We start from the raw sequence: 67661 nt of genomic DNA, 5'->3' as shown, positions 1-67661 counted from the left end.
TGTCTTTCCCTGGGCCCAGGAGTCCAAATGATAAGTTTGCTATGTCTAAAATTCCTTTTCCTGATGCAATTGGCTCCTCACCAGATTCCACTTCCTTCTGTAAATCCTCCTCGTGGTCTTTCAAGAACTTGTCTTTATCATTCACTGTCCTTATTCTTATTTTCCTTCCTTTGTATTTAAAAGATAGACCTTGGGGGAATTCCCACCTGAAGAGTATTCTGTTTCTTCTCAATAGAACGACAAGATCTCTGTAGTAAGTCTTTATATCCAAAATTTATTTGGGTATATCCTTAAAGATCTCCACAAATGAATCTTCAATTTCCAAAGTTCTTTGGTAGTGCAGATTCAAGATTTTCTCTTTCTTCTTTTGTTCTTAAGGTGATCAAACAGTCTCTTGCTTTGTTCTTTCTTTGTCTTTTACCAAGTCTGAATGCACTCACTATCTTGAATTCTTCCTTCCCCAGGTCTTGTTGCCAAAAATCTGTAAATTCGTTTGTAAGGAAGTCTGCCAGGTTGTCTTTCTCACTTTCAGGTACTGCTCTGATTCTTGAATTTCTCTCTTTTCCTTGTAATTCAATCATAGACAGTGTCAGATCGTGGTCCTCTAGTTTCTTATATACCGGTGGTATCTTCTCCTGAGTGGCAGTTGCGATTTCCTTAGCTTCCTCTGCTATCTTCCGAGTGCCAGCTCTATCTTCCCTTTATCATTTGCCATAACACTCTCATGTAAAAAACCCAAGGTCAGTCTCACGCCTGGTAGATTTGTTTTGAATAGGAATTTTCCAGAGCTTAGTTACTTAGTGGCTTAATTGTTATTGCAACATAGTCTCCTCTAGGGGGACACACTTCCAACTTCACTTTGCAACTTTTAAAACAAATATGGTCCTTATAAGTCCCCCTTATCCCTTAAAAGCCACAGTTTCAATGTCCTTAAAAGTTACTTTAGAGTCAAAAGCAGTTCTAAAAACACTGCATCTTTCACAGAGTTATTTCAGAATTCTTTGCTCTTAACGTGCTGACAGTCTTCCCACTGATCGGCTTTCCCTGTCACAGGCAGTCCGTTCCCAGGTTTTAGAGGCAGCGTATATATCTTTACTTCCCTCTTTTCTCGCAGGTAAATAATGCTCAAATTTCTCCCCTCCGCTCCTGCAAACAGGAGGGGAACCTCTTTTTTTATGTTGGATTTTAAGCCTTTAGGTAACGTCTTTCAAAGTTACAGCTTTACAGTCTCTTTGCTTTGATCTATTTACAAGCCGGAAAGGCAGACTTCCTGTTTGTACCTTTCCCGTTTTGGTGCCAAAATCATTCAAAATTTTCTCCAATTAATTCGCTTAAACCTACTCACGGGTAGTTGCTTTAGAGTCCAATTATCCAGAAAGAAATCAGCGCTCTCCGACCATGGCCGTGCGGCTTCACTCCGCGGAAAGGGTAGACGACTCTCAGCCCAGCGCCGCTCACCCCCGTCCCATTCCGAAGCCTTTAAAAAGGCTCCTTCGCAGCTGGGGGGGGGCGCAAATGGTGCCTGCCGAGTCTCCAAGTTCACAGGCTTCACCGCCTGTGATTTTTTTGGGTCCCCGCTTCGCCGCAGCGGCAAGACCCGGAAGTCCTCATGTTTTGGCTTCTCTTTCCCCTTGGCAGCAAAGTATGTCAATGGAGCTGCATTGTCCTGCCTTCTCCCTTAACGAGAACCGGGGCTGCTTCGAGCTTGTGAGAAATTATCAAGAGTGAAGATGTTCAGAATGTTAAGCAGTGTCTTTCAAGGTCTTGCAGGCACAGTGATCAGCACTAGGCTACTGAAGACTCTGATTCCCATTTCCATAATAACAGAGGGTTCTCTTCTTTCAGCTGTCTCTTGGCTCTGTGCTCGCAAGTGTTCTAGTGACTTTCAGGTAACTTGGAAAGCATGGTAATGATGTCTTGGTTCTGAAGAATGATATTTCCCCCAGTCTGACTTAGTTATCCTGGTGATGATTCAGCTAGATGTTGTACACGCTGACCATATTCCAGAAGGGGTTGGTTGTCTTGGCCTTGCTTTGGCTTACTGAGATCTGTCTTCTCCCTATAGGTGCTCATTCTAAAATGGATAATTGTAATGTTTGACTTCATTGATCAGAAGGAAAATATGAATGCTCTCTGTGGTTTCTTCTTCCGCTTCTTACAATATGAGAAATTGGTAAGATAAAAAGGAATGTGTTATTTTGAAGGAACTCGCTTTTATTCTGACATTAACCCAAATCAAACAATAAAGAGTACTTTCCGACCACACAACAGGACACCATGTGAAAAGTGGGGCCTTACAAAAACCTCTCCCATTTCCTTCCTTTTCCTGCCTTGTTCCTTCCCAATGGGCGCCGGTCGCAGCGCCCCCCGGGGGCACGGCATGTTCAGGCAAGCAGGCAGGCAGCTATCCGATGTCGATCCCGCCCGTTCCTCCCTCCACCCCCCTCAAAGACAGCCGCGCAGGCAGCTATCCGATGGAGGGAGGGGGGAATCCTGTTCTGCATAGCTAGCAATTTGGGTGTGATAGTCTTATGTTTGCATACTTATGGGAAAATAAAACTAATTTATTTTAGAGCTTGTATTTGTGTGTATTCATGGTATTATTTGTAGACCCAGTAGATGGCAGTGTGGTGTGGAGAGTGTTTTTGGCAGCTCGTGAAAGGATAGAGGGTGGAACGTTGACCGTTCAAAGACACTATAAGCAATATATATATATATCTCCACATTTTCCTAGCTACGTTTCCCCATAAAAGTATACACTCGAATACATTTGAATCAAATACATTTGGAACAAGTGATTGTTACATTTAAGGAACATTCTCTAGGCGATGAGATTGGGGGGAAATACGAAAACCCATTTGGATACATTTAGAAAAGTACAGCATTTTGAGGAAAAATACATTTGAGTCGAAAACTACATTCAGATCCATTCTTAAAGTCAATGAGAAAGATACAGCAAAAAGGATACAATTCGATACAGCGAAAAAGGATCCATTCCCCAAGGCAAATACGATCTATTTGATATTGGTAGGGTCCTTCTCCTTCATTTCCCTCTCTGACCCTGACTCTCTTACGACACAGGGGCCATCCCAGAGTGTGGGCACAACTTCTGCCAGTCCGGCCTGATCCAGTGCAGCGGGGCAAAAAGGAGGCTGGCTTCCTGTCCTCAAGGCCGAGTTGGAGACCAGAGAAGGAGCCTCGTCCACAATCGGCAATTGGCTACCTTTGTCGAAGTAGCCAAGACTCTCAGTCTTCAAGAGGGAAAGGAGGAGTCTGTGAGAAGCACCAGGAGCCCCTGAAACTCTTTTGCAAGGAGGATGAAACCCCCATCTGTGTGGTTTGGGGCAGATCCAAGAAGCACCAACACCACGAGGTGATTCCTCTGGAAGAGGCTGTCGAGGAATACAAGGTATCTTGAGGGGTTCTGCCTGAGGACTTGTGAGCTGAGAGGGTGGAAGCAGTTCAATTCAAATCCTAATTCTCTTGCTGATGTTTTGAAGGCTGACCATCTTCCTCACTCAGACCTCCTCAGAACCGGAGAGGCTGAAGACTGTGGAGAAGTTGAGACAACTGCGCCAGTTCCTGGAAGAAGAAGAAGAAAAGCGTCTGCTGAATCATGTGGAAGAGGTGGAGAAGGAGATTGCAGGGAGAAGGGATGAGCAGCTGGCCAGACTCTGCAGGAAACTCTCCTCTCTTGAGAGGATCATCCAGGTGACGGAGGAAAAGGGTGAGCAGCCAGCGAGTGAACTGCTGCAGGTAAGACGGCTCCAGGAAAAGGCTGCCTCCCATCCTTTCTGTGCCCCTTTCATGTACGCAAGGAGTGTAGGGGCTCAGTTGACGGAGCCTCGAGTCAGCTTTGTAATGGACAGGAACACCCCAGAGACCTGGGATGCTGAACTCACCTGAAGGCCGACTAGAGATTCTTCAGTCTTCTTGAGGGAAGTGGAGGGGATTTTCTGCTCCTTGCTGATGATTTGCCTCCGAATGCCTTCCCGCTGGGCAATGCTGCCTTCCTGCCCTGCCCTGGGCTTCGCCAAGGATGCAGTCAGGCCTCCTTCTGACATGAGCCAGTCTCTTGACCCAGCTTCTCTTCCCGTTCCCTCCACAACTTCTGGGTGGATCCCCTTCCCCATAGATCCTGATCGGCCCAAAATGGTGCTTGGTCACAGTGACCAAAGAGCACGACAGAGGGACTCATCCAGACCACGCCACCTTCTCCACTCACAATCCCATATGGCTTCAGTGCTTCTGAAGGCTGAGAAGGCTGACATACTGGCAAAGGCAGGAGAAGCCCTATGACGGAATGATTGCCAGATGTCCCCGTCTCCCGGGGACAGTCCCCGGATTTACAAATCTGTCCCCAACAAAATCCGTCCCCGGAATGTCCCCGGATTTCATATAAGGCCCTCAGATTTATATTTTAAGTGTTGTAGATTTATTAGTAGGGAAGCAATGTTGCGTGATTGGTTCAACGGCACAAGACACATCATATGGGGACTTCCGGCGAGGCAAAATGGCGGGTGCCACGGCAATGAGCAGCTCCTGAAGCCAGCCAGAGCCAAGTGCACTACCAGGCTGGCTCCGGGCTGCTGAGACTGCTGCTACCGCTGCCACTGCCGAGGGGGAACCAGGGATGCCCGGCGCGTCAACTGGGGCTCTTTCTTACTCCAGCCTTGGCGTGCAGATCCCGGGTTCAGCCCCAGATCTCTGGAGCGGAAAGGCTCTTGGGTGTGAATATGAAAGGCAGCACCTGTCAGAATAGGTCATACTGAGCCAGTACAGATGAACGTGACTATTGGTTTGCTTCCTCGGCATCCCAGAACTGTGAAAGTTGCCTCAACTGTTGAGCAACACAGCTAAGGAAGAAGGAGTGGAGTGTCTCCGGGGGGAGCATAGCTCCCATTCCCTTCCAAACACACAGACAGGACAGTGTGGTGGCACCCAGGGAATAGTTGCAGCAGCCGGATGGCTGGCTGAAACACACACCATTGCACTCTTTTTGGATGGGATTCAATCTGAATCAGCCAGTTAGTGAACTTGGTGCTCCTGTGCAACAAACCCACTACAAAATTGCTCTTTCCCTCACACTTCCAGGTCCCTCCAGCTGGGCTTTTTGAGTGTGATGGGTTTTTCTCACTCCAGAGCAGTTTGTGTTTAAGCTGAAGGTCACCAGGAAAGCAAGGGAGACTAAAAAAATTGCGGAAATGACTGGAAAAAGAAAAAAAAGAAAATCAAGGCTTTCGACTCTTGGTTTCCTGGAAGAAGATCAAAAGACTCCGCTGGAGAAGAAGAGACATCTCATTAACAAGTGGAGAAATGCCAAAGAACTTTGGATATCTGCTTGGGAGCTTTCTGATGCAGTATTAATTTAACAAGGAGCCAGGAGTGAAACCGAAAGTAGACTGACCAGCTAGCTGAATCCAATTATATTGCTATGGGGGGGAATCTCTAACATTTTACTTTTCGATACTTGTAGTTCCAGAGTGAATTGAATGGGGGGGCGTTGGAGGAGAGGCAATAAGAAGAGCTAACTTGTCCGTGGCTGGGGGCGCAATCTTGACAGTTCTGACGGGGCGCAAGATCACCTAACTACTGCTCTGCGCCTCTGGACTAGGGGTGGATGGTGCTCATTGGGACTGGGAGGGTGGAAGGCAAGGAGGCCAAAAGTAGGTGGTGCCCGAGGCAAGGAGTGGCAGAGCAAATGCGTTCTGTATCTGAGATGGAGTGGGAAGGGGCTGGCGGCCACCGCAGCCATCCCCTGTCTGCCCTCATGGAGCGGCCAGAATCCACTGGGCAAATGCTCATCTTGCCAGAGTCTGGGTCTTCTGCTGGTGCTCTCTCAGAAACCGTGCCCAGGTGGGATGTTTCGTTTTTCGTAGCTGCTTCATCCCTGAGGAAGTTGGAGGTGACGCAACTCCTGCATCTCTGACGTGGGAAGGTTTGGGGGTATAACAAATTCCACCCTTCTTCCTTGGCTCCCTGGAAAGAAGGCATCTTTACATTCTGAGCGCATTTCACAGGCCAGGAGTCAAGCACCCCTTCCTGAGGGGGAAAAGAGGCCCAGAAAAGATGAGCCCTTCCCAGCCCAAAGGCGTTCCCCTGAGATTCAGCTTCCAGGCTATGGCTAACCAGGTTAGGAGCAGGAATATTGGGAGCGGGAAGGAACTGATGTCATCTGCCAGAGCAGCTGGCTAATTGAAGGGAATGAGGTGATAACAAGGCTTTCAAATCTGAACTCTTGTTTGTGGCTGATTAGGATAGAGGGAGGTGGAGAACAAGGGCAATCGGAAGCAGACTCTGGGTAGTTGGTTCCTTCTCTTTGTTTGGGTTCCTACGTCACACCAGCAGTTTAAATGGCAACACTCCTTTGCAAGATTATCCGCCTTTTTAATTGTTTGTTATGGAAAATCAATAAAATGATAAGTTGCCCCTGCCAAAGGGTTGCATGACATCTGGCTGAAGACTTTTTGTGCTAAAAGTTGAAGCTATGCTGGGGTGTGTGTGTGTGTGTGTGTGTCCGTCCATGTGGCCACTGTGTATTCAACATTCCACCCCCTCCAAATATCCTAAGAACCTTAGTTTTCCTTTCACAGTGCTACGATTCCCAGCACCCTTAACAAACCATTGTTCCCAGGACTTTTTGGGTGTGGGTGAATCATAGAATCATAGAGTTGGAATAGACCACAAGGGCCATCGAGTCCAACCCCCTGCCAAGCAGGAAACACCATCAGAGCACTCCTGACATATGGTTGTCAAGCCTCTGCTTAAAGACCTCCAAAGAAGGAGACTCCACCACACTCCTTGGCAGCAAATTCCACTGTCAAACAGCTCTTACTGTCAGGAAGATATTCCTAATGTGGGAGGAGATGTGCTTTACATGTGCGGTGTGCAGGCATCTCCCAGCACATGTGTGGGGGGGGGGGATTCAAGACTAACTCTTATCTCTTATGCTTTTCTTCCTTAGACCAGCTTGACGTTGAAAAAGAGGTTCTCTGGGTTGAGGAACACACGCCATTTCACAGCGAAGCAGAACACGGGCCGAATGGTCACTCTGCCATTGCATTTGGTGAAATCAGACTGGATTTGCAAAGCTGAGTGCCTGGTTGTTTGTGTAGGGCGGAGGCTGGGAATCTTGTGGGCTCCCAGATATTGCCAGATCCAATGGCCGACGGTCAGGGGTGATGGAATCCAACAACATCTAGAGGGCCACACAATTCCCCATCCCTGGTCTAGTGAATTTGAGGTTCTTGGTTTCTCTCCCTCTGCCCCCTTTTGCCTGGAAAAGCACTTTGGCAGATTCCTTTGGAGGATTTGGGTGTGACAAGCTGTAGCAGCGCACTGAATAAAACAACTTTGAGAAGCTGAAATACGGGGCTGTTTTCTTTTCTAATAAAAATATTCACTGTGCAGTTCACAGGCACAAAACACAATGTTGACATTGTCCAGGAATTGGGTTTTCAGTTGGAGGGCATGGGTTGTGTGAGAGCATGTTGTGTGGGATAACCAGTCTCATATAACCAACATGCTTCAGTCTAATTAGTGCATGAAGGGTTAACATCATAGAGTAAGCTGTCTCTTCCCCTTACCTTGGGAGTGAGTTTTGATCTATTCTGGTATTCACTTCTTCAGCGTTTAATGTACTGTAGGTTTTTCCTGATTTTATGGTTTTATCTTTCTGTAAACGGCTTTGATGTTTCTTACCATCTGGTGTGTATAAATTTTATGCAATAAATAAATAATTTTGAATAAATAAATAAATAAATAAATAAATAAATAAATAGGAAGCTGTAAAACCACAACCTCCGAAATGAAAGCTACTGTCCCGCCAGACGGATGTTTTTGCGTGGAGGGGGGCCGTATTCTGCAATGTGCTATCGATGCAATAATAGTGCAGCTTTCTAATGGACTGTCCACGCAAACATCATTCTGCTTTCTCAGTTGCTCTGCAATGCTTCGCCAGGGTTACCACATCATGGCCCCCTGGGGGTGTGCTCCTGTGTTGTAGCTCAGCAAAAGCAGGACAAAATTCCTCTAGTATGGCTCACAGTGAGGGCTGCTGAGAGTTGGGAGAGATCTTGGAGGCCAAAGAGTTTGCTTTTCTGCTCAGTACAGGGGATCTTGCCAGCTCTTCACCCCTGACTGGCCGAAGATGCCCATCTCTCATCCATGCAGCTCCACAGCGTGCCTGGATGATGACTCAGATGGAGCTGGACACACCATTCCTGAAGGATGCAATAATCTTGCAATTGTGGTGGACCAACTACATGTCATTTTAATTGCAAGTTGTTCTGTGATGCGCCCCCTGTGCTACTATATTATCAGCCAGAGGGGCCCTCTTGAGCTATAAAGTGCAACTTAAGTGGGACAAATCCCCCCCAATTACATTTAGATGGATTTAGGGGAGTGCAACTGGTTTGGTCACACTGGCATGAAGCCTTGCGCCCCCACAGGGGACACCGCAACTATGATGTTGAATAGACGTTGAGAGGCGTGGGGCACTGAATTATGGCATCGTACAGGGCTCCCCTGGAATTTGAGATGCCATGGTTCACCACTGAAGAACATTTGTGGTATGAAAAAGGTACCTGGTTTCAGCTGGAAGTTAGGGGGCACTGGTTGGAAGGGTCGGAGTATGTCTGTCCCAAAAGCTTTACAGGCACGAACAGTACTGAATACAGTCTTGCATATAACTGCCCTCCTACTGTCATGAATAGAAACAATCTGTTTTACAGAGGCTGTTTAGCTTGCTCTTTTTACCCCTTTACTAGACAGGCTGTATTTCTGTGCTGTTCTCAGAGTGGGGAATGCCCATTCCTTCATGGCCAGCATGGAAACACAGAAGGCTAGCCATTTAGGAGGTTTGCAAAGAGGACAAGGGTGTTACGGGGTAATCTTCTAGCAAACAAGCTTGGCACAGCAGATCTGAGAGGTGGTTTTCTGTTCCCGGAAAGCCAGCCTGGAAACCAGGTTGCCAGGTGAAGGAAGAATGGAGAGATCAACCGACTCACTTGCCTTCAAAGAATTTGTGGTTGCCTGTGGCTACTGGGATAGTGCTTAGATATCAGGCTGGCTGACACATCTTAAAAAATACAAGGAAAAAGCTTTTGTTCTTTCATTAGCAAAGCTCCTTTGGGGCCCCGAATAGCTAAGCTGAAGAATAAGTGGCTGGTATTACTTGTTTGTTCTTGGTCCTGATCTTGCCTGCCCTTGCACACTCCTGTTGTCTTTGCATATTTAACCAGCACGTCTGTTCCGATTGGAGTCCTATTCCTGCAGTTCCACATCCTTCTCTTTGGCACTTGGGCATTCGGTTCCAGGAGCTGGACCTGAGCGCAGAGGCTTTCTTCTACTTGGACTCGACAAAGGAGCAAGAGTGGTTGACAGCTGTGGAAAAGGCTTTGCGTTCCAAATCCAAGTACAAGAAAGTAAGTCCAACCCCACCCATTTCTTCAGCAGCCAGACAGCTGTCAGGAGCTGGAGTGAGGAGGAGGAGGAGGAGGAGGAGGAGGTCAGCAAGAAAAAACACCTGGTGTCAGTGGTGTTTTATTCAAAAGAAGCCAACATTCTTTATTCAAAGAAACCCAAACCGTGCAGGCCTCGTGATCACAGAAACCTTTCCCAACAGGTCTTCCCCAGTGAGGTAGTTGTGAAGGCTGAAGGTTGCTACCCTCCCACCACTCTCTGAAGTCTCCTCCTCCCCCTGGTCCTTCCCAAGCAACCTGAGACTCTGACACCTTGCCTGTCTTTGCTCCCTCCTCTTAATTTCTCTGTCTTCTGGGAGACCAGCAGGGAGGGGAGCTGATCGCAGCAGGATGGGGAGACCCCCTGGCTTCTGCAGCAGCCTGCCTGATCTCTGCCTCTTGACCCCCGCCTCCAGCCTCCACTTCTGCCTCGGATTCTGGGCTGCTGTTTGCCACAGAATCTCCCTGCCCCCCTGCCTCTTCAGTTTCCAACACCTCCTCTTGCTCACAGTCTTGAACAGAGCTGGTAGACATCCCAGTACCTTGCATCTTCTAGGTGCACCTGGTGCTCATCTTTGTCAGGAAGGACCAGCTCAGCCGCATCAAGGAAGCGATGAGGGAGACAGTGGGCACAGGCATCATGGGGAAGATGGGGAGTAGACCCTGACAGCGGAATTCCCTACGTCGATCTTTCTGTCTGTCTATCTGCCAACCAGTTCCCCCCTCTTTCCTGCTTGCTCACTAACAGCCATCTTTGCTCCGCCCCTGCAGGGTAACAAGGGGTGTGTGGCCGCGAGGCTTGTCTGCAACAATACCAGCTTCTGCATGGTCAATTCCCACCTTGCTGCCACATGGAAGACTTCGGGTGCCGAAACCAGGATTACAAGGATATCTGTGCGCAGATGAGCTTCCTGCCCCCTGACCAGGGTCTGCCGCAGCTGACAATCATGAAACACGTGTGCGTTTCGAGGGCTTGGAGGGAGAGAGCCTTGGCTGATGTAACTTGTTGGTCTCCGCTATCTGGAGAAGCAAATTGAGTCATGTTTCTGTAACTTTCCTGCCTGTGTGTAGCTCAGGGTAGGCAGCATTTGTTGTTGTTTAGTCATTTAGTCGTGTCTGTTGGCTTGCAAGCCCCCTCCACAGAGGCTGGCCCCTCTCACTGTCCTCGGAGCTTGCTTACCGGTAACCTCCTCTGGCTGATATCTCAGACAGACCAGGGAGATTTTGATAGGCGACATTTTCCCAAGCATGGGTAAAATGCACAACCCCTCCCTCCTGCTTCCGCAGGGGAAAGAAGATAAGTCAGAAATCTATTTACATGATGTTTATTTCTGACATTACAGCACTAAAGAAAAACACGTCCTTTCAGTTCAGTTCTTCTAGCAAGTCTGACAAACTTCCTGAACATGCGCAGTCGGAAGGTTTCAAATTACACTCTTCACAAAGACTTATCCAGCCTGTGAAGTTCCTGGGAAATTCTTTCCCACAGATAGCAGCATCATGTGATGTCAACAAGCTAGCTGTTTGCTGCTTTGATGTTTTCATATACTGACATCCTCCCCCATATGAATCATCGTTAGCTGCGGACAAAGCTTGATCCAGAGAAGAAAACAAACAGTTGTTATACATGTAACAATCCCCTGTTGTTTCAGTTCCACCCTTTGAACTACCCGCCACTGGTTTCACCAATGTAACTCTCTGGTTGTCTGACTTCCAAGGAATGAGTGCTTCTGCATTACCTTGGCTAGGAAATGTTGTGTTACGCTTAGCAACTCCCTGTTGTGTCTTTGTCTGCGACTCAGACATACCCTTAACCTGGCTTGAGTTGTCAACAATAGTAATACATGCAACAGCTGAACTAGCAAACTCTTGAGAATACCTCTTGGGTGGTACGCCCTTTGTGATTCTCTCAGACCTGCGTATGAGGTGCTGATCCTCCTTGCTGACTGGTTCAGTCTCAGGACCTTTTGGAGAACCAGTTCCAATAGTAAACAGTGGTTCATCCTTAACCTGTGAAGATCTAGCTTTTGTGTGTGAACCTTTCTCAATAACTGTGTCAACAGAACTCTCTGAGCTTTCTGTGTCACTTTCAGTACCACTATAATCAGAATAATCAAATTCATCATCTGAATCATCAGCAGTGGGAAATGTGTGAAAAATTACTCTCTCCTGTCCAGGAGCACTTTCTAGAAATTTTGTGAGAATCACCTGACCAGATTCAGACAAAATTACTCTGTAGAGACCCTTTTCATAACCCACAAAAATGCCTCTGGCATTTTTCACCCCATCTGGAGTTTCAGTCCTGATTTGAGATCCAAAAACCCTAAAATGTGTGACAGAAGGTTTTCTGTGGAACAGCTTCTCAAAAGGAGAACATTCCATACCTTTCGAAACCTTTCTCACCCAAGTGTAACAAAAACATGATAAAGATTCAGCCCAAAACTCATGTGGCAAGTGTGAACTCAGCAATTGTGCCTTCATGCCATTTTGCAACTCCTTGTTCACTTTTACACAGACAGTTTTGTTCCATGCAGCCTCTGAAACAGCAACCTTGTGCTCTATCCTTTGCTTCTCGAGGAAATCCTGGAAATCCTGTGAAAGAAAAATTGGCTTCTCATCTGTGAAAAGAAAATCAATATTATCATCATGAACACTCTTAACCTTATCACAAAACTCCTTAAACCTTTCTAAGGTTTCTCTGGGATTCTGCAAAATGTAAATCCATACAAATTGAGAAAAATGATCAACAAATATAGGATAGTATTTTGCATTGCCTCTAGAAGGTGCTAAAGGACCAATTACATCAGCATACACTCGCTGAAAAACTTTGTTAATCTTTGTTGCCTTTCCTCTCATGTCTTCTTTCGAGATACCTGCAAGAGAAAGCATTTTAGATTCACATGCTGTGCACATTTTAAAATCATTTTTATCAAAAGTTAACAGATACAGTCCGTCTTTCTCTCTGGCAGAAAGATACAGCTCTCCATCTTTGTAGATTTTGCAGCTTTCCTCATCATAGGATAACACCAGTTTCTTCTTAGTTATTTGAGAAACACTCAGCAAATTGTACTTTAAATCAGGAACAAAATAAACATTGTTTATAGTCAAGTTCAGGCTTTCTAGATACACAGTTCCGATCCCGGTTGCTTCCATTTCTTGACCATTGGCCAGTTTCACAGTGAAGCGTTGCTTCTCAAACATAGAAAACAGTTCCCGGCGTGATGCCATGTCTTGCGTCGCTCCTGTGTCTACAATAAATGAGTTCTCCACGGATGATGTGGCTTTTAGGGACATCAAAGCCATATCTGGTTTTGCCTGGGACTGGGTACAACCTTTGCTTGAAGCCTCAGGCTTTACAGAGCTCCCTCTAGCTCCTTTCTCCTGATGTGGTGTCTCCTGACGAACAGCGTTCTGAGCTACAGCTTTCTCCTCTGTAGCAATAGTAGTGGGGGTGCTTGATTTCTGAGCTTCACTCTCCCCATCAGCAACAGCCATTGCAGCAAAAACAGGATCAGCAACAGCAACAGCAGCAACAGTTCCTTCACTTCCTTGTTGTGGCTCAAAGCTCCTCCCAGCTTTCGATGAGCTCTCAAGAATTTGGCTAGCTTCATCTTGGCTCTCACCCTTTGGTGCAACCAATTCTCGGTCCTTGCTTCCCACCTCAGCTTCACAAGCTTTGCGGAGTGACTCCCAAGCGACCCTTGGTTCTTCTGCACCCTTTAGGACTGGCTCAAGATAAGCGTCCACATTTTCCGCCAAAATTCTTAACACACGCTGTTTCAATTCACTTTGAATTGCAGCCTTCTTCCCCTGTGCTTGTACAGCAACAGGCTGTGGGGTCTGGACTAAGTCCCATAATTGCTCTCCCACAAGCAAGAATTCCATTGCAAATGACCATTCTAGCCAGTTTTGGCTATTCAGTTTCTGAGAGAACAGAGCCATCTTTAATCCCAAACTGCAGCTTTCTAGCAGCAAGCTGGAAAATCCAATAGTCTATTGGGCTGTTTACAAGCTGCTTGCACTTGGCAGTCAGCCCAGCTGCTTGGAAATCCCCTTCCAAGAGAATCTGTAAACAACAAGCCTTTGCTGCAATCCAACAGCAATCAGCAAGCTGCGCTCTGCTTGGAAAGTCCCCTTTCCAACAGTTTGTTTACAACAAGCGTCGCTGAAAAATCCAGCCTTGCTTTCGCTTCTGAAGCTTCTTTTCTCTCTTTGCTTTTTAAAGTTAACTAGCCCATAAATTTTGCTCAAAAAGTACTCACGTCTTGTCACATAGCAACAGAACTTCTTATCAGCTCTGGAATGCGAAGTATGTGGCTTCTCTGCGCTCTGTTTTATCCAAAACAGGAGCTTTTTTCTCAGGGAACCGAAGAAGTTTTCCAATTCGCGTTCAGCATCCAGCCATAAATCAGCATCGCAGAGGTCCGTGGATCGCTGCTTATCAGCAAAAAAAAGTCTCCCACCTGGTGCTCAGCTGTCTTGTTGTTGCAACCATCGGGCTCTGCTACCACTTGTCGGTTTGCAAGCCCCCTCCATAGAGGCTGGCCCCTCTCAGTGTCCTCGGAGCTTGCTTACCGGTAACCTCCTCTGGCTGATATCTCAGACTGACCAGGGAGATTTTGATAGGCGACATTTTCCCAAGCATGGGTAAAATGCACAACCCCTCCCTCCTGCTTCCGCAGGGGAAAGAAAATAAGTCAGAAATCTATTTACATGATGTTTATTTCTGACATTACAGCACTAAAGAAAAACACGTCCTTTCAGTTCAGTTCTTCTAGCAAGTCTGACAAAATTCCTGAACATGCGCAGTCGGAAGGTTTCAAATTACACTCTTCACAAAGACTTATCCAGCCTGTGAAGTTCCTGGGAAATTCTTTCCCACAGATAGCCGTATCATGTGATGTCAACAAGCTAGCTGTGTGCTGCTTCGACGTTTTCATATACTGACAGTGTCTGCCTCTTCGTGACCCCCTGGACCAGAGCACGCCAGGCCCTCCTGTCTTCCACTGCCTCCCGCAGTTTGGTCAAACTCATGCTGGTAGCTTCGAGAACACGGTCCAACCATCTCGTCCTCTGTCGCCCCCTTCTCCTTGCGCCCTCCATCTTTCCCAACATCAGAGTCTTTTCCAGGGAGTCTTCTCGTCTCATGAGGTGGCCAAAGTATTGGAGCCTCAGCTTCAGGATCTGTCCTTCCAGTGAGCACTCAGGGCTGATTTCCTTCATAATGGATAGGTTTGATCTTCTTGCAGTCCATGGGACTCTCAAGAGTCTCCTCCGGCACCAGAATTCAAAAACATCATTTCTTCGGTGATCAGCCTTCTTTATGGCAGGCAGCATAGTGCTCTCCAAATGTTGATAGACCAAAATTCCCATAATTGCTAAGAATTGGCCTTGCTGACTGGGGCTCATGAGAGTTCCACTTCAGCAACACCAGGAGGGTGCAGTGTCGGCAATCCCTGCTGCTGCAGCTGCACCACTAAGGTTTCTACTAGAGCAGCCAGTAGAGAGCAACATAAACCGAGTGGCAGAGATGTATTAGATTAGATTATAGCAAATGTGGGCAACTTCTCCAGTGATCGGGGTGGGAGTTGCAGTTTGTTAAGGGCAGTAACGCGAAAGCAGAGCGGCCATTTTGCATGGAGAAGGTTCCAGGCTCAGTCACCAGTGTGTGCAGATAGGGCTGGGCATGATCTCTGCATGAAAGCTGCTGCCAGTCCATGTAGTCAGTCCTGAGCTTGATGGGTCAATGGTCTGCCTCAGTATAAGGTAGCTTCCTATGTTCCTGTGTACTACAGCAGGGTTTGGAGGGCCACAAGCGCCCTGCTCATGAAATAAAGAACCAGGGGAAATTCTAAAAGACTTTGCTGAAAGGACATCAAAGCAGGGGCCAGGTGAACCTCTTTGGGAGATTATTCTGAAAGGTCGGGTGCCATGACTGAAAAGGCCCTGCCATACTTGAAAGAGCAGGAGTTCCCTGGGAAAGGGCTGCCCCTGCTAAAGATTCTAGTCAGTGGAGAGGCAGTGCAAAAATAAGTGGGCCTTCTTCTGGTACCCTTTTCCGAAACCTTGAAACACTTTAAAGGCCAAATGGAATGCTCTGAATTGGGCCTGGAAGCAGTTCAAGAGCCAGTCTAGTTCACAGAGCACTAGCCTAATATGATCATACTGCCCAATCCTAGTTATCAGTCTTACTACATATTGCAGGAAGTGGCAGCAGGCTGCCCCCCAACCCCCGACCCCCGACCCCGTGAGCTAGCCTGTAGCTGTGGTTTCTTTGCTTTTTTCCAGCATTGTCATCTGATCACTAAAAATGAGCTTCAGAGACTTCTGACCTACGACCAGGTGAGAGACATCTTTGTGTTATATGTGGTGGTTTAGGATATTGCCCTGTTTATTTCCTTTGTCTGGGATACCCCAGCCTAGGCTAGAGAAACCACTTTCAGACAGTTAGGAGCAAAGTGTAGCTATAACATAGGATGACTGCGACTTCTACAAATGCTTTTTAAGGTTGCAGGTTTGTGCAACCTGAATTAGAAGCAAGTCCCAATTAAGTTGGAGGGTTGCCTTGGAATAAGTAGGACTGCTCTGCAGTTTCCCAGTTAGAGGGCTTTCCTAGCTCAGCACACGCTCCAGATGTTGTTGGACTCCCATCAGCCCCAGCATAGCTGCTGTCCAGCAATATCTAAAGGTCTAAGGTTTCCTGCTCTAGGTTTTGCATCTGTCTGGAAAATCTGCGTTGCTCACATGTTCTTATCAGCAGAGACTTCCATTAAGTCCAATTAAATTGCTGATGCTTTTTGTTTTACATTTTTCTCTCCAAGGTTTGTGTGTTCATCATGTTGACGACCTTTCTCCCACTTGGCATAAGGATCATTGGTATTTTGTGTTGAAACAGAGGCCTGATTGCTGCACCTTACGGTGGATTTCAACTCTGTGAGCGTAGTCATGCCTTAGCCCTTTGAGGAGGATGCTGCAAGGAAGGGAAGGGGGGGCAGCCTCAGACTTCCAACATATGCAAAACCATCATAAAACATTAAAAACTTCCCTAAAGGCTGTATAGTTACTTATCTCCTTGACATCTGACGGGAGGGTGTCCCACAGGGCAGGTGCCACTACTCAGAAGGCCCTCTGCCTGGTTCCCTGTAACTTCGCTTCTCACAGTGAGGAGACCGCCAGAAGGCCCTCGGTGCTGGACCCTGATGCCTGGGCTGAACAATGGGGATGGAGGCACTCTTTCAGGGCTGAGGCCATTTAGGGCTTTAAAGGTTGGCGCCAACACTGAGAATTGTGCTCAGAAACGTCCTGGGAGCCAACGTAGGATGCAAAAGGATGGTTTTGCAGTTGCTCCTAGTGTCGGGGGTGTATTCTGGTGGTTGTTAACAGTTTGTATGGATTATTGGTACATATAACATTGTCTATTGTAGGTATGGCTAACCTGTGGTCTGCCAGATGTTACCGAGCTGCAGTTCCTGTTGGCTCCAGCCATCATGGCCAGTAATCAGGGATGATGGGAACTGTAGTTCTGCAGCATTGTGAGGGCCACGTGTCTGCTGCTCCTGAGTTAGAGGATTTTCCTGCCGTGTGATGCAGCAAAGTAATTTAAGATGACATGGGGCAAAAATGCACAAGCATCCTGTACCTTTAATAATTGGGTATATGATAGGATTTCAGCAGGTATACCCCTTTTTTTGCACTTGGCTAACCTACTAGTAGGGACGCGGGTGGCACTGTGGGTTAAACCACAGAGGCTAGGGCTTGACGATCAGAAGGTCGGCAGTTTGAATCCCCGCGACGGGGTGAGCTCCCGTTGCTCGGTCCCTGCTCCTGCCAACCTAGCAGTTTGAAAGCACGTCCAAGTGCAAGTAGATCAATAGGTACCGCTCCGGCGGGAAGGTAAACGCTGTTTCTGTGTGCTGTTCTGGTTCACCAGAAGCGGCTTAGTCATGCTGGCCACATGACCCGGAAGCTGTACGCCGACTGGACCTAATGGTCAGGGGTCCCTTTACCTTTAACTTTAACCTACTAGTACTTCACCTTGGTCTTCCAGCACAACAGTGGCTGTTAATAGACTCCATTGTCAGGCAACAGGGGGTCTTTTGCTTCTCTGCTGATAAGCGATTTCTTTGGGTAAAACCTCAGCGCCTAGGGCTTGCCGATCGCATGGTCGACGGTTCGAATCCCCGCGGTGGGGTGAGCTCCCGTCTTCGGTCCCAGCTCCTGCCCACCTAGCATTTCGAAAGCACCCCTAAAGTGCAAGTAGATAAATAGGTACCGCTCCGGCGGGAAGGTAAACGGCGTTTCCGTGCGCTGCTCTGGTTCACCAGAAACAGCTTAGTCATGCTGGCCACATGACCCGGAAGTGTCTCTGGACAGCGCTGGCCCCCGGCCTCTTAAGTGAGATGGGCACACAACCCTAGAGTCGGACACGACTGGCCCGTACGGGCAGGGGTACCTTTACCTTTAAACATTCAGCGTACCCAAAAGACAGCTTTTGCTGATTTCACAGAGGGAGAGATCAAGTTCATCCCGACGTACAAATTCGACTCTAAAACAGATCCTGCTTGATAGTTGAGCCTTTGTAAGTAAGTCCTCTCAATCATTCTTCTGCAAGGCTTGTTTGTTTTTCCTAGTCTGCTGAGATGCTAGTAGTGTCCTGCCTTTCCATCCTCCTCAGCAGGCTAGTAACAAATGGCTTTCTGCTAAGCAAGCTGTTGGAGGAGGGCTAGAGTTGAGGGCTGGGCGGACTTCCTTTCCTCTGCAGCCAGAATGGACACCAAGCCACGGAGGAAGAGAGAGATCCAGCTCTCCTTCACCTGCTCACTTTGCTTGCATGGAATTCCGGGTTGCCAAAGGCTGCTAGGCGAGTTGTGAAATGCAAGGCTGTGATATCTTGTCTTCCTCAAGCCGTCCCTGCTCAAAGTCTCTGGAAATGTTTTGGCTCCTTTTCCACAAGCAGCCTTTCCCCCACATTTGTCCTGATAACCAGCATCCTCTGTTTCATGGCGTGTATAAGCAGAGAATCCTGTTTGTGTCAAGGAAGTCTGGGAATGAGACTTGGTGCTCTCTCAAGATGAGTCTGCCAGGGCATAAGAACATGAGAGCAGCCCTGCTGGATCAGGCCATTGGTCCATCTGGCCCAGCATCCTGTTCTCACATTGGCCAATGAGATGCAACAGCACGCTCCCCTCCTCCAAGCCATACTGCTTCTCTTGGTGGAGTATGTTCGGTGGCCATTATGGCTAGTAGCCATTGAGCCTCACCATCCAGGATTTGGCATATTCTTGTGGTTCTTGACAACTGTCAGAAGCCACCTAGGCCTGCTAGTTTCATTGCTCTTGCTGTGGTAATGGGGAAATCAAAAGGACAGGCGGAACATGTAGTGACGAAGCCGGAAAACGGCAGGCTCCTTTGGGCAGCATTTCAGGTGCCAGAAAGGGTCTTTTGGATCACTGAAAAAATAGTGTCTGAACAAGAATAACGGGGCCCCTTGCTTTGGGGAAGGATCATCATTTGGTGGTGTGCCATATGCTTTGTATGCAGAGTCTCAAGTTGAAACTCTATGGCACCTCCACCTGAAAAAGGATTGGGCCACAGAGAGCTGCTGCCAGCCAGAGTAGACTTAATTAATGAATTGTGGGGTTGGAAGGGATCACGAGGGTCATCTAGTCCAACCCCCTGCAATGTAGGAATCCAAACTGGGGGAGGTCAGAAATTCATTCTGACCTGGTCGAAGGCAGCTTTTGATTTCCTGACAACTCTCTCCATGAGGCAACATGCCTGCACACCTGCAAGGTCCGCCCCTTCAGAAGTTGGACTCCCAAGCCCCATCATCTCCAGCTCCGGACCGTGGTCAAGATCACAGGCCGTGTGTGGAGCCAAAGTTTGACTGCGTGAGCCTTGTGTGTTGCCTCAGCCAGTCCAACTGTCTCCTTGCAGTGGGAAGTGCCGTGTGCCAGCATGGTGTGAGCCAATCCTCTGGAGAGGAGGCAGCGTGAATCAGCTCAGCTACCGAAGCCACATGGAATTGAAAAGGAGCTCCCTCTTCCTCACAGGGGTAACCCCTGCCCTGGCCAGGGCTATCGTCTATTCAGGGTTTTTAGTTGCCTGCCATGTGGCACCTCCTCGAATCTGGGCAGGCCCTGACCAACAACCAGGCCCCTTTCCACAGAGCTCCTCCTTGGCCAAGGACTTCCGGTGCAAGGAGTGGGCAGGTTTTGGCTCTGTTAAATCCCTAGGCTTCCATTCCCCACTCTTCTGAGTACACGCTGCTCCTGCAGGCATGGCAGACCACATGGGCTGAACTGTATACCTTAACCGTTGGCTCCATTCATCCAATGGAGCTTCTGTGGTACTTGGCTTGGAGCATTTGGCTTCAGCCCATTGGCTCTGGAAGTCACAGCCGCTGCCATCCTGGGGAAGCTCTCAGAGTTACAGTGCTTGCCTCTTTCAGGGCTGGGAACAGGGGGGTGCAGCAGGCCTTTCTGCTCTTAACTCATGCCCCCCCTTTAGTCCATAGCCCCAACAAATGTGCTCTGCCCCCCCCCATAGGTGAAGGTTGTGGAGGGTATTGTTCAGTTGATGGACAGGATGGAGAACGAATTCCTTCCCTCCCTGGAGGGAGGTAAAGACGAATAGGATCCTCTCCAACCCCTTAAAGAGGGTTTGCTGCAAAAAGACCAGGGGGGAAAGAAGCCCTTGGCCCATCTAGCTCAGTCTTGATTTCCGGGGGATCTCTTTCTTTTTTTTATAAATTTTTATTAGGGTTTTTACAATATTACAAAAGGAAAAAGGAAAAAGGAAAAATACAAAATAAAAACAGTTAAAAACAATCAAACTTTCATCACTTATCTTTCATTTCCCGGACCTCCTCATACCTCCCTTTTTTGTATTCCAGTTCAATTTATTAGTTCAGCAGTTTCTTTCCCTCTTTATTTTACCCTGATCTTTAATCTTAAATTGTTATAACATTAAATTTTTACTTTTAAAAAACCATTTTTTCATATTCTTTTAAACCATTACAGCTAGAAACCACTTAATTTCAATCCACCATCATTCTAACATTCATTAATTTTGCAATATTTCTGTAGGTAGTCTTTAAATTTCTTCCAGTCTTCTTCCACCAACTCTTCTCCCTGGTCTCGGATTCTGCCAGTCATTTCCGCCAATTCCATGCAGTCCATCACCTTCATCTGCCATTCTTCCAGAGTGGGTATGTCTTGTGTCTTCCAGTACTTTGCAATAAATATTCTTGCTGCTGTTGTAGCGTACATAAAGAAAGTTCTATCCTTCTTTAACACCGATTGGCCGACTATGCCCAGGAGAAAGGCCTCTGGTTTCTTCAGGAAGGTATATTTAAATACCTTTTTCAATTCATTATATATCGTCTCCCAGAAAGCCTTAATCCTTGGGCACGTCCACCAAAGGTGAAAGAATGTACCTTCAGTTTCTTTACATTTCCAACATTTATTATCGGGCAGGTGATAGATTTTTGCAAGCTTGAGTGGGGTCACGTACCACCTGTATATCATTTTCATAATATTCTCTCTTAGGGCATTGCATGCCGTAAATTTCATACCTGTGGTCCATAACTGTTCCCAGTCAGCCATCATTATGTTATGTCCAACATCTTGTGCCCATTTAATCATAGCCGATTTAACCATTTCATCCTGAGTATTCCATTTCAACAGCAAGTTATACATCTTTGACAAAATCTTAGTTTTGGGTTCTAACAGTTTCTAATTTTGATTTTTCCACCTGGAAGCCAATTTTCTTGTCCAATATTATATGCCTCCATTATCTGATAATAATGAAGCCAGTCTCGCACTTTGTTCTTTAGTTTCTCAAAACTCTGCAATTTCAGTCTGTCTCACTCTTGTTCCAAAATTTCCCAATATTTCGGCCATTTAATCTCCATATTGAGCTTTTTCTGAGCTTTCGCTTCCATCGGTGACAGCCACCTTGGGGTTTTATTTTCCAATAAGTCCTTATATCTTATCCAAACATTAAACAATGCTTTTCTAACAATATGGTTTTTAAATGCTTTATGCGCTTTGACCTTGTCATACCACAGATATGCATGCCATCCCAATACGTTATTAAAACCTTCCAAATCCAAAATATCTGTGTTTTCAAGAAGTAGCCATTCTTTCAACCAGCAAAAAGCTGCTGATTCATAGTAAAGTTTAAAGTCTGGCAGGGCAAATCCACCTCTTTCCTTTGCATCTGTTAATATTTTAAATTTTATTCTAGGCTTCTTGCCCTGCCAGACAAATCTAGAAATATCTCTCTGCCACTTCTTGAAACAGTCCATTTTGTCCACAATTTGCAATGCCTGAAACAGAAACAACATTCTAGGCAATACATTCATTTTTATCGCAGCAATACGGCCCAGCAGTGAAAGCTTCAAATTTGACCATATTTCTAAATCTTTTTTCACTTCAACCCAGCATTTTTCATAGTTGTCTTTAAATAAATTCCCATTTTTTGCTGTCATGTTGATCCCCAAGTATTTGACTTTCTTAACCACTGTTAAACCTGTCACATTCTGAAACCTCTCTCTCTCAATTGGTGTTAAATTTTTCTCTAAAACCTTGGTTTTTGACTTATTCAGTTTAAACCCTGCAACCTGACCAAATTCTTGAATCAATTCTAAAACCCTTTTAGTACTAGATTCTGGCTCCTGTAACGTCAATACTAAGTCATCTGCAAATGCTCTCAATTTGTACTGTTTGGCTCCGACCTGTATACCTTTAACCAACTGGTCCCTTCTAATCATATTCAGCAAAACCTCCAGGACCGATATAAAAAGCAGTGGGGATATTGGGCAACCTTGTCATGTCCCTTTTTCTATCTTAAATTCTTCCGTCACCACGTTATTTACAATTAATTTAGCCTTTTGCTCTGAATATATTGCACTTATACCGTTTTCAAAACCTTGGCCTACCCCCATACCCTGTAAGTTCTTTTTCATAAAAGTCCAAGAAGTGTTGTCAAAAGCTTTCTCCGCGTCCACAAATATTAAAACTGCCTTAGTGTTTATATTCACTTGTAGTTTTTCTAGAATATTAATTATGTTTCTCACATTGTCAGATAAATGTCTTCCTGGGAGGAAGCCTGCTTGGTCTTTATGTATCTCTTCCACTAACACTCTTTTTAGTCAAAACAAAAAAATTTTTTCCTTCCAGTAGCACCTTAAAGACCAACTAAGTTAGTTCTTGGTATGAGCTTTCGTGTGCATGCACACTTCTTCAGATACACTGAAACAGAAATTGCCAGATCCCTCTATATAGTGAGAAGGTGGGGAGGGGTATTACTCAGAAGGGTGGTGGGAATGGGTGATTGGCAGATAGCTGTGATGAGCCTGTTGACGACTCTTAACGACTGCAATAGGTCTTACAGGAAAAAGCAAGGGATGAGAAGGTGAAAAATGGCTTTGTCATGTATAATGAGATAAGAATCCAATGTCTTTGTTCAGACCAGGTCTCTCCATGGTTTTAAGTTTGGTAATGAGTTGCAATTCAGCAGCTTCTCTTTCCAGTCTATTTCTGAAATTCCTTTGTAGTAAAACAGCTACTTTGAGATCTTGTATAGAATGCCCTGGGAGACTGAAGTGTTCTCCTACTGGTTTCTCTGTCTTGTGATTCTTGATGTCCGATTTATGTCCGTTTATTCTTTGGCGTAAGGTTTGGCCTGTTTGTCCAATATAGAGAGCTGAAGGACACTGTTGGCATTTGATGGCATATACAATGTTAGACGATGAGCAATTAAATAGTCCCGAGATGGTATGCGTGATGTTGTTGGGGCCAGTAATGGTAACTTAGTTGGTCTTTAAGGTGCTACTGGAAGGAAAAAAAAATTTTGTTTTGACTATGGCAGACCAACACGGCTACCTTTCTGCAACTCTTTTTAGTCTTTTAGCCAAGATATCTGCAAAAATTTTGTAATCCACATTAAGCAGTGATATGGGTCGGTAGTTCTTAAGCTGCGTCTTTTCAGTCTCTATTTTCAGTACAAGTGTGATATATGCTTCTTTCCACGACTCTGGTGCCCTTTCCCCCTCCATTATTTCGTTACAGACCTCTTTCAAAGGTTGTACTAGCCATTCTTTTAAAGATCTGTAGTATCTAGAAGTCAGTCCATCCGGTCCTGGAGATTTACCCAATTGCATATTCTGAATGGCACCTTCTATCTCCTGTTCAGTTATTTTATAGTTCAACATTAATTTATTTTCTTGAGAAATTTTTTGTAGTCCATTTGTTTTCAAAAATCGGTCTACGTCAGTTTCTTTCTGTGGCCCTTGTGTATATAGTTGTTTAAAGTACCTCTGGAAGCAATTTCTAATCTCAGCTGGGTTCTGTATGTTCCTTCCTTCCACTTCTAAATTTGTAACTGTATTTAATTTTTGTCTTTTTTTCATTTGCCAAGCCAACAGTTTCCCACATTTATTAGCTGACACAAATGTCTTTTGTCTCATTTGTTTAATTTTCCATTCAATCTCTTGATTCATCATTTTCATAAATTGCACTTGATATAACTTTATTTCTCTCAAAATCTCTTGCGACTTGGGTTTTGCTCTCAATTTTTTTTCACTTTCCTTTATTTTCTCCAAAATTTTATCCTTCTTCTCATTCTGGATTCTCTTTTTTATTGCATTCTGTTGTATCAAGAACCCTCTCATAACAGCTTTACTAGCGTCCCAGATTACTCTTTTTTCCACATTGGTGCTCATATTTATCTCAAAATAGTCTCTCAAGGTTTTTTGGGCCTTCTTAAACACTTCTTCATCTCTAAATAAGGTGTCATTCATCCTCCATCTAAAGGAACCTGTTGGTGTTAATTTCATTTCCATCTTGACAGCATTATGGTCGGAGCAGGTTTTTGGGCAGATTTCCACTTTTCTTGTCTTTGGTGCCATTCCTCTAGTTACCCATATTTGGTCAATTCTAGTCCATGTCATTTTGGCTTCAGAAAAGAAGTGTGCTGGTCCCGGGGGGAAGGTTACTGTTACCGTAGTCAAAAGTTCAGTCCTGAGTCACTAGCCTGGAAATAGTTCACAAGGTGCGAGGCGAGGTCCGAAGCAGGGAGCCGGGCGGGGACGGGGACGCTCGAAGATCAGAAGCAGGAAGCCGGGCGGGGAACAGGAACGCTGGAAGGTCAGAAGCAGGAAGCCGGGCGGGGAACAGGAACACTGGAGAAACAGGACTGGATGCTGGCCGAAACAGCTCTTCAATGATGACGTTGCTCCCGCAACCTGGGACCGGGCTGACTGGCCTTTATCTTCTCTGAGGCCAGGGGCGGTCCCGGCCCCCAGGAGCCCCGCCTCTCCTGGCCTTAAGGCGAGCACCCCTCCTGGGAGAAACCAGTTCCCTTCGCCTCTCTGCCCTAAGCCTCTGCAGTTCAGGAGAGGCTGAAGGGTTACTGGGCCCAGGGGAAGACTCACCTGTAGGCACTGAGTCCTCAACCACCTCTGGGGCCAGAATGGATTCACCTGGTGCCTGCTCCTGAGGATCCGGCACAGGTGCAGGCTCCTCAGAATCAAGGCCCTGCCCCAGTTCAGCCGGCCCTGGAGGCGGGGACTCCTGTGCCGGCTGGGACTCCTCCGGTTCACTCTCAGAATCGGAATCCCAGGCCATCACAAGAAGGTTCCCTCTTTGGCCAAGGGGCTCTTTCTTCTCCAAATATCAACTAAATCCAAGTTGTCTGTCATCTCAAAGAAAGTTTTCGGTAGTCTACCATCCTTAGTGACTACCTGTCTTTGTGCCTTGTCCATATGTGTAGATACCACTCCATTCATGTCTCCCATCAAAATCACATTGTAATCCAAATAATCCATCAGGATCTCATGCAACTTCTTAAAAAAATCAGATTTCCCCTCATTTGGTGCGTAGACACCTACTATCAAAAATTTTTCTCCCTGTGTTTGAATTTCAATTGCCACAAATCTTCCTTGGTCGTCTTTAAAGAAAAATTTCAGTAGTAATCTCTCCTTTGCATAAATCACTACCCCTCTTTTTTGACCTTGTCCGATGAAATAAACTCCTGACCAAGTCTTTTATTAATCAATAGTTTCCTGTGTAACCTTGTTATATGTGTTTCTTGTAGACAAATCAAGTCCAATTGTTCCTTTTTTAATAAATGAAACACAGATCTCCTTTCCTGAGGGGAATTCAAACCATTACAATTCCAACTTAGTAGTTGCAGAGCCATGATGTAGTTACTATGCTTCTCCTCCAACTGCACCCAGTGCCTGTTCCTGCTCTGTTGGTGGTATCACCTTCTTTAGGCGGTCTTTTAATTCAGGAGGTAAATCTGGTGTATCTAAAGTTTCACTTACAAGTGCTCTTAACTCTCCTGCAACTTTCTTCTGCAGGTCTTCTCCGTGATCTCTCCAAAATTTGTCTTTGTCGTCCTCTGATCTTATTTTTATCTTCTTCCCTTTGTAGCCAAAGGACAGGCCTTGGGGGAATTCCCACCTGAAAAAGATTCCGTTACTTCTCAACAGGGCAGCTAAAACTCTATAATTGGACCTAAGGTCCAAAAGGTGTTTCGGAATATCCTTAAATATCTCCACTTTTGACTGATGTATTTCCAAGGTCTTCTGGAAGTGCAGACTCAAGATTTTGTCTCTCTCCTCTTTTGTTCGAAGGGTGATCAAACAGTCTCTCACCCTGTTCTTCCTCCCTCCTTTTCCAAGTCTAAAAGCACTCACTATCTTGAAACTATCCTTCTCCAAATCTGGATTCCAAAAGTCTGCAAATTCCTGTGTAAGAAATTCAATCAAATTATCTTTCTCCAATTCAGGTACCGCCCTGACCCTTAAATTTGCTTGCTTCTCCTTCAACTCAATCATAGACAATATTGATCTGTGGTCTTCAAGTTGTTTGTGTAACGGTGGTATCTTCTCTTCTACAACGGCGGCTGTAGCAGTTGCAATTTCTTTTGCCTCTTCAGCTGTCTTTCGTGTCTAAGTGGATTCCTGTAGTAATTTCTGAATAGTTTCTGTATTGGTATTTACCTTCTGTCCCAAATTATTAATGCTTGTAGTGTTTTGATTAATACTTGTAGTGTTTTGGTCAATTTTGCCCGATGCCTCGGCTACTTGTTTGCTTATTCTTTCCAAAGATTCATTAATTTTACCAAGTGCCTGGGCCAGGGCATCGTCAGCTGCCATACCTTTAGGTTTAGATTGTGCCAATGGAGTTGCTGTTGGTAAACCAGCAGGACCAGATGTCGAAGCTCTTCTTTGCAGCCCACCGTCTGTACGAAATACTCTGCCAGACCTTGTTGCTTGTACCAAGTCTATCTTGTCTTTCCCATCTGCCATAACCCTCGAGATAAAAGTCAAGGTCAGTCACACGCTCAGAGTCAGAGTTTGTTTTGAAATGGAAAATTCCCTTGGCCCAGCTGCTGTTGTGATAATTTCAAAGTTCCTCTAGGGGGACACAGTAGCAGTAACAGTCAAAAATGTCTTAAAGTAACTAACTTTTCCCTTTCGCCCCCCAGTCACAAAAGGACAACAGTTTCTATCTCAATTGTTTCCTGATACTTTGAAATCAGGAGAAGCCAGTCAGTAATATTGTGTCTTACTTGTATCTCAGATGCAGAGTTAACTGTCAAAAGAAAAGATACTTTCAGCAACAGCGCGTTTCTCAATACGGCATTTTCACTGTTCACTGGGAGCCCGTTCCAGGGTTTTGAGCAGTGGATTTTAGCTCCTCTTCCTCTCTCTTTTTGCAGGGAAATACAGTTCAGATCCTTTCCCCCCTCCTCCCTTGCAATCAAGGGGGGGGGGAATCGCTTATTTGATGTTCGGATTATAATCCTTTACCAACGTCCTTTGAGGTTTCCGCTTACAAGTTCATTGCTTTACTCCATTTACAAGAACGGAAGGAAGACTTCCTGTTTATGCTTCTCCGCTTCAGTACCAAATAATTTTTAAAGTTCCTTTAGTTCTGAAATTAGCCTACTCACGGTTCGTTGTTTTACAGCCAAATTATTCCAAGAAGAAGGCAGCGCTCTCCGGCAACGGCTACGCGGCTTCACTCCACGGAAGAAGCAGACGACTCACAGCACCGCGCCACTTCCCCGCTCCGCTCCGGAGCCCTTAACCGGACTCCTTCGCAATTGGGGGGGCGCAAAAGGTGCCCGCCGAGTCCCACGGTCACAGGCTTCACCCGCCTGTGATTTTTGAAGGGTCCCCGCTGCGCAGTAGCGGTGCAGACCCGATTTCCGCAGAGCCGGTCCCCTCCAAGTCAGAGGGAATCCGCCATTACCGATGGCGCCACCCCGGAAGTGCCGATTTCCGGGGGATCTCTCCCAGCCCTACCTGGAGATGCTGGGGATAGAACCTGGGACCTTTGCATGCAAGGCAGATGCCCTTCCACTGAGCGGCAGCCTCTTCCTCCTCCTCGCAGGCAAAGACTCCAGGGGTAGCCAGCGTGGTGCCCTCCAGATGCTGGACTACAACTCCCATCATCCCCAGCCAACATGGCCAGTGGCAAGTGCAGCAAGATCTGGAGAGCCCCACGTGGACCTGTTGCATGTGCAGTCCCCTAAATGAGAGCCCGGGGCCAAGGACAAACTTCCCCCTGGAGCACGTTTCCTTGCCTCTGCTGAAGGCAAGCACTCTCTTTCCTCCTCCCCCCCCCTTTTGCTCTGCAGTTTCCGCTTGAGAATGTGAAGTTCTGGCAGCTGCAGAAGGAGAAGTTCCAGATCACAAACAACGGGCAGGTCACCCTCCACTTCTCCTTTAACCCCAAGCTCAGTGACAGCCAGTATTGGAAGCCATGGCTTCGCGCTGAGCCCTGCGAGGGATACTTGGAGCCCAGCGCGTCTCTCTCTGGAATCAGAGAACTGTAGAGTTGGAAAGGGACCGCAAGGGTCATCTAGGGAAGGCCTTCCTTTTCTCCTCCTCTTCCCAACCCTCCTCCCTCAAACCTTGGGAGTTTGGTAGAGCAGGGGAGGCTTAACATTTGTGGGCTGCATTGCCCCATGCTCAAGCCTCCAAGGGCCACACGTCAAAGCAGCTGAGCCCAAAGTGTAAAAGTGTGTGTGACCAGCTTTAAACAAACACACACACACACAAATGAATTGAAGCCAAACAATGCTGGAGGGTCCCAAAACACCTTTTGGCATCGCAGGGAACCAGTGAGAGCAGTCCGTCCAAAAATTACTTTTTTTAAAAAAAGAAGCGTATTTTTATGTTGTGGAGGCACAAAAATATCTTGGGGATCATATAGAACTAGCCAAACTTTTAAAAACTCAATGAAATGTAAACTAAAAAAGAAAGTTACATTGGGGGCGCAAAAATCCTTTCCCTTTTTATATTCTTTTGTTAGGATCACTTTCTCTCACCCCCCAGTATCCTGTCACCATCTTCTGTGCAGCTGCTGCTTTGGAGGACTAGAGAGGAAAGTGGGGTGGGGGTGGGAACTGAGTCGCTTCTTTTCCTAATTCTTGAAGTTAAGGTTTCCCCCATACACCTGTGAGAACAGGATGCTGTACTAGATGGGCCATTGGCCTGATCCAGCATGGTGTCCTTCTGTTCAATTCTTCACTGTCTTCACTTTTAATTTACAGACAAGCCAACTTGGCTGTGCCAAAGAGTGTATCTACCTGACCTCCTCCCGTTTTAGGTGAGACGGGGGACATTTCCCTGGAGGTGTACGTCAGCAAGGAAGAGAAGATTGAGGCTACCTTTGTCCTTCACCTTGACCGTGGCAAGGACTATTTCCTCACCATCAGTGGGAGCTACCTACCAAGCTGCTTCGGGACCTCCTTGGAAGCCTTGTGCTGGATGAGGCAGCCGCTTGGCGAAGTTCCCGTCACCAGACTTATTGACCTGGTAGGGAAAGGGGTTGATTTACCTGGCAGGTTCATGTGCTGGATGTCTAGCCTTCCCACTCTGCTTGCCTGCTTGAAAAACCGCTGCTCTTCCACTCAGAAATGTGGGGGCTGGGGGTCCTCCGCTGCATTCAGCTTCTGTAGCTGTGCATCCGCTTCCTGTGTGCTGTTCATGCCCTTTGTTTGCCTTGACTGAGTCATCCCAGGTTCTGGTCCTCCCACCTGCCCTTTCGCAGGGCCACTGAACCGTGTGCATTTCCCTGCCATCTGCCCAGATACGGTTCAGCCAACGGGCTGTTTCTTTCTCTTCTCAGGGCCTGTGCCATTAACACCCTGGGTTGTCTTTTGCTCTTGCCTTCCTCCTCTGATCTCAGGGAGAAGACAGCTTCCTAGAAAAGGTAACAGCTGGTTTGCTATCCTCTAGATGTTCTTGTAGCGGGCTCAAATCAGGTACAGGCAACGCCCCGTTTACACGGGGGTTGCGTTCCGAGGTACCGTGCGTTTAAATGAAATTGCGTATATTGGGGACAGCATTGGAAAAGCCTGCAAACACCCTCTAAACTTCCGGAAACCCTTTTGAAAGGCCTTTTGAAAACCAGCAGCCTCCCTGCAAAACTCCTTGCTCCAACTCTCCGCAGGCCTGAGAGGTCGGTGCCAAAGCTCCTGGGAGGGAGTCGAGATGCTGTTTCCATGCCGCTTTGCCGCTTTGGTGCTCTTGGGGGGGGGGACATTTTTGCCCCTTCAAGTGCCCCTTCCAGCTTTGCGGCAGTGTGCATGTGCCTCGAAGGCACGTAAATGGAGTTGCCCTTGTCAGCGATCAGCAGCTGCTCCATGCAGTGGCAGCTGGTCCCTTAGGGCAAACCAGGCACTACCCCACCAACCTGACTTTCCTCTCAGGCAACCCGCACCTGCCTGCCTTCTGACTCAAATCCAGTCCAGGTGGTGGCTCTAGCTCTCTGCTTTGGTCTCTTCCCTAGTCTCAACGTGGCCCTTGTAGAACTCGGCAGAGGAGAACGGAGACAAAACCAGAATTTGCCATCACTGCTTGTAACTGATTTTGCGCTGCTTGACTCTGGGTCCGCTTGCGATTGGCAGCACGGGAGGCAGAAAGCCCAGTCTCATGATGCAGGCGCCAGCCCCCTCTGGCCCCAAGAGCCAGTTTTCTCCTTGTCTCTGTGCTCAGCCACTGCTGCACAGGCTATGCCACTCTGGCTTACTCTTACCACCTGAGCACTGGCATTTGGGAAGCGGTAGTGGGTGCTTTGGGGTGGCTCAGGGAAATGTCACTCCTCTCAAAATCAGATCTACTTGGGTGTATTATCATAGCCACAAGGAGACAGTGGTGACTGTCAATTTGGACAGCTGTAGACATTTAGAACCATGGTGGATATGTTTATCAGTGGCTACCGGTCAGGGCTATTTCTTGCCACTATTATCACAAACCACATGCTTTTGATTACCAGTTTCTGGGGAACATGATGGACAGAGTGCTCTTGTCCCCATGTCCCTATGGACTCCCAAGGGCATGTGGTTGGCCATTGTGGGAACAAAATGCTGATCTAACCCAGCAAGGCTCCTGTGTTCTTTAGCATGCACCAGCTACTCTTGCACTAAGACTCTGATACAGTATGTGTCATTCCCCACACCAATGTGCGCTCTCTCTCTCTCTCTCTCTCTCTCTCTCTCTCTCTCTCCAGGGGTGGGGAGTATTGGCGGGGGGGGGGGGGAGGGGGGATGAACTGGTTCCTAATCAACAGCTGCCCTGGGGATGAGGGGATCAAATTCTCCATCCTTGCCAACTCCTTTTAGTGATGGGCTGCTTGCCACTGCTGTGCTCCTAAAGCTCTCTTGCTCCCCCCTCCTCTCTTTCTCTTTCTCTTGAATGTGGTAGCTTGAGATAGAACTAACCACCCTGAACATTTCTGGAGAGGAAGATGGGAAGGAGGCCGGAGGCATGGTTCACCAGCTGCTGTGTGCTGCATTGCCCAGACAAAGTCGTGGGCTGGGGCTCCAGCTGTTGCTCAGTTTCTACCACTGCCTCTGCATCGTGCTCTAGACAAGGGGTGGTGAACATGTGACCCCATCATCTCATCATGCTGGCTGGGGCTGCAGCCCATCAACCTATGAAGACCCATCCATGTTCTGTTGCTGTTTTTGTTACTTATTTCCTGCCCTTCACCCAACAATTTAAATAAAATGTTAGCCAAACCTCATGTCCACAGCTGCATATTCAGTAAGCTTTTGGGTGAACTGCACATCCGGAGTGGGAGGATTACGAGCTGCATATTAATAGGGGGAGGGGGAGCTTGGATTTGGGGTGCGAGCAATTTGTTTTTTGTTTCCCCACTTGAGATGCTTGCTGTGGCTAGGGCCAGGCGATATATTTTCAACTCAGCTTGAAGTCTAGATAGTGAGACTGGTTTCATAATTTCTGACCTGGCAATATATTGCGAATCATGATGTGTGTGTGTACTATGCAAAAAACACCATGTGGGGGGAAACTGTGAAGCCAGACAATGCTTCTCTAGATTCCTGCAGCCCCTGTGGACTCTGCCGGTTCAGCTTTCCCCTGCCCTCCTGCAGGGGGCAGCAAAAATCACAATGCGGGGGAAACCGTGAAGGCAGCCAATGCCTCTATATAGCTCCATCTTATTTCAGACATTGCGATATATTGGTGTATTGCAATGTTTAGCTAGTGATATATCACCGTGTTGAAAGCCAGCTATCGCCCAGCCCTAGTTGTGGCCTCAGAGGGCAAGACTTGTCCACCCAGCTGGAGCAAGGAAAGAATGCATACAGGCACACATTCTGTCAGGCTCTCATGCCAGCCCCGCTTGTCACTGGACCTCCAGGAGAAGCAGTTTCTGGATATCGTACCCCAGGATGGTGATGACTCCACTGAGCGGCCAAGGAGATCTGGCTTTTGGTGGACCACCTCTTCAAGAATGCCTGCCACCAGGTGAGCTGAGGGGGACGGTACCATTGAAAGGATGGGTGTGGGCTGGAATCCAGTACCAGTTTTGGGGTGTGCAGGTTCCAAACGCCACAATTGATTTATATCTTAGCTACCGACTCGCTCTTACAAGCTCCTGCTGTGAGTATAGTGGCACCTTGGTGGAGCGGCAGCGGGTGGGACATCCAGCATACGGTCTTCCTTAGAGCGGCTCAGAAGAACCCAAGTGTTCCCAACCATTGTCTGTCTCTCCCTAGCAAAGCGGCTCTCTGAGACTCGCCACTAGAAGAAGCGGGGAATGATTTCACTCTCCCATTGCCCCAAATCAGGAGAAGGGTAGTAGGAATGCTACTGTGGAAAGCAGGCGGGATACAATTCTCAGCCCTTGTGCCAGCTCTCTTGGTGAGGGGCTTCTCTCCATTGTGGCATTCCTCGACCTCACATTATGCACCCCAGGGCTGGATTGTTCTTCATGCTATCCAGGATGTACCTCAACCCTTCCTAACGCATGGGTGATACTCTGCTTCAGGAGGACCTCTTCCAGACCCCGGGCATGCAGGACGAGCTGCAGGAGATAACTGAGTGCCTGGACACCAGCATTCCCGAGACGATTCATATCCTCTTTGGGGGGCATTGTTGGGGAGCAGGGCTGCTTGGTGGTTTTCTTTCGCTCTTGGCTGGAGTGGACCTGACTTTTATATACCTGGTGGCTTAGGTTCCTAGGCCACCCCATCCTTAAGGCTCTGGGACACAGCACAATGAAATGCCCACAGTCAAGTCCAGTCATGCATCCAAACAGCTTCACAGCTTTAACCCCCATTTGAAAACATCAGCCTGGCTAGATAGAGCAGAGGTGGGGAATCTTGACAGGCCCGCAGGCCCCACATCTAGCATCATACGTGGTGTCAGGTGTGGAGACAGGTAAAGACATGGCTGCAAAGGAGCTTCAAGGGTGCGTTCAATTCTTCTTTGGCAAGCAGGGTTTCTTGACCGCACTTTTGGAGTTGACCACGAGTATTTGTTGTTTGGATTGAAACCATGCCTGCAGAAGGACATTTCCTCGGCATATCAGCTTTGCAGGCAGCTTCGTCAAGAGGGGAGGTGTGGGATAATTACAGTGGGATGGCTCAGCTGGTAGAGCGTGACACTCTTAATCTCAGGGCTGCGGGTTCAAGGTCCACCTTGTGCCAAAAGGGGGAACTTGCAAGGTGGGCCCAGATGTATAAGGACCAAGCTTCTTGCTTTGGACCAGCCTGGGAAGGAGGCAGGCTGCAGGTAACAGGACAGAACACTTTCCTTGCCAGGCTGTCAATAGCTGGCAGTAACCACTCGGTGGCCGAAGCTCTGCTCATCTTCCTGGAGGCAGTGCCAGAACCAGTCCTTTGCTATGAACTGTATCAGCGCTGCCTTGAGTGCTCACATGACAGCCACCTCTGTCGCCAGGTTGGCCCCAGAGCCCCATCTCTTCCTGGCTGGTCTGCGGTGTGTACAGAAGCATAGAATCAGAAGGGATTTGTGGAGCCTCAGCTTCACAATCTGTCCTTCCAGTGAGCACTCAGGGCTGATTTCCTTCAGAATGGAGAGGTTTGATCTTCTTGCAGTCCATGGGACTCTCAAGAGTCTCCTCCAGCACCATAATTCAAAAGCATCAATTCTTCGGCGATCAGCCTTCTTTATGGTCCAGCTCTCACTTCCATACATCACTACTGGGAAAACCATAGCTTTAACTATACGAACCTTTGTTGGCAAGGTGACGTCTCTATTTCTCAAGATGCTGTCTAGGCCTGTCATTGCCCTTCTCCCAAGAAGCAGGCGTCTTTTAATTTCGTGACTGCTGTCACCATCTGCAGTGATCATGGAGCCCAAGAAAGTAAAATCTCTCACTGCCTCCATTTCTTCCCCTTCTATTTGCCAGGAGGTGATGGGACCAGTGGCCATGATCTTCGTTTTTTTGATGTTGAGCTTCAGACCATATTTTGCGCTCTCCTCTTTCACCCTCATTAAAAGGTTCTTTAATTCCTCCTCACTTTCTGCCATCAAGGTTGTGTCATCTGCATATCTGAGGTTGTTGATATTTCTTCCGGCAATCTTAATTCCGGCTAGGGATTCATCCAGCCCAGCCTTTCGCATGATGAATTCTGCATATACGTTAAATAAGCAGGGAGACAAAATACAGCCTTGTCGTACTCCTTTCCCAATTTTAAACCAGTCAGTTGTTCCATATCCAGTTCTAACTGTAGCTTCTTGTCCCACATAGAGATTTCTCAGGAGACAGATGAGGTGATCAGGCACTCCCATTTCTTTAAGAACTTGCCATAGTTTGCTGTGGTCGGCACAGTCAAAGGCTTTTGCATAGTCAATGAAGCAGAAGTAGATGTCTTTCTGGAACTCTCTAGCTTTCTCCATAATCCAGCACATGTTTGCAATTTGGTCTCTGGTTCCTCTGCCTCTTCTAAATCCAGCTTGCACTTCTGGGAGTTCTTGGTCCACATACTGCTTGAGCCTTCCTTGCAGAATTTTAAGCATAACCTTGCTGGCGTGTGAAATGAGTGCAATTGTGCGGTAGTTGGAGCACTCTTTGGCACTGCCCTTCTTTGGGACTGGGATGTAGACTGATCTTCTCCAATCTTCTGGCCACTGCTGAATTTTCCAAAACTTGCTGGCATATTGAGTGTAGCACCTTAACAGCATCATCTTTTAAAATTTTAAATAGTTCAGCTGGAATACCATCACTTCCACTGGCCTTGTTATTTGCAGTGCTTTCTAAGGCCCATTTGACTTCACTCTCCTGGATGTCTGGCTCAAGGTCAGCAACTGCACTACCTGGGGTATACGAGACATCCATTTCTTTCTGGTATAATTCCTCTGTGTATTCTTGCCACCTCTTCTTGATGTCTTCTGCTTCTGTTAGGTCCTTTCCACTTTTGTCCTTTATTATGGAAATCTTTGTACGAAATGTTCCTTTCATATCTCCAATTTTCTTGAACAGATCTCTGGTTCTTCCCATTCTATTGCTTTCCTCTATTTCTTTGCATTGCTCGTTTAAGAAGGTCTTCTTGTCTCTCCTTGCTATTCTTTGGAAATCTGCATTCAATTTCCTGTATCTATCACTATCTCCCTCGCATTTTGCTTGTCTTCTCTCCCCTGCTATTTGTAAGGCCTCATTTGACAGCCACTTTGCTTTCTTGCATTTCCTTTTCATTGGGATGGTTTTCGTTGCTGCCTCCTGTATAATGTTACGAGCCTCCATCCATAGTTCTTCAGGCACTCTGTCCACCAAATCTAAATCCTTAAACCTGTTCCTCACTTCCACTGTGTATTCATAAGGGATTTGACTTAGATTGTATCTTACCGGCCCAGTGGTTTTTCCTACTTTCTTCAGTTTAAGCTTGAATTTTGCTATAAGAAGCTGATGATCTGAGCCACAGTCAGCTCCAGGTCTTGTTTTTGCTAACTGTATAGAGCTTCTCCATCTTTGGCTGCAGAGAATATAATCAATCTGATTTCGATGCTGCCCATCTGGTGATGTCCATGTGTAGAGTCGTCTCTTGTGTTGTTGGAAAAGCATGTTTGTGATGACCAGCTTGTTCTCTTGACAGAACTGTATTAGCCTTTGCCCTGCTTCCTTTTGATCTCCAAGGCCAAACTTGCCAGTTGTTCCTTTTATCTCTTGACTCCCTACTTTAGCATTCCAATCCCCTATAATGAGAAGAACATCCTTCTTTGGTGTCACTTCTATAAGGTCTTGTAAGTCTTCATAGAATTGGTCTATTTCAGTTTCTTCAGCACCAGTAGTTGGTGCATAAACTTGGATTACTGTGATGTTAAAAGGTCTGCCTTGGATTCGTATCGAGATCATTCTATCATTTTTGAGATTGTATCCCAGTACAGCTTTCGCCACTCTTTTGTTGACTATGAGGGCCACTCCATTTCTTTTCCGGGTTTCTTGCCCACAGTAGTAGATATCTGGTGGAACGCTCTGTCAGAAGAGACTAGGGCCTGCAAGACAGAGTTGTTCCACCAGGCCTTTGGTCAGGGCGCAGCCTGACTCCCTCCTCTGGCAACCTGCACAGAGTTTTGCTTAATGGTTGCCATTAACTTGATTTTAATTAATTTTATAATGAAATATTTTTAGAATGTTGGTTTATTTGATTGTTTGATTATTTGATTGTTGTTAGCCGCCCTGAGCCCGGCTTCGGCTGGGGAGGGCGGGATATAAATAAAATTTATTATTATTATTATTATTATTATTATATGATTGTCATCCGAACTGAATTCACCCATTCCCGTCCATTTTAGTTCACTGATGCCCAGGATGTCAATATTTATTCTTGCCATCTCATTTTTGACCACCTCCAACTTACCCAGGTTCATGGTTCTTACATTCCAGGTTCCTATGCAATATTTTTCTTTACAGCATTGGACTTTCCTTTCGCTTCCAGGCATATCCGCAACTGAGCGTCCTTTCGGCTTTGGCCCAGCCGCTTCATCAGCTCTGGATCTACTTGTACTTGACCTCCGCTCTTCCCCAGTAGCATGTTGGACGCCTTCCGACCTGAGGGGCTCATCTTCCAGCGTCATAACTTTTATATGCCTGTTGTCTTTGTCCATGGAGTTTTCTTGGCAGGGATACTGGAGTGGCTTGCCAGTTCCTCCTCCAGGTGGATCACGTTTGGTCAAAACTCTCCACTATGACCTGTTCATCTTGGGTGCCCTGCTCGGCATAGTTCATAGCTTCTCTGAGTTCTTCAAACCCCTTCGCCACGGCAAGGCAGTGATCCATGAAGGGGGTCTGGTCTGGGAAGCCTTGTTAACTGCAGAGGTTGCTGATGTCTCCTTTGATAACCATCCCTCTCGGTTGTGGAGGGGGGTGGGGTACGCACATGTTGCCTTTTTGCTTTCTGACCAGGACTTGTAACAATAGCCCACCTGTTTCAGTGAACCTCGCTTGAATTTCCAACCCAGGAAGCGGCCATATACTGGGCCACCTAGCTCAGTATTGTCGAAATTGACAAGCAGTGGCTCTCCAGGATTTCAGACAAGGGATGTTCCCTACCCTCCTGGGAGATGCTGGGGTGGAACCTGAGACTTTCTGCATGAAAAGCAGGTAGTTTACTGCAGAGCTATGGCCCTTCCCCCAAGATATCTCAGTTGGTAGAGCATAAGACTCTTCATCTCAGTGTCCTGAGTTCGAGCCCCACCTTAGGCATTGCAGGGGGTTCGATTAGTTAACTCTCGTGGTCCCTTCCGACTCTACAGTTGTATTGTTCCCCAAAGTTCCCAGCAGAGTTCTAGTCCAGTTACCATTTTAAACATTCTTTTTTTTATGCCAGGTCTAAACCTGCAAAGATAACAAGCACACTGTGCTAGTGATCCATGTCCCTCCTCTAGCAAAGCTCTGCCCCTCCCTGTCTTGCAGGTGATCTGCCAGTTGCCACTGTCCGCTTCGTGGTGGCTTTCCTGCGGGAGCTGCTGAAATACTCTGAGAGCAACAACGTCAGTGGCAACATGCTAGGTAAGGCCTGCCTGTCCTGGCTGGGAGCTGGCCTTCCTCCTGCTCCCGCCTCCTCTCATGCAAATGTTTCTGCTTCCCTGCAGCCACCCTCTTTGCCAGCCTCCTGCTACGGCCTCTGCCCAACATTCTGCCAAGTGCCATCGGCTTCCTCCTGGGCTTCCTGCTGGGGGCGGATGACTACGAAAGGTGCCAAGCGTGACTGGAGACGAAGTTGGGAGGGAAGAGGCAAGGCCCAGCCTCTGTTCTCTGGTGCCTGCCCTTCCCCTTGTGCCATCTTGCCATGTGCCAGCTCCCTTCCCTGTGCTTCGCCCTTTCCACCTTTTCCTCTTGACTCCTGACACGGTTGCACACTTGGCTTTCCACATGGTTCCAGGGCATTGGCAGCAGGTTCAGGGTGCTTGGGGAGGGACCCTGTTGGAGGACAGTCATTCCCCTGCCCATCCTACTACCACCACTGCTGCTCTCAGTCCCTGCGCAGTAGTCCACGCTCTCCCCTTCTGCTGCAGCTGAGCATGTGCTACTCTTGGTGGGTACCAGGCATAAGGATTCCTTTCCTGGCCTGGCCTGGGATTGCAGGACCTCTTTCTCTGTCCCCCCAGCCTTGATGCTCATCAAGAAGGGGCAGGGCAGCCACTGTGGCCCACGTACGCCTTAGCCTGCTCTCTATAGTTCAGCTATCTGTCCCCATTCTGCCAAGTAGAGTTCTAGGGTGTTCATTCTTCATTCTTCAACACTAAGCACTGCCTAAAGGGACCAGGGGGGAGGAGGGGGCGCAGGCTGGGCAGCAGGAGGGGAGCTGAGGCAGTGGGTACAGCTGGGTTGGGTTGGGCTCCCCACCCGACCCCAAGTTCTGCAACTTTGTCTTTCTGCTTTTCTGTCCTGGGTTCCTGTACTTGGTGCACACACACTCTTAATTTATTGGGAAACGGTTGTTTCAAAATGAAAGATCCGTTGTGCAGAGATTGTTCTGGTGTTTGGAGGGGAGCTACACTTGCCTTTGCTGGTTTCTCCACTGCTCTGAAGCTCAGCCAGACTTTCCAAATGTAGCCGCCTTGGGCCCTCGCAGCACACATGAGGGAGAGGCTGTGGAGAGGGGGTGCTGCATGGGGCATCAGGTCGTGCAGATACCATGGAATCTGACTTCGCTCTTCACAACAAGGCTTGCAGGTGCAGAAAGAGGGCTACATTGCTTCCCCAAGGTGTTTCTCAATTGCTCTCCTTCCTCATACTGCTTGCAGCTTGCAAGTTTCAGCCCAGCAGCAGCTGGCTGCGAATTATTGCATAGACTCTTGAGGGGAGGTCTGCCCTCCCCTCTCCCCATTAAGCTTTGTCTCCAGGGCTCAGTGGTAGGAGGGAGAACAGAGGAAGAAAAAGAACTGGGCTTGGCTTGAGGGGGTTATGAGAGCGTATGTGCACCTGGTGCCAAGGGATAAGGCTGCAGAACTGAGCAGAGCACACTTAAGAGCAGGAGGAGCTGAGCCCTGCTCCCGCCACCACCACCAACAGCAACTCCTAGATGTCCACTTGTTCTTCTCAAGGGAGTCCCCAAAATGACCAAAGGAGACTGGAGCTCTGGGAGCAGCTATGGAGACTGCAGAGTCTGGATGGGAGCTCTTTTATTATTTATTTTCATTTGAAGTGGGATGGAGTGGAGGCTAGATGGATCACTTTGGGGGGGGGAGCAGGCGGAGAGCAGTGGAACGGGATTGGGAACTTCCCCCTTCCCCACTGAAATAATCCAACTGGGCACCCTAGGAATTGGCAGGGCCAACCTGCGCATGAGGCGTTGCGAGGCCATTGGCTCAAGGGGGGGCAGATCAAGGTCCATAGAGCACCATGCTTGCAGCCATGCCACTATTGTGACCACGGTCAGGCCCTTGTGAGGGTTTTGCCAACACAGCCTGCTCCTCTCCAGCCTCCTTTCCTAAAGGAGAAGCAGAGGCAGGGTCAGGGTGTTTCTGCCTCAAGCAAAAACATCCTCAGCTGGTCCTGGCAGTGGACATTAGAAATTGCTTTCGACATGGAAAAGAGTGGAATGAAGGAAAGTGGGGGGAGGGGAGTGTGTTAAAGGAAAAGGGAGGAGTTTTCCAAACTAAAATTGGGGTTGAAGACAGAGCTCTATTGAGTCACAAAAGGGGCTTCTGCCAGCCCAGTGGAATTTCCGGCTCCCCACACCCCAGCGTCTTAAAACACAAGAAGAGCTTGGGGAGTCAATTTTGTGCATAAGGTAGATGTTTGGCATGGTCTGTCCTGGATGTGAAAAGAGGATCCTTTCAATATTTACTTTGGTGAACTACAGCTCCCACAACAACAACTCTGAAGGTGACGCAGATGTTCAGAGCGGGGTGCTGATAACGCCAAGGTCATAAGTTTGATCCCTGTATAGGCCAACTGCATTATTCCTGCATTGTAGGGGATGGAACTAGACCACGGACCCCTGATTGGGAAAAGCGGAACTAGATGGTCCTCGGTGTCCCTTCCAACTCCACAATTCTATGATCCTGTGTCTTAAACACAAATCTTGAGGAATAGTGTGTGTGTGTGTGTGTGTGTGTGTGTTTCTGTTTGAACTTTCCCAGCCTTTGCTTTATTCTGATTTGCGCTTGTGTCCCTACTCCCCACGTGTAGAATTGCTATACCTTTGGATTTTCCTGGACATTCAAGCGTTTCCCGCATGGACACTTGTTTCCAACGGCCAAATCCCGGCGGATGGCAACCCTACCCACTTGTGCCAGATTGCCTGGCATACATTACAAGCATCTAGTCACATCCCGGGGCTAGTCGACCTGATGGGAAGAGTCCGCGACCAGGAGGAGGAGGAGTACCAGGAAGAATGGACAAAATTCAAAGATTATTTAGCTAAATATGTCAAGATAACCTAATTGGAAAAGCTTGCAAATACGAGATAGGCTTAGGATTTAAATATGTAAGGATAGGAATTAAGATGTTTCAAGCTAGATTAGAAAGAATGAAAGATGTGAAGTGATCAAGTTAATTTTTATTTTTTTTGAGAAGATTGATTTTGGAAAACTGTTAAAATGAAATACAATGAAATTCAACCAGGGGGGTTTGAGGAAGTCACTTAACAATGTTATCAAGATTGGTTTAATTACAATTAGGATGTATGTATGTTTGTTTGTTTGTTTGTTTGTTTGTTTGTTTGTTGTCTGTTTGGCAACAGAATAAACCCCAGCACTGTGGGTCTAAAACCGGCCCCTGAATCTCTTGCTCCCCACTCTGCCCTTCTAACAAGAACATTTTTTTGCTTGCTGGATGGCTGTGTGCAATGAGAGCTCAGTCACTGAGGAAGGGCGCTGGCCCAGTGGGAGAAGTATGTGCTTGGCATGCAGGTGACCCAAAAATCCAGTTCTCATGTTTTCTGTCGAAATGGCTAATTTAAAGGGGAATAGCAGGGTGCCTTCCACAGAGTCAGACCAAGGAGAAATTCTGTAAGCAAAGGTAGCAGGCTTTGAAAAGCTTATGCAGATACACAAGGACACATTGCTAAAAGAAACAAAGGGATTTGGAGGGACCATGAGTGAACAGGTAGTACCAGAATGTACAGAATTGTACCTAGAAAAAGGTTACAACTGGATTACCTTTTTGTAAACAACAACAACCCCCAAAATAAACCTCGGAAGCAGCAGGATTCCTTAGGAACTCTTCAAAAAACAAAACACAAAACTGCATATCCCTACCTAGTCACCAAATGTGAGGGGAAACGTAAACCAGCTTCTTACACTGCTGTAAATGATAGCCAGATTCTGCAATTTTTTACCACACCAGAAGTAAAAGCACAGGGCATTAATAAGTTTTTGAAAAATCATGCACTTCATTTGTAGGCAAGGGAAAGCTTTCTGAAATGTACAAAATCTTACTAAGACACACAATCTGTTGAAATGACCAAGCAGCGGACGAGATTTGGGGACAGTGGTGTGCCGCCTGGGGAAATGTTCCTTTCCATTCACCTTAAGCAAAGATGTGGTGACCTTGTGCATCCATAAATAACTTTCAGAAATGTATTTTATTACTTCCCAAAGCTTCTCAATGGGCTACCAAATGACATTTCTTTCTATTTTGGATGAAACTGGGGAAGCAGCTTTAGAAGAAGGGGTTGCTGACATTCACTGGCCTGGAAAACACCTGATGCCAATATGATGGCATAGCGGTGTCCGCAAATTGTGGGTGGTGAATTGCTTGGGTGGCCTCTCTTGAGAAACGTTGCCAGAAAATGTATGAACCTGTTTGTGATAAAAAGTGATTCGTAAAGCTGCAAACAGCAGGTGTCCCAAGGTTAGGGAGAAAACATGGCAACGAAAGAGCGGGGAGGTTAGTTCAGGGTCAAGCTGGGTGGGTTGTCAAGGAAACAGTGTCCTGCCCATCTTTGTGACATCTTGTGCTGCTTGTAGAAAAGACAGCAGCTACACATCCCCGTCGTGGGATAGTTGGGAGGAGTTGGCTGAGACAGAACTGGGACGGAGAAGCAAGCAAGCAAGCAAGCAAGCGAGGGACCAACAGGGGAGATAGGTGTAGACTTTGCTTTGCTTTCACTTTATCATTTCATTTTCATTTGTATATTTTGTGCACATATTTTCCTGTATATTTTAGACAGAGAGGAGTAGCAATAGGGTTAGAGGCAAGGTTCAGAGTTAGTGTTGTGTGAGCATTTTAAAGCAGTTGAGTTTAAACAGGAGCGGATTTCAGCTGAAGAGATGGCCATCATCGTGAATCTGTAAGTAGGATTTCTTCTGCTTCTTTTTTTTAATCTTCTGGGGCGAGGGCTTGGGGTCCCCCACACGGCCAGCATCCCCATGGAATTCAACCCCTTCCTGAACAGCTTAACTTCTCTTCCCACCCGCCTTCCCATTCTCCCTCAAATCTCATTGCAGCTCAGCTGGTTAGAGAGAGCTGCAGATAGCACCAAGGTTGCAGGTCCGATTCCCATAAGGTACAGCTGCATATTCCTGCATTGCAGGGGGTTGGACTAGATCAGGGGTCTGCAACCTTTAAGACAAAAAGAGCCACTTGGACCCGTTTCCGAAGGAAAAAAACAAACTGGGAGCCGCAAAACTCGTCATTATAAAAATAACTTTTTTGTCCCTTTTTTAAATTATTTCTTTGTTTGACGCCTCAGAATTACTCCTCCTCATAGAAATAAACGTTAAATTAACAAGTTACCTTTTTGTGTGTGTGTGTTCTTCACTCCCCTTCAAAACAGTGACCAGCGTACATGCCCCCTTTCAATGCAGTGACCAGCGTACATGCCCCTTACAATGTAACGGGCGGGCGGGCGGGAAGGTGACGTCAGGACGGTGCGTGACTAACGCACGCACCGCCCCATGTGACGTCACAGCCAGTACAGCGCCCACCACAGTGGGGAGTGTCGGGGCGCACAATGCGCCCCCTCCCCTCGCTAGTATCCGCCCCGGAGCCGCGGCAAAGGTGTAAAAGAGCCACATGCGGCTCCGGAGCCGCGGGTTGCAGACCCCTGGACTAGATGATCCCCAGGGTACCTTCCATGATCATTATTTGGGGATGCTTTTTATTACATTCATAGCCCACTTTTCATCCAAGCACTTCAAGGTGGCATTGATGGCTTGCCTTTCCCCCCGTTTCCCCCCTCACAACAAACCTGTCAGGCAGGCTAGGATGAGAGTGACTGGGCCCAACATCAAACAGTGCACTTCATGACTGAGTGGGGATTTGCACTCGGATCTCCCAGGTCCTCCTAGTCCAGAATTCTAGCCACTATACACCCCCCTCTCTCTACCCTTCTCCCTTTCTCAACTCTTCAGCCATCAACTGCAACAGACAGGGGTTCTGTCAGTCTTCCTGTCAGTCACTCTGGCTCTAAGAGAGTTTTCATTGCATTCTTCGGCTCATCTATGCCTTGATGCTTTGACGACCTTCCTAGCAGCCCCCTTCCCTCTCCAGGCAGGGCTGCTGTCCTAACAGCATTATGCTGAGGGCTCTTTTAAATGCTGGAAATGCTTCCCTTATCTTTGCTTTGCTGGGGGTGGGGCGAGTGTTGGAATCCCCCCCCCCCGTACATGAGATGCACCACTGTGTTCCTGTGGAGAGCCGTTTGGGGTCTGTGGGTGCATAAAAAAACAAAAAGAGCCCTATTGCGTGGTGAGTTCCCCCCCCCCAAAGAGGAAATAAAGACACATGACACAATTATTTCAGGTTAATGGGCTAAATATGGCCACAACTTTATTGGTTACAGGTGATGAGCGGTATTGGCTTAGGCATTGGTCCTAACCGACTATCCGGCTTCAGCCCGTCCGCTTGAGGTCCGGGAAGGGTTAACCACCAGTAGGGGGAGTCCTGCTGATGCACATCAACTCGGGAACCCCCCCCCCCGGGGGTCACCGCTCAGGGGCGTGCCTTAGGCCCTCACCTCCATAGGCTTCGGACAGGGCCACGCCCCCCGGAATCCTTTATCGGACTACCCTTCAATATGCGAGGCAGGTGATGGCGCTTCCTCCCCTCTTCCAACTACAGAACAATACCAATACCAATGCCTAACCGCCAATACCCAGAAAGTTGTGACGATTTGCTACGAGGTAGGCGAAAAACCAAGTGCGGCAAAAGAGGGAGATCCCCGGCCGTGCCAGCGATAAATAGGGCTGGTCACGCCCCCTGAGCCAGCCGATTGGCTGTCCAGGGGCTGACGCGGCCGGGGATTCCCTCAGTCGCCCGCAACTCCACCTCCTTTGTAGGCGGAAGTGGCTTTGCTGGATCAGAGGAAAAGCCCGTCTAGTCCAAACTCACAAGCCCACTCCTGCTGCTTCTCCTCTAGCTGTGGGCTTCAGAGGTAGAGTGCCTCTGTTCCTGGAAGCTCTATATTGCTATGCTGAGTAATAGTAAGAGATGCTGTTGTTCTCCTCCAACAATTGGTGTAATCTGCTTCCCAGCCCTGCAGGCTACTTCTCCTTGTAGCATCGGCTGCCTGCAAATTTCAGCAACGGAGTAAACATGATGTGAAGAAGTTCCCACCAGCATTCTCAAATGAGTTGATTCAAAGCTCTCCCTCCATCCGCTTTCTCTCCTAGGCCACGATCATCTTGGATAACTCCTTCCTGCTCCTTTCCTTGTTGGTGTTTTAAATAATAAATAAATAAACAAATAAACAAATGGTTAAAGATTTCTTAGTTTACAAAAAAACCGTGCCTTGTCTCTTTTGTCAAGTTGTGTTTTCTACAGATCAGTTTCATTTGTTGTGAGACATTAGTGTTGCATGCAGTGTTGGGTTAGGAAGAACAGAGGGGGAAAGAGGGGGAGGGTGGGGTCGGGTGGCAATGCTTCTCTTCTACTTAGTGTACAGGGGAAACTCGGGAAAGTAGAATATCGTGGAAAAGTTCATTTATTCAAGTAATTCAACTTAAAAGGTGAAACTAATATATGAGATAGACTCATGACATGCAAAGCGAGATATGTCAAGCCTTTGTTATGATTGTGATATTATGGCGTACAGCTGATGAAAACCCCAAATTAACAATCTCAGAAAATTAGAATATGAAATGAAATCAGCAAAACAAGGATTGCAAACAGAGCAATATTTGACCTCTGAGAAGTAGACGTTTCACCTTTTAAGTTGAATTACTGAAATAAATGAACTTTTCCACGATATTCTAATTTCCCGAGTTTCCCCTGTATGTGTGGGGTTTTGTGTCAGCATCACTTGTGTGAGGTCACCGACGAAGAAGACGCCAAGAAGAGGACAATATTCTTCAGCGTCTGCGGAGAGGAGACGTTTGAAATCGCCCGGGCTCTCCTTGCGCCTGAAGATGTCGCTACTGTTCCATACAAAACAATAATGGAACAGCTGAAGGGGCACTTTTCGCCGCAGCCCTCAGTGGTGGCTCGTCGAAATGCCTTCTACGCAAAGCGGCAAGCCCCTGGGGAAACCATAACTGGGTTTGTGACCTCTCTCCACCAAGCCACCTGGTTCTGCAACTTCTCTGAGCTGGAGAACATGCTTCGTGACCGCCTCGTCGGTGGCCTGAAGGATGAGAAGCTGCAACGACGCCTCTACGCTAAGAAGAACCTAACGTTCCAGGTCGCTCTGGAGGAGGCCCTGGCAACGGAAGCTGCCGAGAGGTCGACGCAAGAGGCACGGTCGAGCCAGCTGTCCCAACCGAGGGTCCACCTCGAAGACCTCACCGACGACTCAGGATCCGACAGGGAGGAGGTGCACCGAGTACAGCAGCGCACTCAAGCAGCCCACATACCACAGCTGCCTCGACGAGAAGGAGGGAACTGCGCAAGCTGTGGAGAAAGTCACGAGAGGAGGACCTGCCGTTTCCGCAACGCAGAGTGCAGGCAGTGCAGAAAATTGGGACACATCGCCCGGGTGTGTCGGGCTCGGCCCACCCGACGCCAGGCATCAGATGACCAATCCAAGAGCCCCAGGTCCCGGGGCCCAACGCACCAAGGCAACTCGACGGAGCTCACGGACTTCCAGGTATACCAGTTGCCCCACCCCAACGTAGAGAAAATTTATGTAGAGGTACAGATAGAGGGGGCCCCATGCCGCATGGAGCTTGGCACGGGTTCAACTCTATCCATAATCTCGGCAAGGACCTTAAGGAAACTGTGTCCTACTGGGGGTCCCAAACTCAGGCCGGCCCCATTCACCCTCCGGGACTTCCAGAAACGTAAGGTCCCCACAATGGGGGTGGGGACCTTCAGGGTGCAATACCGAGGGCGGACGCGGCAACTGGACTTGCTTGTGGTCAAGGGCCCCTACATTAGCTTACTGGGATTGGCATGGTTTGGAGCACTGGGGCTAGCCGTCACCGGGGTGAACCACACGAGCTTACAAGTGGACGTGGACGCCATATGCAAGGAATTTCCGGGAGTTTTCGATGGGAAATTGGAACAGTATACGGGCCCCCCCCCATTGCTCTACAGCTTGACCCCGCAGTACGACCGGTCAGGCTCAAGGCCCGCCGGGTCCCGTTCGCCCTGAAACCCCGTATAGACGAGGAATTGGACCGGCTCGTGGAGCAAGGAGTGCTGGAGCCGGTGCCTAATGCCCCCTGGGAAACCCCAGTCGTCACACCCGTCAAGCCTAATGGTTTGGTCCGCATCTGCGCAGACTACAAATGTACCATAAACAAGGCCCTCACAGCCCATGCATACCCAGTGCCAGTGGTCAGCCATGTTCTTTTTTTTTTTAATGATATTTATTAAGATTTTTCCATTATCCAAAAAAATCAAAAAGAAACACAAACACACAAATAAGAAAACAAAACATAAAAAAAGATTTAAAAACACATAAAATTCAAAGTCCTCACTTTCAATAACATATTTTCCTGACTTCCTCCCACCTCCCCCTCTTGTATTCCAGTTCAAATTGTTGGCTCAGCAAGTTCTTATCCCCATTTTTTTAACCTTTTTACATTTCAGTCCTTTTAAAAAAAACCAGTTTTAACTTTTAAACTTTTAACTTATAAATTTATAACATATAACTTATAAACCTCAATACTTGCACATCTGTTCTCATACTTAAAGCCTTTTTTCTAAAGTCGACCTAAATTCTCTTCCACGATTTCCCCAATTCTCATACAGATAACAAAACAAAATAAAAACAAAACAAATTATAATTATGCCCCCTTTGGATTCCCAAACTCCACCCCCCCTTTCCCGGTTCCAATCCCAATAATCGTCCATCAATCAATCTACTCTCAGCCTGGGGATCTCACGTCCGAGGCTCTCAATTCTCTCTCAGTTCCTCTCTGCCGGCTTTTTGGATAGTCCTTAGTATCAAACACGAAATCTCGGAGAAGCTCTAGTCCAATAAAGTCCATATTTCTTCCAACCAGACCTCCATACTCAAAAGTGGAGCCTAAGTCTTGTTTCTTACTCTTTTTAAATCCAAATGTCCCAAAAGCTCCAACTTCCATCTTAATCAGATTTGTAATCCATATGTCTTCAGATCTCCACACAAGAAGATCTCTCCATTCTTCAGTCTCCAATTCAAACCAAATTTTCACCATCAAGTTCTTATTTTCCTTTACAGCCATCATGCCAGGCCTCTGGCTCTCCTTTACCATCTGTAAAATTACAGCTCCTCCTTCCTTTTTCTCAGGAACACCATATATCTCTTTCTTCCCATTCTCAAAGCTCTCCAGTTTCTCTTCTTGTTCAGCTACATGAGCTTCCTGAGTCGGTTCCTTGTCAGATTCAATGAATTTGTTTACTGTTAAGTCCAGAGTTGTAACATTTGTAGCCAAAACATCAATTTGGCCTTGTAACTTTCCCAAGAGAACAAAGACTCTGTCCAGTTCAACTTGAATTTCCCCTCCTTCAGCCATTCTTGTAATGTCCCAAAACCCCCTCTAGAGGGATTTTGGTTACTTATTGTTCTTTCCAGTTCAAATCCAAAAGTCAGATTAGTTTGTATCAGTTCTTCCTTGTTTTCAACAAAATATAGTCAAATTGTAACAAATATAGCCAGCAGAAGCAACAGAAACAAAGTTCTTTCTTTCTGTCTGACAGCCAATTTGACAGCTGTCAAACTCTTACAATACCTTCAGCAGGCTCTCTCGCGGATCGCTCCCGGGTCCGGGGGGGGGTGGCACTTCAACTCCCAAAATTAGCTCTTATCCTCCAGTAAGATTTCTTCTAGTGCCAAATCGTGAAATTAATGTCTTTCGCCAAATAATGAAAGAAAAAAATTCTCTCGACCTTAGTTAGCAGGTCCTTGCTTTAGATTATTTACAGGAGGAGGAGGCTGACTTCCTGTTTACACCTCCCCTGATCGTATCTAATTCATCAAAAAAAAATTTCTTTAAAAGTCCAATTTCCGTACTACTCACGGGTTGTTAATTTTGGAGTCCAAATCACAAGAAGAAGTCAGCGCTCTCTGGCCATGGCACGCGGCTTCACTCCACAGGAGAAGCAGACGACTCACAGCACCGCGCCACTCACCCCGTCCCCCGTTCCGGAGCCTTTAAAAAGGCTCCTTCGCGGGTCGGGGGGGCACAAATGGTGCCCGCCAAGTCACCAGCTTCACAGGCTTCACCGCCTGTGATTTTTAAGGGTCTCCGCGTCGCCGCAGCGGTGCGACCCTAATCCTGTAGAGCCGATTCCCTCTGGAGCTCGGAGGGAATCCGCCATTAGCCGTTGGCGCTAACCCGGAAGTCCCTGGTCAGCCATGTTCTTGCCACCCTGGCTGGGTCGAAAATTTTTGGCAAGCTGGACTTGGCCCAAGCATATCAACAGCTGCCAGTAGATGAGGCCACAGCAGAGGTACAGACGATTGTGACGCACAGAGGATTGTTCAGGGTAAAGCGGCTGCAATTCGGTGTCAGCGTGGCACCAGGCATATTCCAGAATCTAATGGACTCTCTACTTAAAGGGATTCCTGGCGTCACCCCCTTCTTCGATGATGTGTTGATTGCCGGGCCCACACCAGAGGAGTTTGAGGACCGCCTCCGCACCGTTCTGCACCGTTTCCAGACGGCGGGTCTCAAGGTGAAGCAGGAAAAATGTCTACTAGGAGTGCCTCAGGTGGACTTTCTGGGATTTATGGTGGACGCAGAAGGGGTCCACCCGACTGGGGACAAGCTACGGGCCATTTGTGATGCCCCAGCGCCCAAGAACAAGACTGAACTTCAGGCCTTCTTGGGACTATTGAACTTTTACCATTCCTTCCTTCCCCACAAGGCGGCGGTAGCAGAGCCCCTACACAGACTCCTGGACAAGCGGGCCCCTTGGGTGTGGGGCCAGCGCCAGGAGGCCGCATTCCAGGCAGTCAAGGACTTGCTTGTCTCAAACTCGGTCTTGGCACACTTCGACGAGAGGCTGCCGGTGGTGCTAGCATGCGATGCCTCGCCCTATGGAATTGGCGCTGTCCTGGGACACCAACTCCCGGATGGAGGAGAGGTACCAGTGGCATACTTTTCCCATACACTCAACGCAACCGAGCGGAACTACTCGCAAATCGACAAGGAGGGTCTGGCAATCGTGAAGGGAGTAAAAAAATTCCATGATTTCTTGTACGGGCACCCCTTCACCGTGGTGACTGACCACAAGCCGTTGCTTGGCTTATTTGCCCCTGAAAAGCAGACCCCCCAAGTGCTGTCTCCTCGCGTCCTCAGGTGGTCAATTTTCCTTGCCAGCTACCAGTATGCACTGATTCACCATCCGGGGAAGGCGATGGGCCATGCGGATGCCCTCAGCAGGCTACCACTACCGGAAACAGGCCCCGACCCAGCACCTGCACAAGAGGTTATGAGCCTGGAGCTGCTTCCCGACTGCCCCATTCAGGCACAAGAAGTTGCACACCATTCCAAGAAAGATAGGGTCATCTCCCGGGTCCTGGACTGGGTGTGGAGGGGATGGCCCAGCAGCAGCCCCAGGCCAGAATTCGCCGGCTACACAACCCGCAAACATGAACTGTCAGCCCACAAGGGGTGCCTGTTATGGGGAAGCAGGGTCGTTGTTCCCCAGCCCCTCCGCAAAAGGGTCCTCACAGCCCTACACGAGACACACCCAGGGGTAGTAAGAATGAAGGCCCTTGCCAGGAGTTATGTGTGGTGGCCGGGGATCGACGGAGAGATGGAGGCCTGGGTCAAACACTGCCAGGCCTGCCAAGAATCCCGCCCAGATCCCCCAAGGGCCCCAGTCCAGTCCTGGGAGTCCGCCCGAGCACCATGGTCACGCCTGCATGTGGACTTCGCTGGCCCCTTTCAGGGGAAAACATTCTTCATAGTGGTGGACTCCTACACCAAATGGCTGGAAGTCGCACTGGTACCGTCCACTTCTACGTCCGCAGCCATCCGGGTACTACGCAGGCTGTTTGCAACCCACGGGCTCCCTGACACTGTCGTCTCAGACAACGGGACTGCATTTACGTCAGGAGAATTCCAAACCTTCACAGCGCAGAACGCCATCTGCCACATCCGTTCGGCACCATTCCATCCTGCCACCAATGGCCAAGCAGAACGCATGGTGCGGACCACCAAGGACACCCTTCGCCGCATGACGCAAGGGGATTGTGAGTACCGCCTTGCCACATTCCTTCTAGCACAGCACAGCACCCCCAGCTCAACGACTGGCCGGAGCCCCGCTGAACTACTAATGGGTCGGCGCCTTGCAATCAGATTGGACCGCCTTCACCCCGATAGAGCTCAGGATGAGGTAGTGGTGGGGGAAGGCAAGAACCCCCGGACCTTCGAGGCCCAGGACCCAGTGTACGCAAAGAATTTTGGGGCAGGCCCAGCATGGGTACCCGCCACAGTCACCAGGATCACTGGCCCCGTGTCGTACGAGGTGCTAACAGATGGGGGGCAATGCTGGCGCCACCACTGTGACCAGATACGGCGAAGATTCCCGGGAGAAAACCAGGAGGAAAGGGCAGAGGAGTCCCAAGGGAACAGAGGGGCAGTGAGGCCCATAGAGCACGAGGGGCCAGCAGGAGAGGCAGAATCAGTAAATACAGAGAGGACCTGCGAGGCCGAAAGGACACCAGAACCAGAACCACGACTGAGCGAGCCGGTTGCGCAAGACCAAACAGCCCCATCACAGCCAGCATCCTTGGAACACGAGCCAGAACCTGAACCCCGGACCAGGGAACACCCCAGGCCGCAACGCAGACGTAGGCCGCCGGCGTACCTCGAGGACTATGAATGCGACCTCCCGGGCAGGACTGGAACTTAGAGGGGAGGGGTGTTATGTACCGAGTTGAATAGGATCCAAACTGCAGCAGTCTGATTGGTCCTAGAACAATAGGATCCAAAAGGCAGCAGTCTGATTGGTCCTAGAACAATAGGATTCAGAATGCAGCAGTCTGATTGGTCCTAGAACAATGCAGCAGTATGATTGGTTGGCAGGAACTACCCAATCATGCTCCAGATAGAAGTGAATCCACAACCTGATTGGCTTACTGTAGAATTCCGGAATTAGCCAATCATGTGCAGCCCATTGTGTAAATAATGTATATAAAGCAGATACTTTGAGGGGACTTTCATTCATTCCTCCTCACCACTATGAGCTGAATAAAGAGCATGAAATCACTTCGCGACTCTGAGTATATTTCAGTTCACTTATTATTCCCTTGTTGCATTTCCTTGGTGGTGAGAGAGGTTGGGGGGTGACCTAGGGTGTGGTTGGTTGGCTGCAGTGAGATTTGTTGTTGTGTGTGAGTGGGCACCTAGGGTACAAATAACCAGAAACCTCCTCAAACTATACCTCCACAACTACAACCCCTCGTGGCGACAAATCAACAAATACCCGAGGAGATGCAACAACACCAAATGCTCCTCTCCTTGTTGATACGATGTCCCGCAGCCGAAGTAGTGTGTGAAATGACACGGCTCTGCCTGCAACTGTTAGGCTACCCGTATTTGTGTTATGGCTATGCTGCAAAGACTCCCTGTCTTCTCTTACACACACACACACCCCATTTTGGTTGTAGGCTTCTGTCTCAGGTTTTGAAATGTGTTGGGGAGGGGGCTTTACTGGGTTGTTTTTCACCTTTATTATGCATTTTGTGTTTTTATATTGCGATTTTTATGTTGTAACCAGTGCTTTTTTCTATTAAAAAAATGTTTGGGGTACTCTCATTTTGACTCAAGAAAATCACCATTTTATAGCTCAAATCGGGGAAAATAAATGCAGTACAGTAAATGGACAAAAGTGCAAAGATTCACAAAATGTTTTGGGGTGTGCGTACCCCTGCATCCCCCCAGAAAAAAGCACTGGTTGTAACTGAGACCTGTGGGTATAGGGCGGTATAACAACAACAACAACAACAAGGTCTGCCCCTCTCCTTCTCTTCTAGGTTCAGGCGACTGAGGGACATGGCAGCCCGCAAGAAGAAGGGGACCCGCAAAGTCCCCAAGAAGTCCAGGGTTGCTGTGGGTCCACGTGAGCAAATGCTTCCTTTTCATTTTGGAGCGTAAGGAGGGGTGGCCTTAATGCTCTAATCCTCAACTGTGGAAAATAAGTAGAAATGAACTAACCTGCCCCCATGTCCTTTCCTTCTTCTCTTGTTGCAGATGGTTCAGAGACTGGCAGGGTCTGGGCATCGCCTGTGGTTAGTATTTGAGAAAACAGCACAGTACATACAAAATCCCTCACCCCCCACCCCCCATCCACCAGTGCTGTTTGTACCCCCATTTTGGCGGTCTCAGATGCAGAGAAGCCCTCCTGCCATGAACTGACAGCCTGACTCTTGCCATTTCAGCAACTGGAGAAGGATGAGATGTTGCTCTGCTGCGTGCTGGCCACTTGCTCGGAGGCCCGCGCCAGAGAAAAGGACAGGTTGAGGTACTCCAAAAAGATGGCCGTCAAGGCAATTGCGGTGAGTGAGAGGTTGCATGAGGTATCCAGGGGTGAGAGGGGCAGGAGAGCTGGGGATGGGATTGGGGGGATGCTGGGCAGAAGGAAGGCCTGGCGGGGTCTGGCCAAGAGAAGGGTTGTGCAGGCATTTGGCATGAAATTGCCAATTCCTGCACTGAGTTTGGGGTTGGAGGAATCCACCTGATGTCCGTAGGGAACTGACGTTTCCCCCCTCCGCCCTCTGTTCTCTATCAGGATCTCATGGGACGGATTGCGTGCTTTACGCAGCCTGAATTGGCCCTTGCTATGGCGCTGGAAGCCCTTTACCAACTGAGGTATACCGGGTTTTTTGAGCTTGACGAGGAGCTGGCGGGGGGGGGGGGAGGGGAGCAGAATGTGGAAAGGTGTTACCAGACCTTGCCACTGCAGTGAATTAGATTGGAAGAATTGCTTACAATTTCTTGGGTTTCTTGCGTTCAAAAAGCTTTCTTTATGCAGCAACTATTTACAGGATGAGTGGAGATGTGAGAGAGAAAATAGAAGCTATATTGTCCAGAGATGACTGCGAAATGGCTCCGCTTTTAGGGGTGGGATTAACTAAGACCTAGAGGCTTGCAACCAAGTGCCAGGTAGACTGCCACATAAACAGTGCCCTTGTGTGTTTAATTTAATTTTACCTTTATTCATTTTTACCCTGTAAAATTGATACGCTGCTTGATTGTCAAAAGTGGTTTAAGCTAACACATGCTGTCAGGGAACTGACATCAGAGATTAGCGGAGAGGGAAGTTGCTCCAATGATGCAGGGGAGGGAACTAGCAAGGAGAGAGAGAGAGCTTCCGCTGGGGAAGGAAACCAAGGTGACACCAGGAAGAAAGGGGAGGCTGAGAGTACTTCGGAGGGAAGGCTCCGAGACTCTTCCAGTGAGATCAGTGGGGAGAGCGCAGGACCTCCGCTTGGCACGCCTACTCTGCGCAGAAGGCTTCCGCGCAGAGAAGCTAGGCGGAGACTGGCTGTCAAGGAATTTTTATGTTGGAAGAAGTTCAGGAAACGCCCACTGACGGATTCTGCCAGTGATTGAGACAGTCGCGTTGTAAGGGGCTGTCAAACTAGGGAAAGGTTTAGCTATACAACCCGCTTGGAGCAGTTTGGAGTTTTACGCATAAGCAACCCCAATTCCCACTACACATGCATTCACTAGAACTTCAAGAAAATGACATGTATTTGATGCTCCCCCCCCCCAATATGAGGAAGACTCCAAGGAGACAGAGTCTAAAAAGGTTTCCCTCCTTCTCTCTTGTGAAAGGATTCCCACAGGAGGAATCACAGTCTGGTATCAGGCGCACAACACAATGTGTGTCCCTGGGATGCCGGACAAGGCTGGAGACATTTCCTGCCCTCTTCCTTGATCTTACACTTCCACCTTGGGGCCAGGCAATAGAACTCACTCATCCCATGATGGAAGCAAGTCTTCCCTGGCTTGGGTCTGCTTCCATGTTCTCTTGCACCCATTATTTTTTTTTGGGGGGGGGGAGGGTTTAGGATCAGATCAGTCATCTGATCCAGTACGGTTTTTTCTTTTCTCTACAGCATGCTCTCGTCCCTCTGGAGCTGGCTCACTTCTGCCCCAAAGAAGGTAACACCCACAGCCTGGGGACATGGGACGCACTTTCCAGACTAAGGAGAGCCCACTCAGTAGCTGCAGCATCCTTGCTTGATGCAGACCTCCTGGGTCATGTGGCTGTGAAATCCTGTCACAGCACAAAGATGGCCAAACTGCAGGCTTGGAAGGAGTCGTTGCCACCAAAGACAGGATCCATAAAGCCTCCTTGTAAATAGGGTGGAATGGGGGCCAGGTCAATTTGGTGAATCAGTAAATGTGGCAGAAATTCATCTCTCTTCTCCTTCATTCTCTTCCAGATGACATAAGACTTGATGTCAGTTTCGATTATGGGGATAAGACACAAGTTTCAAGGCTCAGCGATGATAGAGTGGCAATTTTTGCTTGCTGTTTCATTGTGTGTTGTTGCTAATTGTGATCATTGCTGTTGTTTTAGAATTCTTTCCTATGCAATATTACTTTTTTATTGCTTTTAAATTGTTGCTTTTTAAGTTGTCCTTGTAAAGGAAAGTGTTCTGCTAATGTTGAATGTATTCTGAATTGCTTCAAGAAGCCTCATAGCAATGAATACTATTAAGAGTAATAATTATTTTACCTGCCTTAATTATAATAAAGCATTGACATGTATATTTTAAATTAGCGGTTAAGGTCTTAAACTACACATTTTAATAGTTTCACATCTGTATTCTTTACTGTGTTCTAGCTTATAGATTTTGATTTTAACCTACATATATATGAGAGCCAGTGTGGTGTAGTGGTTAAGAGCGGTAGTCTCGTAATCTGGGGAACCGGGTTCGCGTCTCCGCTCCTCCAAATGCAGCTGCTGGGTGACCTTGGGCCAGTCACACTTCTCTGAAGTCTCTCAGCCCCACTCACCTCACAGAGTGTTTGTTGGGGGGGGGGAGGGAAAGGAGAATGTTAGCCGCTTTGAGACTCCTTAGGGTAGTGATAAACTCTTCTTCTTCTTCTTCTACATGTTCTCTATCTCTGTATAAGTCCATATTCTGGTTTGTGACTGTAATAAATTGATTCGTTCATTCAATAAAGCTTCGGTGGTTTTGAAATTCAGTAAATTGTCTCTGCCTCCATTTTTTGGTATTGAGGGAAACGCTCTATAAAATAATCAGAAAACATCAGGGTTGTAGTCAACATCAGTCCTTTCCACAGCAGACCTATTTAAATTGATGGGCACAAATTACGTGGCTGTCTTGATTTTGACGCATCTCTTCTGAGTAAAACTCAGTTGACTACTCCTCACAGGATATCATGGAATTGTAGAGTTGGAAGGGACCACAAGAGTCATCTAGTCCACCCCCTGCAATGCAGGAATATTTTGCCCAACATGGGGCTCGAACCCACGACCCTGAGATGAAGAGTCTCACACTCTACTGACTGAGCTAGGGGCAGATATCTTGTTTGATAAATGTGTCCCTTGGAAACATTTTGGTTTTATCCTCTCTGCAGGAGTTGCTATGCCTGATCATTCCATCTAGTTCTGTCGAAAGAGAGGTGGGGGTTGTTTTCTGATTTCTTAATTGTGAATATTTGGGGGGGAGGGGAGGCATGGGTGGAAAGGAGATACTCAGATGGACCAGAGTGAAATGGGGCCGAGTGAAATTGGGGCTTTGGGGAAGTCTCAAAGTGTCACATCCAAACCAAAACTCTGGGTTGTTGGATGCCCCTGCCTTCTGTCATCATTTGAGCTTTCCTCTGCTTCCCTTTCAAGCTGCTGTCTGGAAGGAGGCCAAAGCCCACTTAAACATAAGAATGATTATAAGAAAGCATTCATTCAGCAGCCAGAGTTGAATGAAGACGATGTGCTAGGAGGAGAATGAGCTAATTAAACCATTCTGCAACACACACACACACACACACTGCAATCCGAACCCCAGTGCTGTTATGAGGACAATGGTCATGATACGGAAGGAGGGGGGGTACCTTTCCCCGTCCCTCCACCCACCACCAAGGGGCCCGAGGCGATGACCTCGATGGCTCCCAACTTTCCCCTAACCCCTCAGCCCCCACACCGTTGCACAAGCACCACACTATACCCCTAGTCCTATAAATAAAGTAGTTTTCCCTCTTTCTACACGGGCGAAATAAGCCCACCATCTTTCCTTAAGCTTTCCTCTCGCTCCATTTCTAACATGGGTAGACCGTGTCAAATTGTATCTTCCATACACTATAATGGCCGCGTTTTGGCCAATCAGAACCGTGCATTCGCCGTGCAGAGCTAGCTCAGTGAGCCCTGCACGCCTCATTTAACCTCTTGACAAGTTGCTGACAGCTCCCTGCTGGGAGAACAATGGAACTGAAACTCCTGAACTCCTGAAAGTGTCAAAATCTGCAACAATGTATCCATTTCACTTCCGACTTCAATTAACAATATGGGAATAGACTAAAATGAACTGAAAACTTCTAAAATTCATATAAAATCAACCATAGTACCGATTTCCTTGGTTCTGGTGTCAATTGACTCAGTTTCTTCTGGACTCTATGACACCTTCCTTACCTCCATAATCCCTCAAGCGAAGAGTCACGTACGCAGGAAGACCTTAATCCGGTCAGATCGTTCTGCCAAGCCCATCCTCCGGGCAATGCCAGGTGGCAGACGATGCATATCTGGACTATTGTTCTAACATCACCGGTACTTAGGAAGTGTTTGTCTATGCATATCTCTCACTCTGCATACTCCCCCCTCCCTTCCCTGAAATGCTAATACGTGTAACCCCACCTTTCTGTAATATATTCATGATGTAAGCTGTGAAACCCAACCTTCCCATAATGTATTCATGACGTTTCTTGCACTGTATTCTGGGACTTGGAGGGAACTTTTAAAAGTTGATGTCACCCCATTCTCGGGGTTCAATCTCGCCTTGAACCTGTTGCGCAATAAACTTTGGATCTCCGCATCTTGCTCCTGTCTCCGGCTGAGCTCATTTTCTTCCGCTAGGACCCGCGGACTTAGTCCGACGAGCCGGGTGGCTGAGCAGTCTCGCACCCGGAATTTACCGTAACAGTCACAACCACACATTTCAAGAAGCATTGCACTAAGAGTCACAGATTCACCCAACACATCCTGGGAACCTCTGTTTGCTACAGATCTAACATCTCTCAGCACCCTTGGCAAACTACAGTTCCCAGGATTCTTGAGGGAAAGCCTGGACTCTTTCAAGTGGTGTAAGAGCTTTAAATGTGTGGTGTGGAATTCCTCCAAAAGAATCGGGGAACTGTGCAACCCTCTCTCTCTCAGGCTACGGTCCTGCCCCAGGCTCAGAAGGAGGAGGAGGAGGGCTCTTTATTAGATTAGGTTTGTATCCTGCCTTTCTATTTTCATGCTCAAGGCAGCTAAACCGTCAGAACTACATAAATCAATTATAATAATCAATACAATAAGAATAGCAATAAGAATTATTTACCAAATCGAAATAATCTGATAGAAAATTGAGGGAGGGGTGATCTCTCCATCAGCTGCAGTCTTTGGACACAACATTTCAATGAACATTATTATTATTATTATTATTATTTATTTATTTATTTATTTAATTTCTATAGCGCTTTATATTTTCAAGAAAAATCTCCAAGCAGTTTACAGCATATTAAAACATAAATAAAACAATCTGAAGAATGTCAAATATAGAGTATACAGTTAAAGCAACATAGTTAACAAAAAACTGAAATATTAAAGATTTCAAAATAAAACATTACAAAGGAAGTCAACTACAGAATACATATTTAACACAAAGTTAACAAAAACAAAACAAAAAACTTAAGGACCCCCCCCAAAAAAAACCAACATTGCTAAGTAAAGTCAAATATAAAATGCACATTTAAAACAGCAGAATTCCCAAGAGAATAAAATATGATCATAAGCATGACACGGCTGTTTAGCAGGCACAAAAAGATGGGGCAAAAGAATCCAATAGTTTGGGTTTCTTGTCAGGCCGAGCGATGTCCCTCTGGTCTCACCAGGAGCCTCTTTAGTAGAGCTGGTGTCTGGGCCCTGCCCCCCAGGCCAGGTGGAAAGGGCCTTGCAGGAAGCGGCCTTCACAACTCACAACCGGCCAAGGCCATCATGATGACACACAGTTCAATAGGGCAAGGTTTCTGGCAGGTGGGCATCTAAAGCCTACCAGATGGTCCACGCAGACCTTGTTGGTCCACTTGCAACCTCTCTAGGTGGAGCAAAGTACTTCATGGTATTGATTGATGCTTTTTCCAGGTACATTCATGTCTTCATGCTCAAGCAGAAATCAGAAGTGTTTCCGAGGTTCAAGGAATTCTGTGCTTGGTTGCAAAATGTCCATGGAAAGCAACTGCAAAACCATTGGTTGGCTTTCATTGAGTTCTGTGGACACAGTAAAAAAAAGCTGCCATCTGGTTTCTCTCGGGATGTTCGGATTGTTGAACACAGATTTGCTCTCCACCGTAACACTGTCTCTCAGCATACCACTCCCCCCCCCCCCAGATAGGTGGCTACTATTCACTTGTAGGAAGATGTGCTTCTTTAGATTACAACATTGCAGTGGGAGCAAAAGCCACCTTTCTTCTCTCAAGAGGGTTAGTCGAGTTTCTGTTGTTACGGAAAAATCCAGGTGGGAGGCTGCTCAGAGCCCGTGGGTCCCTGCGGAACAAAGAAGGAGTCCAGCCACCAACCGGAGCAAATAGCGGAGACCAAAGTTGATTGCGCAACAGGTTCAGAGAGGAATTGAACCCCGAGAACGGGGTGACAAGGACTTTTAAAAGTTCCTATCTTATCCCAGCAGACAGTTCGCTAAACATCACCACTCCATCAGAAAAGGGGAGGGTTATACATGATTAACATAGGAGGAATGTGTTGGGGTAACATGCAAATACAGAATATGTCTTGGGAAGTACATTCTAAGCACCTACTGCAAGAGGACAATAGAACTTTGGTTTGCATAGTCTGCCGCCTGGGTAAGTCCGGAGGAGAGCTTTTGCCCAGTGATTGTCACCTACGGGTAAAGTACCTTCCTGTGAGTAGGTGACCTCCCGCTTGGGGAATTCTGGTAGGGACCGAGGGGTTCCCAAGTCCTTGGCCAACGAAGCAGACTGGCGGTGGAATGAAGGGAATCGGTGAAACCAGTGGTTTTCTATGAATTTCAAAGTGTTTTTAGGCTTTTTTAATACAGACGGTTCTTTGCGGAAGTGGCCTGGCCTGACATTGCTACATTGTATCTAGCTGGACCATAAAGAAGGTTGATTGCCGAAGAATGGATGCTTTTGAATTCTGGTCTGGAGGAGACTTTTGAAGGTCCCATGGACTGCAAAAAGATCAAACCTCGCCATTCTGAAGGAAATCAGCCCTGAGTGCTCACTGGAAGGACAGATCCTGAAGCTGAGGCTCCAAGACTTTGGCCACCTCAGGAGAAGAGAAGACTCCCTGGAAAAGACCCTGATGCTGGGAAAGATGGAGGGCACAAGGAGAAGGGGGCGACAGAGGACGAGATGGTGGGACCGTGTTCTCGAAGCTACCAGCATGAGTTTGACCAAACTGCGGGAGGCAGTGGAAGACAGGAGGGCCTGGCGTGCTCTGGTCCAGGGGGTCACGCCGAGTCGGACACGACTAAACGACTAAACATCATCTAGTTTTGATTGGATTAACAGAGTAACGAGGTTTCGATTGACTCAGTCCGTTGTTCTCGCAGCAGGAGCTGTCATCACCTTGTCAGCGCTCAGTGGAGCGTGCAAAACAGCTGGAGCTGAGCTGCCTCTGCAGAGTTATGGCATTGCTGCGATTGGCTGAAGGGCTACATTCAACGCCATCTGATTGGCTAGAGCGCATCCTCATGCAAATACATTGTTCATTCATAAAATACATCGATCGTGTATAGCATCGGGATACGGGGTCAGAAATGGCGCTTTCTTCTCGGGGTTTTGGACTTTTGTGCGGTGCTTGGTGCAACGTTGTGACGGGGCGAGGGGAGTCCTAGTGTGGCAGGGTTCCCTTGAGGTCATTGCCTCGGGCTCTACGTCTCTTACTCGGGAGTAAGACTTCGTTCATATGCCCCCCCTCCATTCCGTAACACTCTTCATATGGACTTCATGGAGTGTGCACTCTTGCAGGGTCTGCTTCCAGAAACTACTATTGCAGATGTAGATATTTTGGCAGAAATGGTTTACAAATATGCACGATGGCAAGCAGGCAGACAGGAACAGTTACAAAGCAACCTTGGTCCTGCCTAGCCTGGAAGCTGTTTCCAACTAGTGAACTAGAAACCTTTCAGCAACCTTTACAACCATCTACAAAGCCCGAAGTTTGTATTTTCTTGAGCTTTCTCTTTTTTTAATATAATAATATTTATTAAAGTTTTACAATAATACAAAAGAAAGAAAAATGAAAAAAAATTAAAAAAACAGAAAAAATAGAATAACAATTAAAAACAAATCAGTATTTTCATATCTTAACTTTCATTCACTTGTTTCCCGGACCTCCTCACACCTCCCTTTTTTGCATCCCAAATCAGTTAATTAATTCAGCAAATCCTTTCCTTCTTTGTTCTTATCCTAATCCTTTTTCTTAGTATATTTTTACTTCAAATTCCCATCTATTAACAATCCATTTTTACATAAACCTTAATAACATTACTGCTAAAACCACTTAACTTCATTTCAACATCATTCTAACATTCATTAATTTTGCAATATTTCTGTAAATAGTCTTTAAATTTCTTCCAATCTTCTTCCACCAACTCTTCTCCCTGGTCTCAGATTCTGCCAGTCATATCCGCCAGTTCCATATAGTCCATCACCTTCATCTGCCATTCTTCCAGTGTGGGTAAATCTTGTGTCTTCCAATACTTTGCAATAAGTATTCTCACTGCTGTTGTAGCATACATAAAGAAAGTTCTATCCTTCTTTGGCACCAATTCGCCGACAATGCCCAGGAGAAAAGCCTCTGGTTTCTTCAGGAAGGTATATTTAAATACCTTTTTCATTTCATTATATATCATCTCCCAGAAAGCCTTAATCCTTGGGCACGTCCACCAAAGGTGAAAGAATGTACCTTCAGTTTCCTTACATTTCCAACACTTATTATCGGGCAAATGATAGATTTTTGCAAGCTTGACTGGGGTCATGTACCACCTGTATATCATTTTCATAATATTCTCTCTTAAGGCATTAAATGCCGTGAACTTCATACCTGTGGTCCATAACTGTTCCCAGTCAGCCATCATAATGTTATGTCCAACATCTTGTGCCCATTTAATCATAGCAGATTTCACTGTTTCATCCTGAGTATTCCATTTCAACAGCAAGTTATACATTCTTGACAAAATCTTAGTTTTGGGGTCTAACAGTTCTGTTTCTAATTTTGATTTTTCCACCTGGAAGCCAATTTTCTTGTCCACATTGAATACCTCCATTATTTGATAATAATGAAGCCAGTCTCGCACTTTATTTTTTAGTTTTTCAAAACTCTGCAATTTTAGTTTATCTCCCTCTTGTTCCAAAATTTCCCAAAATTTCGGCCATTTGGCCTCCATATTGAGCTTTTTCTGGGCCTTCGCTTCCATCGATGATAGCCACCTTGGGGTTTTGTTCTCAAGTAAATCCTTGTATCTTATCCAGACATTAAACAAAGCTTTCCTAACAATATGGTTTTTGAATGCTTTATGTGCTTTGACCTTATCATACCACAGATATGCATGCCACCCAAATACATTGTTAAAACCTTCTAAATCCAAAATGTCTGTGTTTTCAAGAAGCAGCCAATCTCTCAGCCAGCAAAATGTGGCCGACTCATAATAAAGTTTAAGGTCTGGCAGTGCAAATCCACCTCTTTCTTTTGCATCCGTTAGTATTTTAAATTTTATTCTAGGCTTCTTGCCCTGCCAGACAAATCTAGAAATATCTCTCTGCCACCAACCCTTGGTCCTGCCTAGCCTGGAAGCTGGAAGTGAACTAGAAACCTTTCAGCAACCTTTACAACCATCTACAAAGCCCAAAGTTTGTATTTTCTTGAGCTTTCTCTAGAGAAGGGGCTGTTTTGTATATTGGAGCAGAATAGTGTATTAGCTCTCATGTTTTGTGTAAAGCAAGCCCTTGTTAAGTACCGTCAGCTGAATTGGGCTTGTGCCCAGATCTTAGCACACTAACCGATAAAACAGGTAAGGGTAACCTCTGGCCCTCCAGACGTTGCTGAACTACAAGTCCTGCCCATTGGCAATGCTGGCTGGGGCTGAGGAATTTCAAGGAAGCTTTCGACTTGCCCCGACCTACACCTCCCTACCCGCTGAACGAAGGAGCAAGAAAGCAAAAGGCAAGTTCAGCATTCCAGAGTTTTCCAAATGCCATGGCATCTCAGTGGGGCTCCCTTGCCAATTGATGGTAAAGCAAGCCATTGGACAGGCCATCATGCATGAGGATGGTTTTTCGAATGGATTTGAATCACACTTGGCCTTTTTCCTAATTCAAGATAGTGCCTCACGGAAGCAGGGAGCTTTGCAGAGTCCTTTGGAGACTGTGGAAAAGATTGCGCAAGAGAGAGGCTTGGCACCAGAAGAAATTCAGAACTTGCTGAACATCGCACTCAGTGCCAAGCTTGGTAAAGAAAACATGTTTTGGCTTCTTCTCTTTCCCCTTGGCAGCAAAGTATGTCAAGGGAGCTGCATTGCCCTGCCTTCTCCCTTAACAAGAACCGGGGCTGCTTCGAGCTTGTGAGAAATTATCAAGAGTGAAGATGTTCAGAATGTTAAGCAGTGTCTTTCAAGGTCTTGCAGGCACAGTGATCAGCACTAGGCTACTGAAGACTCTGATTCCCATTTCCGTACTCACAGAGGGTTCTCTTCTTTCAGCTGTCTCTTGGCTCTGTGCTCGCAAGTGTTCTCGTGACTTTCAGGTAACTTGGAAAGCATGGTGATGATGTCTTGGTTCTGAAGAATGATATTTCCCCCAGTCTGACTTAGTTATCCTGGTGATGATTCGGCTAGATGTTGTACACGCTGACCATATTCCAGAAGGGGTTGGTTGCCTTGGCCTTGCTTTGGCTTACTGAGATCTGTCTTCTCCCTATAGGTGCTCATTCTAAAATGGATAATTGTAACGTTTGACTTCATTGATCAGAAGGAAAATATGAATGCTCTCTATGGTTTCTTCTTCCGCTTCTTACAATATGAGAAATTGGTAAGATAAAAAGGAATGTGTTATTTTGAAGGAACTCGCTTTTATTCTGACATTAACCCAAATCAAACAATAAAGAGTACTTTCCGACCACACAACAGGACACCATGTGAAAAGTGGGGCCTTAAAAATACCTCTCCCATTTCCTGTCTTGTTCCTTCCCAATGGGCGCCGGTCGCAGCGCCCCCCGGGGGCACGGCATGTTCAGGCAGGCAGGCAGGCAGCTATCCGATGTCGATCCCGCCCGTTCCTCCCTCCACCCCCCTCAAAGACAGCCGCGCAGGCAGCTATCCGATGGAGGGAGGGGGGGAAATCCTGTTCTGCATAGCTATCAATTCGGGTGTGATAGTGTTATGTTTGCATACTTATGGGAAAATAAAACTAATTTATTTTAGAGCTTGTATTTGTGTGTATTCATGGTATCATTTGTGGACCCAGTAGATGGCAGTGTGGTGTGGAGAGTCAGGAATCAAATGTTTATTCGGCTTTACGCCCATCATGAAACACAACACAACAAAACAAATCAAATAAAACAGCGGACTCGGACAAACCACAAGTAGTATAACATAGTTCACAACTCACAAGGACAGATATTAGCCGTTCATAAAAAAAGTTTAAGATTAAGATTAAAAATTTTAGGCACTACACTAAAATCAATATCTGGTGTCATTATAGAAAATTCTTATAACTATCAATAATCAGCTAACATTCCATTCCGTCTCTTGTACGAGAGGACGGCTGTTAGGAATTTAGCAACCTGTAGGGTAATATAAGGATCCACATCTTGAAGAACCCAGGCAAGCTGTAGGTCTACTGGTTTGTCAGCCATAGGCTGGATTATGGAGTTTAGTATACTAGCACGGGCTGAACTGTACAAAGGGCAGATAAACATGACATGATGTAGAGATTCAGATGTTTTCATTTCACAAGCACACATAGAAGGGACTTGGCCCTTAGTGAATCTATGTCTCAGCACGTTTGTTGGAAAGACATTGAACCTAGCTCTAATGAAGGCATATCGGTGAGACGCGGCCATAAGCGAAGTTAAGTAGGACGGAGCGCGGTAGATAGGGGTTATGCCGAAATTTAACGGCGAGCAGGCTCCACCACCAGCTACGAAATTTTGGTATAGCTCCACATCATCCAGCCTTTGATTTATACACCTTTTTGCCACATTTAGATCCAGTTTGAGCAATTCAGTGGGCGAAATCTCATAGGACAGCAATTTGGCATGGATTTTTCCTGACCACAAATTTGTGAAGTCATCTCGCCACATGCATTGAATGAGATAGTGGTTCGGGAGTTTATGCCATAGGGATATCCAATAAATCAAAACTCTCCTCCATATAACTAGCTCCACTGAGGGGATCTTCATTTCTAAACGAATAGCCGCATTACTTACGCATGTTGGTAATTTTAGAAGTCGGCGTAAGAACTGGCTTTGAAGTGACTCTAAAGGAGAGAGGTTTGCAAAGGCAGCCCATAAAGGTGCAGCATAGGCCATTGTGGCCATCACTTTGATGCTGTACACTTTCAAGGCCGCAGGGATGAATAAGGCCCCCTCAGAGTAGAAAAAACGGAGGAGGGAGTGTGATAGGGCTTTTGTCTTGTTTTGAAGATATTCAACGTGCGCTTTCCACCCTAAATTATATTGAAAATAAATTCCTAAATATTTAAATTTATGTACTTGTTCGATTTTCGTGCCCTCCAGTTTCCATGAATAAAGTTTTCGACTCCTTGAAAATATCAGTACTTTGGACTTGGTGTGGTTGATAGACAGATGATTAGAATGGCAATATGTCGCGAAAATCTTTAGTGCCCTCCTTAAACCCACTCTGGAGTAAGAGAGTAGTACCGCATCATCTGCATAGAGAAGTAAAGGACAACGGTAGTCTGCTATACGAGGGGTGTGGATAAATTTTTGTGAGACGGCTAATGGGTTCCTCATATCACTGATAAATAAGTTAAAAAGAAGAGGCGCTAAAATACAACCCTGGCGTACACCCTTATTTACTGGCACTGGGTTAGTCAGGTCTCCAGCAGGGGATAATCTCACCCTGGCCACGGACCCGGCATGAAGTTGGGAGATAAGCCACAGGAGCCTTCCATCTATTCCCCAACAGGCAAGTTTATCCCATAGTAATTTCCTCGGAATACTATCAAACGCAGCTTTCAAATCTGTGAAAGCTGCGCAAAGTTGGCCCCGTCGAGGTGTCGAGTATTTCCGGGCTAAGTGATAAAGAATAATTGCCTGGTCTGTTGTGGATCGATTTAATCTAAATCCAGCTTGCTCATGTCCAATCAGGTCAGCCTCAACTGACCACTTCATCAACCTTGCCAGCAAAAAACGGGCATATATTTTCCCAATGGATGATAGCAGACTGATATTCCGATAATTCCCTGGGTCACCGGGAGGGCCTTTTTTGTAGACAGGAATTATAATGGCCTCCTTCCACATTCCTGGTATTAAGCCTGTGGCATTTATTGCATCAAACGTTTTAGCTAAAATCCCTGCCCACCATGCAGAATGAAGCTTTATAGCCTCAACAGGGACCAAATCTGGCCCAGGGGCCTTACCAGTTTTCAGCTCAGCTATCAATTCTAGGATTTCAGCAGGGTCGGTATTAGGCCAGACGGGAAGGGGATTAGAAGGTCTCCAATGAGTGGCCGGAGCTTCTGCCGCTGAGAAATATTTTCTCAGGAACTGCTCCCATGTAGGGGCCGGGATCACCGTTAAGGGATATTTCGTGTTTCTTCCCTTTATTAAGGACCAAAATTTCCGGGAGTTATGAGATTTCGAGGCAGAAATTATAGTCTGCCAACGATTTAAATGCCACTCCCGTTTGGCCGATTTCTGGGCCTGTTTGTATGCTTTTTTAGCCAGGGAATAAGATGGAGGTAAGGCCGGAGCGCCGGAAAGTTTATAGTCATTATATATTGTATGTAGATGGAGTCTGGCTAGTTTGCAAGCAGCGTTGAACCAAGGGGCGCCAAATTTAAAATAATCGTTTTTAACTCCATAGGTTGGAGAAGTAAAAAAGCGAGTTAAAACTTCTATCAGGCAAGAAAAAAAATTCATACAGGTAATAGGATCACGCGGGACTATTCCTACGTCCGGCTGATCACCAGAAAACTTTTCTCGGATAAAATCCGTATATCTATGAGCGAGGGCAGGGGACCATCTAGTCCCCTTTGTTTTAGTGGACGACTCCACAATCACCGGGATTGGGTGGGAGCGGTCGAGCAACTGCCAGTCAACACATAACTTGGTTATCAGGGGAAGATGGTCACTAAATTGGGCATTATCAATTTTAAAAGAGGTGACATTCAAAAATAGATCCCGGGAAACCAATACATAGTCGAGAACACTGTTTGATTTTAACCCCAGGTGGGTGAACTCTCCTGGTATGTCTGGAGGACACCTGCCATTTAATATAATTAAATTAAGGCGTAGAGTCATCTGATAAAGCATCACTCCCGCCTTATTGACTTTTACATCCTTTGATATTCTAGTGGGGGTGTATACTAGATCGTAAGTTTGAGCGCCGGGGTCAACCCACCACTTAGACTTTTTAAGAGCCTCCCGATTTGAGGCTATCCGAGCGTTAAAATCGCCTCCAGTAATGGAGGGGACATTGGGATATTTAAGATAACAAGAACGTAAAAAATCCTCAAGGGATTCCCATCTAGAAGTAAGATCAGCTGCTAACCCTCCCGGAGGGAAATAGACATTTGTAACCAATAAAGAGAAGTTTCCACCAGAGATCAGTCCGGTAATAGCATAAGGCGGAAATGCATGCACTAGTGAAAGTTTAGCCCGAAGTTTGAGGGAG

The 67661-nt window shown here is 47.1% G+C and overlaps 1 pseudogene; it reads left to right on the top strand.

The window, feature by feature from the left end:
• The first annotated feature begins 8036 nt into the window (after positions 1 to 8036).
• On the top strand, positions 8037 to 37970 carry LOC128406100 (inositol polyphosphate 5-phosphatase OCRL-like; annotated as a pseudogene).
• Positions 37971 to 67661: the final 29691 nt, after the last annotated feature.

Source organism: Podarcis raffonei, chromosome W, assembly GCF_027172205.1.
Source record: "Podarcis raffonei isolate rPodRaf1 chromosome W, rPodRaf1.pri, whole genome shotgun sequence".
NCBI classification, from domain to species: domain Eukaryota; kingdom Metazoa; phylum Chordata; class Lepidosauria; order Squamata; family Lacertidae; genus Podarcis; species Podarcis raffonei.
The sequence above is the reverse complement of the archived record's forward strand: the minus strand, read 5'-3'. Positions and strand labels throughout refer to the sequence as shown.